Source organism: Mangifera indica, chromosome 2 (genome assembly GCF_011075055.1).
Source record: "Mangifera indica cultivar Alphonso chromosome 2, CATAS_Mindica_2.1, whole genome shotgun sequence".
NCBI lineage: Eukaryota > Viridiplantae > Streptophyta > Magnoliopsida > Sapindales > Anacardiaceae > Mangifera > Mangifera indica.
This window is the reverse complement of record NC_058138.1, coordinates 18,788,779-18,850,282: the sequence shown is the minus strand read 5'-3', so window position 1 is coordinate 18,850,282 and position 61,504 is coordinate 18,788,779. Positions and strand designations below refer to the sequence as shown.

General features: G+C 32.3%; 7 protein-coding genes across 18 annotated transcripts; all 7 read left to right on the top strand.

Annotated features, from left to right (window-relative positions):
- The first annotated feature begins 2,983 nt into the window (after window positions 1-2,983).
- LOC123208020 lies at window positions 2,984-7,232 on the top strand. Of its 2 annotated transcripts, XM_044625495.1 has the most exons (4): window positions 2,984-3,194; window positions 3,719-4,850; window positions 5,239-5,909; window positions 5,996-7,232. In XM_044625495.1, exons 2-4 carry the CDS (start codon window positions 3,745-3,747, stop codon window positions 7,015-7,017), a joined length of 2,799 nt encoding a protein of 932 aa, XP_044481430.1. In that variant the 5' UTR covers window positions 2,984-3,194; window positions 3,719-3,744; the 3' UTR covers window positions 7,018-7,232. The 2 variants fall into 2 exon arrangements, with proteins under 2 accessions (XP_044481430.1, XP_044481433.1); XM_044625498.1 differs by lacking the exon at window positions 2,984-3,194 and having other exon boundaries at window positions 3,680-4,850.
- A 2,438-nt stretch (window positions 7,233-9,670) lies between these two features.
- Window positions 9,671-18,885, top strand: LOC123209765. 5 transcript variants are annotated; one of them, XR_006501126.1, is made up of 16 exons: window positions 9,671-9,822; window positions 10,430-10,671; window positions 10,828-10,939; window positions 11,027-11,140; window positions 11,586-11,690; window positions 12,385-12,468; window positions 12,563-12,678; window positions 12,884-12,985; window positions 13,070-13,183; window positions 13,307-13,363; window positions 14,866-14,932; window positions 15,362-15,415; window positions 17,215-17,289; window positions 18,019-18,054; window positions 18,272-18,477; window positions 18,665-18,885. XR_006501126.1 is itself a non-coding variant. In XM_044627903.1 (15 exons), exons 2-15 carry the CDS (start codon window positions 10,652-10,654, stop codon window positions 18,362-18,364), a joined length of 1,146 nt encoding a protein of 381 aa, XP_044483838.1. In that variant the 5' UTR covers window positions 9,671-9,822; window positions 10,430-10,651; the 3' UTR covers window positions 18,365-18,559. The 5 variants fall into 5 exon arrangements, 4 of the variants coding, with proteins under 4 accessions (XP_044483838.1, XP_044483835.1, XP_044483837.1 ...); XM_044627903.1 differs by lacking the exon at window positions 18,665-18,885 and having other exon boundaries at window positions 10,831-10,939; window positions 18,272-18,559; XM_044627900.1 differs by lacking the exon at window positions 18,665-18,885 and having other exon boundaries at window positions 18,272-18,559.
- Window positions 18,886-21,839: 2,954 nt separating this feature from the next.
- Window positions 21,840-24,198, top strand: LOC123206873 (UDP-xylose transporter 1-like). The gene is made up of 8 exons (XM_044624147.1): window positions 21,840-22,076; window positions 22,518-22,643; window positions 22,747-22,931; window positions 23,047-23,114; window positions 23,193-23,325; window positions 23,404-23,565; window positions 23,648-23,917; window positions 24,009-24,198. The coding sequence occupies exons 2-8, from the start codon at window positions 22,523-22,525 to the stop codon at window positions 24,099-24,101; spliced, it is 1,032 nt and encodes a 343-aa protein (XP_044480082.1). The 5' UTR covers window positions 21,840-22,076; window positions 22,518-22,522; the 3' UTR covers window positions 24,102-24,198.
- A 6,043-nt stretch (window positions 24,199-30,241) lies between these two features.
- On the top strand, window positions 30,242-39,146 carry LOC123208303 (protein ENHANCED DISEASE RESISTANCE 2). 2 transcript variants are annotated; one of them, XM_044625716.1, is made up of 21 exons: window positions 30,242-30,734; window positions 32,840-32,914; window positions 33,029-33,082; window positions 33,160-33,225; window positions 33,304-33,365; window positions 33,567-33,718; window positions 33,797-33,843; window positions 33,915-34,012; window positions 34,766-34,861; window positions 34,963-35,027; window positions 35,121-35,192; window positions 35,622-35,768; window positions 35,893-36,200; window positions 36,557-36,620; window positions 36,757-36,932; window positions 37,289-37,390; window positions 37,478-37,528; window positions 37,644-37,787; window positions 38,254-38,349; window positions 38,680-38,781; window positions 38,931-39,146. In XM_044625716.1, exons 1-21 carry the CDS (start codon window positions 30,576-30,578, stop codon window positions 39,021-39,023), a joined length of 2,229 nt encoding a protein of 742 aa, XP_044481651.1. In that variant the 5' UTR covers window positions 30,242-30,575; the 3' UTR covers window positions 39,024-39,146. The 2 variants fall into 2 exon arrangements, with proteins under 2 accessions (XP_044481651.1, XP_044481652.1); XM_044625717.1 differs by having other exon boundaries at window positions 30,243-30,734; window positions 33,588-33,718.
- Window positions 39,147-39,322: 176 nt separating this feature from the next.
- On the top strand, window positions 39,323-46,134 carry LOC123208305 (protein-tyrosine sulfotransferase-like). Of its 3 annotated transcripts, XM_044625721.1 has the most exons (15): window positions 39,323-39,769; window positions 39,872-39,950; window positions 40,609-40,771; window positions 40,869-40,940; window positions 41,699-41,770; window positions 41,912-41,987; window positions 42,759-42,899; window positions 43,108-43,212; window positions 43,325-43,466; window positions 44,089-44,138; window positions 44,240-44,302; window positions 44,408-44,527; window positions 45,072-45,194; window positions 45,859-45,885; window positions 45,979-46,134. In XM_044625721.1, exons 1-15 carry the CDS (start codon window positions 39,740-39,742, stop codon window positions 46,117-46,119), a joined length of 1,404 nt encoding a protein of 467 aa, XP_044481656.1. In that variant the 5' UTR covers window positions 39,323-39,739; the 3' UTR covers window positions 46,120-46,134. The 3 variants fall into 3 exon arrangements, with proteins under 3 accessions (XP_044481656.1, XP_044481655.1, XP_044481654.1); XM_044625720.1 differs by having other exon boundaries at window positions 39,880-39,950; window positions 41,699-41,987; XM_044625719.1 differs by having other exon boundaries at window positions 41,699-41,987.
- A 1,104-nt stretch (window positions 46,135-47,238) lies between these two features.
- Window positions 47,239-51,419, top strand: LOC123198244 (GATA transcription factor 11-like). 3 transcript variants are annotated; one of them, XM_044612917.1, is made up of 3 exons: window positions 47,239-47,396; window positions 48,230-48,445; window positions 50,286-51,419. In XM_044612917.1, the coding sequence occupies exons 2-3, from the start codon at window positions 48,245-48,247 to the stop codon at window positions 50,946-50,948; spliced, it is 864 nt and encodes a 287-aa protein (XP_044468852.1). In that variant the 5' UTR covers window positions 47,239-47,396; window positions 48,230-48,244; the 3' UTR covers window positions 50,949-51,419. The 3 variants fall into 3 exon arrangements, with proteins under 3 accessions (XP_044468852.1, XP_044468861.1, XP_044468869.1); XM_044612926.1 differs by lacking the exon at window positions 47,239-47,396 and adding an exon at window positions 47,427-47,518; XM_044612934.1 differs by lacking the exon at window positions 47,239-47,396 and adding an exon at window positions 48,038-48,057.
- Window positions 51,420-56,391: 4,972 nt separating this feature from the next.
- Window positions 56,392-61,246, top strand: LOC123209151 (auxin response factor 10-like). 2 transcript variants are annotated; one of them, XM_044626953.1, is made up of 5 exons: window positions 56,392-57,034; window positions 57,174-58,362; window positions 59,520-60,424; window positions 60,603-60,651; window positions 60,966-61,246. In XM_044626953.1, exons 2-4 carry the CDS (start codon window positions 57,253-57,255, stop codon window positions 60,637-60,639), a joined length of 2,052 nt encoding a protein of 683 aa, XP_044482888.1. In that variant the 5' UTR covers window positions 56,392-57,034; window positions 57,174-57,252; the 3' UTR covers window positions 60,640-60,651; window positions 60,966-61,246. The 2 variants fall into 2 exon arrangements, with proteins under 2 accessions (XP_044482888.1, XP_044482886.1); XM_044626951.1 differs by having other exon boundaries at window positions 56,394-57,034; window positions 60,586-60,651.
- The last annotated feature ends 258 nt before the right edge of the window (window positions 61,247-61,504 follow it).

Sequence of the window (61,504 nt, the reverse complement as noted above, 5' to 3'; positions counted from 1 at the left end):
GATTTATAAATAAAAGTGAAAATAAAGAAAAATAAAATAGATTTATTTAAAAAAATAAATAAAATTTAAAAAAATTATGCAGGGGCTGCCCTTCTTCCGCAATGCAGCAAAAGTAAATTTTCTGCTTCTGCTACCTTTTGTTTATGCCGCCCAGAAAAAAAAAAGAAAAAATTTATTTTATAAAAAGTATCGGGCAGGACCAGGTCAGTCCATGGGCCTAATATTAAAGCCCAGCCCGATAGGCCCATGGGCTTGGCCTGATACTCTATAGTGTCGAATCGGGCTTTATCGTGCCAGGACTTTTTTTTGTGAGGCCCGGCCCAATTGACGTGTCTACTTGGAATGAAAGAATATCGTTGTTGCCCATGGGCATGTGGTATCTGAAGGTTTCACTAAATTTATATGTCTTTTTAATTAAAATAATATGTATATCATTAAGATCAATACACAACAAAGAAGGTTGATTGTAACACTATTATTCTTTATTAAATTTGATGCATATTATTTAATTTGTTCAATCACTCTACATTTAACTTATCATCGAAACAATGTTTTTCTTCGGTTTTATCTAGAGAAAACTTTTGTTGTAAACTCATTTTGATTTTGTGAAAAGTTTTTTCTCTATGGTTTTGTTTCATCTCTTCACAAGGAGATTTATTCATATAAATTAGGTATTTGATCGTCATCATTTTATGATTTTATGCATTTGGGTGAATCTCTTAAAATTTTGTTACTTCCTTAGGTTTAGAAATCTTGCCAAAAGATCCGAAAAAGGTGATTTTTTGCAACATCAATTACTTTGGGTGGCGCTAAAAGTTTAGAGTTTGATGTAAGTAACGAATAAAATTTTAAATAAATAAGAAGTTGCTACCAAACCAAACTTCTAAGATTTGCAGGGATTTGAGCTTTACATACAATAAAACTATATGTACCTATTTTAAGTATACAAATATATACATATTTATATGTGTCATCATATGATTGAATGATTTTAAATTAAGAATAAAATAATAACCAATCATATGATGACACATATGAGTGTGTATATATTTATGTATCTAAAGTGGATACACATAATATTATTCATTTATATAATACAATTATAGTCTAAGATGGTCTTCAAATTTTTTTTCAAAAAAAAAAAGCCTTATTATATATAGTTTGTGAGCACGAGATCAGAAATAATCTAACTATCTTATTATATATAATTTCTCTGTAGTTCATAATATGGAATTACCCCACTAATCACAAAAAGCCAAAAACGACACTGGCAATTGGCAATTTCAAATCATATAGAACTCAACAACAGTCTCATATATATTTTATAAATTAAATGAAGTTGGAATTTAATTTCTTTTTCGAAAGCATGTGAGATTTCATGGAGAAAGTATAGCTATTAGGTATCATACCACCACTTGGACATTGAATTTATATTTAACAAGACACTAATTAAGACCAAGAACCTTTCACATTGACTTATTCAATTATATGAACTATATGGTATAATAAATTATATTAATTACATTAAAGTCTCACATGCAGACCCCTTTAGGCAGGAATCTTGATCAATATTTCCAAGGAGATTTTGATTTTTCTTTATTGTTAGGTGTTACAAAATTAAAACTACCCCCTATTTTGCCATCTTGCTTATGTGGCTTCCACTACTGGCTTTGTCAGCGCTTCGTCGCCAGTCAAAATCTGCCATCTGTCTTAAGTCAAAGATCTCTAAGTGGGATGGATTAATGGCCTATCATAACAAGTTTGGGATTTTGACCACGAGTCGGTTTGATAATTTTGGGATTGATTAGAAATCTGTTTTGACCATCAAACGAAATAGCTCTCTTCATTTAATTTTTGCATGTTATGGCACATGCACGTGTGTGATCTCACACGTGTAGTCAACTTAACATGTGTGTGACTTATATTACAAAATGAATAAGATAATACCCTAGTTAAATCTTGTTTCCATAAATTATAAAAAAATATTAGATATATATAAATATCTTAAAATGAAAATAAAAGATGAGCTAATATATAAGTTCATAAATTGTAAAAATGATTTTTAGATTACAAAACTCAAAAATAAAAATTGTGATAAATTATGCATATAAAACATATAAAACAGATAATATCTTAATATTGAATTGAGCTATTAAACTCTAATATTATATATATATATATATATATATATATATATATATATATATATATATATATATATATATATATAAAAACAAAAATATTCTAAAAATTAATTTTCATTATATTATATGCACAGGGAACATTATGCATACAATTTAATAAAAATGTTGATCATTACTTGGTTGAAATAAATAAAAATGGTTTTTGATTATTATACCCAATGATGAGAAGATTGATGAAGTTCCATCAAAAGTCAACCTTAATTAATTATTAACCTTATTCTGATTCAAATTAAGTAAAAGGGTAAGCCGTAATTTATTATGTAAATCACCAACAAATACACTCTTTTCAAAGGGATTACTGACTATAGTCCAAAGCTGAACAAGTCTTTTTGGTAGGTAATTACTCAAAACTCCAAGGAGCCTTTGCTTCCATTATGCGGAGAAGACACGACGATAAATAATCTTAATATTCGAATTAATAAGACTCTGTTTTCCATGTTCTTTGTCGTATAATTATTTTAGTAATTGTTATTCTTTGGTGTTTTCGTTTTGAAATTGTTTCATTAGATGTCGTTTGTTACCTAACAAAGCACAAAATTTCATTCGTTCTCATTTCCTTTCAGCTTCTGCAATGCTAATGGCAACTCGCCTGTAAATTAAAAGACTACGACTTGTGAAGAAGAAAAAGAGAGAGAGAGAGAGAGAGAGACAATAGGTGTTCATATACAATTTTTCTTGAATAAGCAACCAAACCCAATTGAATTATCCCTTCTGCAAGAAATTTTAGTCATAAATTTCTCGAAACAACTTGCCTAAGTTTGGCCCAAAGCCATTAACGAATAAATAAACTTTACTGTAATATTCATTTACGTATCTACATGCACCGTCAACCCTCCCATAATTTCAGCATTTTCTTAGTACTTAAATAACGCGGTCTCTTGTCAGCCATTAACAACCCTACCTTTGTGACTACAATCTGATTCAGCTAGCTTTTGTTGGTTCATTTGTTGAAGAAGAAAAGGCTCCTGGTTCATTTTCTTTGTACGCAAGGTAATGCTTATGTTCAATGTGAATTTTGTCGATTATATAATCTTTTGAGTACTCACTCTTTTTTAGATGAACTTTGAGTTCGTTGATAGCAAAAAATAATATGATTTGATTGATTTGTAATTAATCTATGATTAACAAACAAACCATATGGGCCACAAGTGATAGATATTAATAAAATTGAATCGGGTTGCGCCAAAAACGCAGGGGTAGCCCTTTTATGCGGCAGCAAAGCCGGCTTTTAAGCGGTGTATTGAAGGAGGCTATAACGAATGTGAAGAGTAATCAAGGTTGAGGTAACGCGTAGTTCAACAAATTGAGATATAAAATATTCAACTTTATTAATGTAAACGTTTAGCCCATGTGACCTTTGATGCATTTCCCATGGGGTGCTTCGTCTTCACTTTATATTAGCCTTTTCATTTATATAAATTCAATGGCACAGTATCTGCCGCTTCTCAAACTTCAAAGTCACACCCCATAAAAAACTTCTAAACTCTTCTGTTTTTGGACTTGCTTTCTTGCAGGCGAAACAGCTTATTCATTCTGTGAGATGGGTTTGATTCGGGGGCCGAATACGAGAAGTGGAGATTACCTGGAAGGGATGATAAGTGATTATGTGGGAGGAAAGGCGAAGCTGAAGGTCCACAGGGGTACCTCAGCGAAACTTGTAACTGCTCTCACATGCCTGCAATTTGCATTTGCACTTTATGCAACATTCCTCTTGTATTTCATGAGCCCGGCTGTGGATTTGCGGACCAAACCAGACTTTACATGGGCGACAAGAATAGCGAAAAACTGGAGACAGTTCATCATCACGCCTCGTGTAGTTGGTCACTACCAAGAAGCTGCTAATTCTCTTGTTCAAACTGAGATCAGACCCATTAATCCATCAGAAGTTTGTGAGCACGAGAAGATTGATTTTTCGCAAAAGAAGTCAAACGACGCTCAAATGGTCAAGCTGAAGAGGGAATTATATGAAGGAATACTGGATTTTCAGAGCAAGTCTATCGGAACCGAGACTCTGAAAGAGCTGATGACAATGAAATCCAGGTGGGACTTGCGAGGTCCAAATAGACCGAAAGTGACAGTAATCTTAAACCATTTCAAGAGAAAAACACTCTGCGCACAGCTTGATTCATTGCTTCAACAGACGCTTCCATTTCACCATGTTTGGGTGCTTGCATTTGGGAGCCCAAATGAGCTCTCCTTGAAGAGAATTGTAGATAGCTATAATGACTCAAGAATCAGCTTTGTTAGCTCAAGCTATGATTTTAAGTACTACGGCAGGTTTCAAATGGCCTTACAAACTGAAGCTGATCTTGTATACATAGTCGACGATGACATGATTCCAGGCAAAAAAATGCTACAGATTTTATCACATGTAGCAGGCACAGAGAAGTATCAAAATTCGGTTTTGGGCAGCATCGGAAGGATCTTGCCTTTTCGACAAAAGGACTTCACATTTCCAAGCTACAGAAAGTTCAGATCAAAAGAGGCAGGACTTTATTTGCCTGACCCTGCTTATGATATCACAGTTGATAAAATTGTGCAGGTGGATTTTCTCTCTAGCTCATGGTTTCTATCTGCAGAGCTCGTTAAAACTCTTTTCATCGAGACACCTTTCACCTTCATGACGGGAGAAGATCTTCATCTTAGGTATGTTACATTGTCGTGATCAAAGATTTTCAACATTTAGTTCTTCCTTTTCATGGAGAAAGAGATAGTTTTTACAAGATTAGTTCTAGTATTACATATTGTTTCTCATCTCAATGCATAGTTTGACCAAAACAAAATATATATATATTGAGTTGTTCAACTATACATGTGACCTAACTTTAAAATTTTGAGTTAAGTAATAATCAAACAAGCTAAATTTTATCAGAACCAACTATGTTAACTATATGTTTAACTAATCATTTTGAAAAGCATTTCAAGTACTGAGAATTCCTACCTTATATGTGTTTACTTTGTAGAATAAAATTTTCTGCAAAAAAGAATCTTATGATAATAAGCTATTTCTATATATAACTTGGTCAACTTGCAGCTACCAGCTTCAGAAGTACAGAGATGCTGGCTCTTTTGTTCTTCCAGTTGACCCTAATGACAAAGAAACTTGGGGTGACAGTGAACACAGGCTTGCTTATGTTTCCGAAACCACAGTAATTTTCAAAGACATTGTTCAAGTCCGAGATGACCAATGGTGGAAAGCACTTTCCACTGGTTATATAACTCAATGGGCTGCAATGTACCCTCAAAAAATTGATGCACTCTTCTATGCTCACTCTGTCGATGAGGTTCGTGTGCTTGCGCCTCTTCTTGAAAAATTCAGGTCCACTGTTGGCAAGAAGGCTTACATTGTTGTTACTGGAGGCAAATTTTGCCCTTGTGAAGATGCTGCCTCTGCTCTCAAGTGGCCTAAGTTGGTTTGTAAAGAGCGAAGGTTTAAGATATTCGATTTGGCAGTTGGCGCGCTTTCGGACTTATCAAAATCAGAAGTGCCAGTGGTGCAGGCAGTGTTTTCTAGTATGAGGGGACTGATCAAAATTCATAACCCAAGTGTGGTGATCACAGTTGCTGACGTTGATTCTCATGTAAAGAAAGCTTTGAAGATGGCAACTGAGGCTAATTCAAATGCCACCACGTTGATTCTTTTGCCTAGGCCTTCTGTTCCAAAGGTTCTTTGGATGGCTGATCTAAGATCAACAGCACTACCAAGTAAGAAGCCTTCACATATATAAGCTTTAACCTTTTATTTATTTCAGCTTTAAGGGGCTAAATAGTGAATCAATTTGCATATGCAGATTGGAACCGGATGCGGATTTCTGTCAACATAGTAACACAAAATCGTGTTCAATCCTTGATGAGGCTGCTCAAATCTTTAAGCAATGCATACTATCTTGGGGATGAGATCCCAATCAGCTTCAACATGGATAGTAAAGTGGATGCAGCAACTATAAGAACAGTAACCTCATTTGAGTGGCCTCATGGTACTAAGACACTCAGAAGGAGAATCATTCAAGGAGGCCTAATTCGTGCAGTGAGCGAAAGCTGGTACCCTGCATCTGATGACGATTTCGGTCTCCTTCTTGAAGATGATATTGAAGTTTCTCCTTACTACTACTTGTGGATCAAATATGCTCTCTTGGCCTACCACTATGACCCTCAAGTTTCATTTCCAGAGCTCTCATCCATCTCTCTTTACACGCCTAAATTAGTTGAAGTAGTCAAAGAAAGGCCTAAATGGAACCCAACTGAATTCTTCAAACACATTCACCCAAACACACCATATCTCCACCAGCTACCCTGCAGTTGGGGTGCAGTTTTCTTCCCTAAACAATGGAGAGAATTCTATGTTTATATGAACATGAGGTTCACTGAAAATGCCAAGTCAAACCCAGTTCAAATCCCAAAATCTAGAACAAATGGATGGCAAGCTTCATGGAAAAAATTCCTGATCGACATGATGTACCTTCGAGGCTATGTCAGTCTTTATCCCAACTTTCCGAACCAAGCTAGCTTTTCGACAAACCATATGGAACCAGGGGCGCATATCAGCGCCAAGGACAATGTCGTTCGGCATGATAAATCTGATTTTGAGGTGCCACTATTGAAGGACGACTTCAAAACCTTGTTACCAAACGGGAAGCTACCGCCAGCATCGAAATTGCCATCAGTAAACTTGTTCAATCAGCCTGTTTCTCTGAAGGGTCTCAAGGCTGCTGGTGCAAAGTTGGGGCAAGATATTCTAAGATGTGACAATGCCACGGAGATTGTTGTTGTTGATCATCAAACAGGCCTGCCGGTTCGTTGTGCAAAATTCTGATGACTGCAAAATTGTGATTATTGATTACTCATTCTTTGTTTATTTCAGAAAGATAAGAGTCACGTAATTTTGCCTTTGTTTTTATTCTGTTTTATGATTATTGGAGGGAGGGGAAATTGAAAGAATTGTAGCCAAAAGTGGCTCTCAAACTTGCCATTTGTCCCCTAAGGCAAGGCAAATAAAAAGAAGACGACAAAATATATGCTTCTTTTCATTCATCGTAATCTCTCTATGTTTCTCCCTTCTTTTTCCCACATGAAACGCTAAAAATGGTTTAATTTCCAATATTACAAAAATTACAAATATATGTACTTTCGTAGATTGCGGCATCAATCATCAATCAGATACAGTTGTTTCCAAATTCAGAATGCAATTAAAACAAAGTTGACTAACAATCTAAAGATTTAGGCCACATCATATTTTAAAAAAAAAATCACTAAAATAGGGAAAAGGCTATTTTTTATCAAAATTGTAGTCGTAATCTTACAATTATATACCATAGAAAAAAAATTACTCACTCATCTATGAATTAATTATTATTTAAATTTTTAATTGAAAATAAAAATAAAAATATTATTTTATCTATAACCATAAAACTTTTAAAATTTTATTATTCTTCTGTAGATTTTAAAAATTAATACTTTAACCCATTCTCAAAATTTAAAAATTTAGATTTTACTTCTATGATTTGTTTCCTTCTCTAGCTACTATTATTCTTATCAATAATCAATGTTTTCCATCCATCTTTCAGGTCTAACAACGAATAATAGCCTTCCAATCCAGTCTTTCTTCTTTTCTTATCGATCTAGATGACGTTTCATCATCTAAATTTGGACGATAAAAGGTTATTTTTTATCGAAGAAGACGTTCTCTTCTCCTTGGTCATTGATCGATTCTCTAAATCACCGGAGATGAAACTTGAAAAGAGAAAAAAGTAAATTTTTTAAAGTTTAATTATAGAAAAAAATATAAATTTTTTAAATTAAAAGAGGAATGATATAAATTTTTTAGATTTTAGGATTTATGATAAATAATGATTTTAATTTTTATTTTTAATTAAAAATTTAGGTGATAATTAACTTATAAATAAATATTTGAGTTTTCACCTATAAATATTTGAGTTTTCACCTATAGTAGATTTGGATTGAATTTTGACTAAAACAATGATAGGAAATTGTCCCTTTCCTTTTTATTTATTTATTTATAATTACGGCTAAATATCTAAAATGGTAGGTGGCACAACTAATCCCATCGAGGCAAAGCAGAAATGACATAAGATGATGGGATGGCAACTTGTAGCAATTAATTATATATATATATAATAGATTAGGTGAGGCATCAAGAAACAAGGAATGGGATTTGCTATTGGGTCAAGTTTTAATTAAGTTTCCAAGATAGTCCCGCTCTAAATTGTTATTTCAATAAAGTCTCCATATGACCCCCTTCTACCTCTTCTATAGTTTACATATAGTATCTTATATTCAAAATATAATTCATATTCATTTTCATTAGAAAATAGGATAATTGTATGATTTTGATTTAGTACTAAATAAGTTAGATTAAACGAATTGGATTTAGTATAAAATGCATCCAAAAAAATCTAAATAATAATTAATCAATAATAATTTATATATAAATAATAAATATAAATACGAGTATTTATACATTTTATGTATAAAAGATTACCTGGATGAGACCAGGCCCAGCGGCTAGCCGCCGAGTTGGAGGGCCACCCAACAGACTCCAATTTAGCGTTAGACCAAACACAACAAACCTATTTGAATAGAATTACGATTTGATTAGCTTTGGGCACCCTTCTATATTCTTGCAAGATCTCAGTTTTAAAAAACAAAAATTTACAATTAATTAACATATATCTCACAACAATAAAACTATGTATACCTATTTTTGATACATAATTTATATACATATGTGAGGTATTATCATATGATTAGATGTTTTTTTATTATATGATAACACATGTTTTAAAATCACCTAATTACATAATGATATATCACTGTATACATGAATTATATATCAAAAATAGGTACACATAGTATTGTTTTATCTCACAATAATTTTCATTATAATTTTTGAATAATTGGATATTTATCCATACTATTAGATTAAAACAAATAATTTTGAATTCATATATTTTTTCTCTACTTTGGCTTATCTTCTTGTAAATAAATCTAATTAATTTTTAATAATAAAAATTTATATATATATTTATAATATTATCATATAATTAAATAATTTTTAATTAAAAATAATACTTAATTATATAATAATATATTATTTATATATTTAATTTATATTTAAAATATATATATACACATAATATTACTAAACTTTTAAACATGAATTGAAGTCAATTTTCAAGTTATTTATTAATATTTTCACTTTTTTCTGGATTATTTTGTTGATTTTCTGTGATGCTATTAATAGTAGCATTGTTTTTTATTAAAAAGCTGGCTTTTTATTACCCTCGAAAGCCTAACTAAATTAATTTAAAAACTGATAAAAGCGCGACTTTAATACGTGGCGATCATTCGTCGGTTGTGAATACGGTTAAATCAAACAGCCGTATCAGTATCTCCTTAGCTGCAAATTCAAAAATAAAGGCGGGGCAATATCGTCAGGGTCGGAAAAAAAAAAAAAAACCAGCTTCGAGTTTCAGCTTTTAGCCAACATCAAAAACCAGGCCCAGGTGTCTCTCTTTCTCTAGAGTCTATATAAACCTTAACAAAAAAAAAAAAGCTCTCTTCTTTCTCTCTCTTTGTCCAAGATCGATATACAGAGCGCGTATGAATCAAACCCTAAAATCTCATTTTTCACTTCGATAGTTGGATTTGATTAGTTCTCTCGTTGTCTTGTTTCGAATTCTCTATTGTGATTTCTTCTTGCGGCTTTTGGTTGTTGATGAAGCGTTTTTGTTTGATTTAACAAGATCACATTTGAATGTTTGGAACTGTGGAAGCAGATCAACTGATGAAATGAACTGGTTTAGCTTGGAATTATGTAATTTTGTTCACTGTGTGCGATATTAGTGTGTGTTTGGCTTTAACTTGAAAGTAATTTTAACCGTCCAGTGTAGTAGTGCATTCTGTTCATCATTCATTCGCTCTGAAGTTTGAACACCGTCTTTAATACATTTTTACACTTGAAAATGTCTAAGAACCTAAAATTTTCCTGGATATCTTCAATAGTGGTCATTTTGAGAATTGCATTATTATTTTTATATATTATATGTATATTCTCTTCTTTGAATTTCCTTTTATTTTATTTTTATTCAAGCTATTGATATTAAAGGTTGGTTGAAACCAGTAATTCTTGTTATTTTTAACTCGATTAATCTGCTACTGTTTCTGAAAAATTTTATGAATAATCTGTGTTATGGATCTATTTGCAGGCACGTGGATTATTGGATTCAAATTAGTGGACGAATATATTAAAATTGATTGATTAAAATTATAAACTTACCTGCTACCAGGGTTCATGCTTTGTTGAAGATCCGATGCAAATAGCTTCGAGAAATAGAAGGATGAGATATTGGTTCAAGAGGTGCTTAAGGAAGTGATTTATTATTGTGAACATCTGACCTGTTGAGTTGGAGTGTCAGAGGCTGTATGAAATGGGGACATTACACCGGAGGTTTTAATTATTCCTGTATTTTGTCATTTTACTGTGATCCTTGATTGAGTAAAAGTTGTTGTATAAATTTTATTTTAGAATTTCTGATTCACTACAGTCAGTAATGTGCACAAACTCTGCCAACTTTTCTTAACCCAATTTAGTTTTGCTTTGCAGCAGTCTTTCGAAAAGAACAAATGATAGTGGTAGACTCATTATGACTACTATTCTAGGAATTGTCTTTGGATTTTCCGTTGGTATATCGTTTCAATCACTTTCTCTTAACAAGGTATATTTGCCACCATCCAGATATACCTATGTTGCAGTACACCCTCATCATCAGTATTAATTTTTTTTTTTTTTTCACTCTTTGCAGATTCATTTACCATCAAGTCTTACTTCAACCATAGAATTCTCTGTTACAAATCAAAACCAAAACCAAAATCAACTTCTTAAAAGTGATCCCAGATATAATGGATCAAGCCCCAGGGTACATATAATGTTTTTCTTTCAGATATCTTCTTATTCTTGGTTTGCTTATAAGATTTGTTCCAAAGTGTTTACTTTTTTCATAATTTACAAAAGTTAATTTTATGTTGGTCCTATATTGATACCTGTGCACCAAATTTGGGGAAGAGTTACTATTTCCATGGTTAATTTTCACAATATTGTGTTGTATATTATTATCGAGTGGAACATACATCAAAAGTAATAATCAAATTGTTTGATCCTAAAATCTTTTGCCTAAAAAAGCATATTTTTATTCTATGTCAAATTTACTTTAGTGGATATTATTTATCACTACACTTGTTGGCTTTTGTGTATTTCGTTATGGCTTCTCGTGTTTGCGCTGAAGCTTTATTAATTAGCTTAAAGAATAAACTTGACTTTTTTAGTTGATAATTTGCCTGTGTTGTGTTATCTATTTTAACCAGATATATGTTCCAACAAATCCTCGTGGAGCAGAGTTATTACCTCCAGGAATTGTGGTGGCTCAAACTGATTTGTACTTGCGCAAATTATGGGGTGAACCTACTGAGGTATGATAGACAATCATTTTGACAATATACAAGTGATTGTTATGGGAAAACTAATAAGCATCATTATGATGTACAGCTAGAAAGAGCTGGAAATCTGGATATCTATTTACCCTATTTTCTATTGATAAGCACCGGATACAGCAGTTATAATATTATTAACTTTAAGTTCTGATAGAAGGGTGACAGCTCCTTAAGTGTTGATTATAGAAGCAATTAATTTTCTATCATGATTGCATATATATTGTTCCATTGATACTATTTTATAATATCAATAGCTCCCAAAGGTAGGATCTATTGAATGTGCATTTTGTTGTATTCAATATGGTTACTGCATAGGTCCCATGCACGGACAACCTAGATCTATGAAGTTTTTGTAAAACTATCCAAAACATCTTGTTTCTTGTCCATATTGTCTGGTTCACTTTTATTTCAATGTCTTCAAATAATGAATTCCATCCAACAAAGTCAAATTTGACTGGAATGGAAGCATTTGTGGATGAATAGCTAATAGGAAGCATATGTTATATGGTTCTTTCTTTAGAGGGACATTGTATTTTAGGCAAGTGTGAGAATGTTAACAAATGATGAGAGCAAAGAAGAATCCTCAAGTTTGACCTATTGAGTGATTGTGTCTGATGGATCAACTTTTTTAGTTTATAGAAATTGACTAGAGTAAATGTTCTGAAATATGCAGGATCTGGAGAAAAAGCCCAAGTATTTACTGACAATCACAGTTGGTCTGGATCAGAGGCAGAATGTTGATAGAATGGTTAAAAAGGTGTATATAAATGGACCATTTCATTCCTTTTTTTGTCCTTAACTCATTTTTATTTTGGAGATACTGAGGTTTTGGTTTACATATATTGTGATAGTTTTCTGAGGATTTCCAACTTTTGCTTTTCCACTATGATGGTCGGACAAGTGAATGGGATGAATTTGAGTGGTCAAAGAGTGTAATCCATGTTAGTGCAAGGAGACAAACAAAGTGGTGAGATTTGAGGTTGTCTGTGTAGTACTGATTTCCAATCATTTAGCTCCTTTAATTTGAGAGCTGCTAAAGTATAGAATAAGCAGCTCATTGTTTTATATCTTTTTTTTCATGATCATCCATTCTTAAATTACTTGGATATATAATCAGGTTGTTGATACGATAAATTTTCTATTAAGCTTTCATTTTCCCATATGGTTTGCAGGTGGTATGCAAAAAGGTTTTTGCATCCTGATGTTGTTGCAGCTTATGAGTATATTTTTATTTGGGATGAAGATCTTGATTTGGAACACTTCAACGGGGAGAAGTAAGTTCTACTTTTCCAGTTATGGTTCTGGTCAAGTTTAGCAGTCACAACTTTCTTTCTCAATTGCTCCATATGAATAACCAGGTATATTGGGTTGGTTAAAAAACATGGTCTAGAGATCTCTCAACCAGGTCTTGAGCCCAATAATGGATTGACTTGGCAAATGACAAAGCGGAGGGGTGATCGAGAAGTTCACAAGTAAGCTTTATAGCTCTCTCTCTCTCTCTCCTTTATGTATATATATTTGTTTGATGAGCATTGGTGGACCATTCATCTACTATCACTTATTTAAAACATCATGCATTTTGAATTTATCATCAGGTTTACGGAAGAAAGACCTGGCTGGTGTAGTGATCCACGTTTGCCTCCATGTGCTGCGTATGTTTTTACTCTCTCTCACACACACATTTTGTATTAGTCTGATGTTGGCATAACTCAATTGGCACCGAGTTAACATCATTCATAATTATAGTACTTGCAAGCTATTTGCTGAGATTAAAAATCATGCTCCAATGAAGAGGCATCAATTTACAATTGGAATAACAGATATTTATGGTTCTTTGCATGCAACTTGTTATTTGACACATTTAATTTTTTCTGCACAGTTTCAGTGTATTATATAATCTCAGCATACTTATTTTAATTATTTATATAAAAGAATAGTATAAAAGTTTGATCATGAAAGAGCAATTACTGGTTTTGTTGTCCCTAATTTCCTTTTAAAAATTGAATCTCTCTTATCTCTTAACCATTTTAGGATCCCATGTGCAAGGTATAGGACTTGGATCCTACATTGGAAAGTATGGGGTTTATATGGTTTTGGGCTCCCCAATCTCAATAACTAGCTTTTGAGGTGTGGTTCTCCCAAGGTTCATATCATTATTGGAGAGTTCAAACTCATATAAAGCTCATACTTTCCAATGTGAAATCCAACTCTCATACCTTGCACTTGGAATCCTAACAAACTACATAACTCTCTTGTGTGGACCATGGCTTACACAATTATTCACTAAACTGATGCATTCTCTTTCCTTTGTCCATCTCTTTTATCCACCATTAAACTCAGTAGCAGACATAATATTGTTTCCCTTGTCTCAATTTGAACATCCATAGGATTCTCATAGTTGTCACCAACGAAAATACTACAATTATATACAGTTCTCTTAAAATTGATTGACTATAATTTGAGATGATTAGTTATTATTAATTGTCAGAAAAACAAGTCTATTACACATCCATAAGATACTGAATTGCTTAGTTCTGTGAACACCTTTGAATGATTTGATCCTTAATGCAAGTTCATGATGAATAGAAAATGTTGATACGGCTGTCATGCACTAGAGAGTAGAATTGGTAAGTAGCAGTGGGGTGGTACATTGTCAGTGGTTATGGTAAGCAAATAGTGCTTGTTGTTTTTATGGGATAGACCATCTCAATGGGTCTTTTAAGACAATTTGATTGACTTTTGTTGTTCAATTCATATGGATGTGGATATGTTGTAGGGCAAGAACTTAGTTTTATGGCGAGTTGTGGTGTAGTTGTCTATGTCAAAAACAAATTTTGTATATAAATTATACTTAAAAGTGTTTTCCTATATTATTGAAGAGTTCATTGGAGTAAGGTACAAATAAAAGCAAATAGATGGTAAAAGTTTCCCGAAATAAATTTATATTCTAAATTTTTTTTTCTGCTAGCATTTTAAATTATTGATGCAAAATCTGGTAATAAAATCTAAAATAGAACTTCTTTGTAATTGGGGTTTGTTTTTAGCATTTTAAATAATTGATGCAATATTGGTATATGTCCATATAGTTGTTGCTAATTATAAAGCTATACCTGTTCTCTTCTGTTTGTGTTTAAGATGCCTTGCTTTCTTTCAGCTTTGTGGAAATTATGGCCCCAGTGTTCTCTCGAGAAGCTTGGCGTTGCGTTTGGCATTTGATTCAAGTAAGTTGTATTTTATATGAATGGCTAGAGTGATTATAATTGCATTCATAGTTTTGTATGTCCATCGTATGTATGGATAGGCAATCATTATGTGGGTTAACACATGCAAACAGTTGTCACATCATAATTTGATACATTGTTTCTTCATAAAGGTGGGGAGTTTAGATGTAAATGACTGAGACTAATATGAACAAGTAAAATGCCACCAAGTAAATCAAATATGAGGACTTCCTTTTAAATGAGTTCTATATTACTTGTATATATGGTAACAGTCATTGTCTCAGTTTTTAGCAAATGGTTGTATGCAAAAATTTTATAATATGTGATAAGTAGCATGATTATAGCTCTTGCCTTTCAGAACAGACATCTTTTGAGAAGTTTTTGTTCTTCAATATACAGCTAACAAAATTCTAAATTCTATGCTTGTAGAACGATTTGGTACATGGATGGGGATTGGATTTTGCTCTAAGAAGATGTGTAGAAGTAAGTGGTTGTTTCCTTTTCTTTGTTCTACTTGCAAGTGAGTTATGTTTGGAGTATGCATTTATAAAATGACAAAGTAGCATGCTTGTATAATCTTAATGGTGATTGATGTATATATATTCATGGGTTGGGTCAGTGGGGTCCATTTTCTTTTGAGACACAGTTGATCTAAGACTAGTGCTTAATTTACCCAAAACTGAACCAGTTAAGACTGTAAAAATTTTCAGATTCAGCAAGTGGTGCAGTTGTTTGAAGGATAATATCTTTAATAAAATTATGTGCACTTATAATGAGTATCAATTTGGGTAACAATGATGATGTTTCACCATGTGATTGGGTGATTTTGAATGAAAGATAAAGTAACATTTTATCGCATAATACCTTAATTGGTACTCATTATAGGTACAAATAGCATCACTCTTGATTTAACCCATGTAAAACCTGTATTGCCTGGCAAGTAAAAATGTGAAATCATTTTCTTGTTAACAAAAAATAATGTATTTTGTGACTATATGATATATTTATTGTCATACTTTTAATGTTTTTGTCGCAAGAACTTGGTAGAAAAAATCAAAGCACAAGCAGAATTTTAACAACTCATGTAGTCATTTAGTTTAATAAAAAGTAAAGATTGATGTAATATAGATAGAAAAGCTTCAGAAATGGGAACACTTACTCTAGTGACCTATTAATTTATATAGTGTGCCTCCCATACATAGCATTCACAAGCTTTGCAATTGATGATTGACTGCAAAAGCATAGTGAGAAAACTTGTCAAAATAATGATGCTTCTTAAGTGATTCATATCAAAGACCCTTGTCATAAGCTAGAAAAATTGAGTAGTTGAACCCTTAATCCCAAGATGCTATCGAAAGGAATAATTTAAATGTGTGAGTAAAAACAATTATTTAGGGCATGGGAGAAAAGATAATAACATAAATTATTTGGAGAAGTAAAATGATTATGTTTTCATAGGCACCTAGATGCATGACCTGTCAACTCGAGGTCAAGGTCATGTCTAAGGATGCAAACAAGCTTAGCCAAGTTGAGTATTGATTGGCTAGAGCTTGGCTCGATGGAGTAGACATAGGGCTCAAGCTCGAGAGTAAAAGTGATAAGATATTATTGTTAAACCTTATAACTTATATATTTATTATTTACCTCATATTCAAAGTCAGAGAGTATGATTTTAGGTTTAAATATCTTACTTGAGCCAAGTTGTGAGATCACTAAGCAAAGCAACGATGAGTTTGAGCTCAGCTCGATTATAATACTCGAGCCACTTAAAGTTGACTCAACAATAATCAAGCAGAGCCAAGAGTAACTTGAGAGCGGCTCAACTCGTTTGTAGCTGTAGTCATGTCACATGTTGGCTATCTACATTGAAGACTATTATTGAATTTATGATGGAAATTCTCTGCATTAGTTACATTGTGTACCTAATAAATCTATCTTGTGTATAAGATATGATCTAGGAAATTTAAATAAATCTAGGAGTGATCAATCTTTATGGTAGAAAGATTACTTATCTTAGTTTTAGATTAAAAAGTTTAGGGAGGAGTTCCCATTATTGCTTCCAACACACTTAGGCTTGTGCATGTTTCCATCCAGGTGGTTGGTTTAATAAATATTTTTTGACTTGAACTAGTTGTTGGGCAGTTCTAGTTCACAAAATGATGTTGATTTTGTTTTTAGTGTGCATACTCCTTTCAGGTTCTTGAGCCACATATTTGAATTTCTTACCTCACCTAGGCACTTTCTACTTGAATTGAATCTCAGTATTTGGTTTTTCCCTACAGCCTGCACATGAAAGGATTGGAGTCGTTGATTCACAGTGGATCATTCATCAAGTCATCCCTTCACTTGGGCGTCAGGTGAGTTATCTTCAACAGGCCATATATTTTGACCATGCTGCTGTTTCCATGAAATACCAAGTAGAATTAGATTCTTTCTCTCGTTTTGTGCATGCACATGTAATATTTGTTGTCTTTCTGTGTCTGCTTCTGTGCATGAGAGAGACTGTTTCAAAGGGTATCCATAATTTGGGATGGTTACTTGTAAAGTCTTTTGTATGCCAGATTCTTCCAAACAAGTTTTAAATTGGTGAATTTAAAGAAAGTTTTGTTAAAAGAAGGGAAAGTATATGAACTTTGGTTTTCTCTTTAGGGCAGTGATTGTGGAGTTTCATGTATTTAGCACCCAGGCAACATCTTATTAATAGATTTGGTTAGACCATTCTGTAATTTACTGTCCAAGTTGAGATGAAATAGCTGGAGATGTAAAATCTGATGGCATGGGTGATAAGCACGAATTTGATTTATTAGCATTATGACTTGGTGGACTCAAGTTTTATGTAATAATTACAGCATAAAGTCCTATATAAGAAGTAATTTGGTATTCTAATTGAAAACCTCCCCCACTTCTTAATTTTAGCAGTTACCATTGAAGCTAGCATGACATGGAGCCTTTTTCAGCTGCAATGTTGCTTCTTTATAGAAAGTTGTAGTCATCTTACAGATTATGATGTATGCATTCCTTTGCTTCATTTATATGTGGCATATTCTCTTGTTTGTCTCACAATTAGTTGTGGATTATAATTGCAGGGCAAGGCAGAGAATGGGAAAGCTCCATGGGAGGGGGTATGTATATCTGTGATGTTATGTTTATCTATTTTAATGGTTTTTCACTTGTATTTTAGAGCCTCATAATTTCCTATACTATGCGTCTGGTTTCATTTGGACAAAGGACAATAGAGATGAAAATGTTTACCCATGTCATATTGGGCATTTGAACTGTAAACCTTGAGACAGTTTTTAATCATATTTATAACTCAGTGTTCCTCCTTTCTGCTTGCAGGTGAGAGCACGGTGCAAAAGAGAGTGGTCCTTATTTCAAAACCGACTTGCCACGGCGGAGCAGGCATACTTTGCTCAGATAGGGAAGGGATAATTTCTATGCATTTCCCTTTGGCCTTCTTCTTCTCCCTTGTACATTTATCATTTTTCTGCCGTTGAGGGGTGTTCTAGAGTTTGATCCTTCATGTGATATATTTCTTGAACGAGGTAGTGCGCTCATTGTCTAGACCACATTTTGTGTATCTTACAGATTATCTCAGTTATATAGAGAGAAGAGAAATTGATTTTACTCTATGTTCTTGTTTAATGTTTACACAGCATCTGATCATCCGGGCTTCGGTATAAAATCTTGTTATGATATATTTGTTGCATTTTCCTTGTTTCCCTTTATCAGGTCTCTCCTGCAGAAATATAAATGGAACTGGCAAATCAGTATTTAATTGAAAGTAGAAAGGGCATTCATGTGGATGGAACCACGGTTACGACTAGCTTTCAGTCTCCTCTCTTTATACACCAAAAATCTTTACTCGTTTGAATTGTTACACATTGCTTCCTTTGAACCTTACCAAAAACTTTGTTCATTGCGGTATTTATAATGAATTGCTGTTTCAATCATCTTTTGCATCTAATGCCACCAATTCTGTATTAAGCAGTATCATGCGTGCAAACTTGAATATAATAATGACATGTCAATATGTGATTCGATGATATTTTATATCTATTTTAAATCACCTAATATTATGCGGATATATTATTGTTTGTACGCATAATTTAATTATTTTGTATTTTATTCCGTTTGTTATATTAAATTAATTTTATTACATATTGATCATTTCATAAATATATAATTTTTTAATATAATAAAACTATGTGTATCTATTTTAAATATACAAATAGATATGCGTTTAATGTGTTATCAAATAATTATATAATTTTAAGTTAGAGATAAAATAACACCCAATCATAGAGTTGGACTTGAGCCGAGTCTACTCGAGTTGGCTTGTTAGATTTTTTTTTTTTAATTTTTTACATAAAACAATGTCGTTTTGGTCAAAACGATATTGTTTTGGTAACGAAAACTGAGTCAAATCGAACTCAAACTCGAAACGAGCTGGCCTTAAACGAGCTCGAACTGAACTTGAGTCACCCATATATGAACCGAGTTAAACTTAAGCTGGCTACGAGTCGAGCTCAACTCAGTTCGAATCTAACTTTACCTAATCATATGATGATACATTTTATATATATATATATATATTAAAAAATAAGCGTACGTAACATTGCACTTTTTTAGCAATGTTGAAAGCTTCTTTTGGCCTATCATGTCTCTAGAAATAGTGTCAATAAAGTGGTCATCATTTTGTCAATAATTAAAGATGGGATACTAAAATAGAAAAAGGTTTAAAGTGGTTGAACTTTTCTCAAAATATTTTCTTTTTCGCAAGTTGCATTTCTACACTCTCGTTTACGTAATAGAAGTGTAAATTTCCCAAGTCTTCTTCACCCTAAATCCTGAATTTTTGTAGAGAAATCCCTAGGATCTTGCGTTATTAACTAAGTAGAACAGAGAAAAAATTACTTTCACCCTTCAAAATATGAAAAAGATTGAAAATTTTCCAGCAGAAATAAATCCACCATTAAGGTGATTGGCAATGAAAGAAAGATGTTAAAAATTTCTCCAGCTGGTTGGTGTGCTGACGGCGATAGTTCAATTCAAAATGGAATTTTTTGGAGTAAAATTGAAGCATTCATACCAAACACTGATTGAGGTTGGCTAAGCTTTTTTATTAATTTATTTGCTTGCAATGGCAGATATCTCACATTCATATTCAGATAAGATATCTTTGTTTCACCTTTCTGCCTTGCCGGCGAAGACTTTCCATTCCTATGTAATTATTTTCATTATTTCTAAGATACTCCTGGCCTGGCCAGCTGTCGGTGGAGTGCTACTGTTAAAGCCTTTAATAATTTTAATAAAATATCATAATACGATTAGATAATTTAAAATTAAAAATAAATTAATACTTATTCATATGATAATATGATATTATTTATATAAAAAATTATACACGAAATTTATAACTATAATTTGATTGATAATTTAAAAAAAGAATAGTTAACGATTTAAAGATGATGCTGCATTAAGACACCCTTTCTTGCACATGAAATTTAATTTTTTTTATAAATATTATTTTATTATTAATTTAAAATTATTTAATTATATAATAATATATTATTTATATATTTAAATTATATATATAAAATGGTGACATTCTAACATCAATATAATATGAAGCCGACGTCAACATCACCATTTAAGCAAGGGCAAGGATACTTTGACTTAAATTTTCTATTTTTTCCACGTTACTCGTGCGCTACATCATCAGCCATGACGAACGGCTTACAAGAATTTTAAAATTTTAATTTATAATATTTAAATAGTAATGTTATATGTGAATATTTTTTTTATATATAATTTAAATATATAAATAATATATTATTATATAATTAAATATTATTTTATATTTAATTTATAATAATCTAATTTTATAATAATATATTTTTTATATACCTAAATTATACACATATAATTTTATTATTATTGAAAAGAGCTTGTATATGCAATATAAAAATGAATGGAATAAACAATTGAGTGATTAACATTTTTCACCCAAAGTCTGATTTTAATTTTTTTTTTTTTAACTTATGGATAGTTAATGCCGGTCTAACCGACTATTTAAAAGATTTAATTGGGCCCTAACATTACTGTTGTTGCCATCTATTTACCGTAACTAACCACCCCACACTCTTTTAACATTGCAAGTCACCTTTTTTCCTGTACTCAATGTCTCTCACTTATTTGTCCCATGGAGTTTGTCTAGCCTATCAATAACCCTTTTACAATCTCAACCAATGGCCTCCACTACTAGGTCGACCATTGTTATTGTCTCACTTACTTATGGTTTGAGTCTTTTCATTATCATTTCTATTGAAACTAGTAGTAGTAAGATTTATTATTATGATATGATTTGTTTCGATGGTATAGTTGGATTTTATTTTAGGGTTATGGTTTGTTGAGATGGATGTGGTGATGACACTTGTAAGATTAAGTAAAAAAGTGACAAGTTTCCAAATTTAAATTATAAGAACAAAATTATATATTTTTAAAATTATAAAAAGGCTAAAATCATGTTTAAATGTTAAAATGAGATTTGTAAAAGGTTTTTTTATATAAAATTTTTAGATGATAAAATTATTATTTTACCCCTGCGACATTGTTTTTTTTTAAATGAAATCAGTCTATCCCACGCACCAGGTTTAATTATTAAAATTGACTGCTGATTTTAACTAAGGATAAGGGATGTAAAAATAACTTTTTTAATCTTAAAAGTGAAAATATGTTAGTTCATCATACTTTGACCGGGAAATAATGATCCAGTGTATCGTATTTTAAGGAGGAAGCGTGGGGAAGTATGTTATTCGTCACTCTTAAAACGGTTGTTCCACTAATTTCACAGCGGTCGGTAGGCACCAACCTCTTTTCTTATAAAAATAAAATGAAAGGGTCGTTGCCAAATTCAACATTCTCATACAAGCCACCCCACTGCCCAGCACGATCTCTCTCTCTCTCTCAAACACGCAGGACGCAGCTATCAATTCATCTCCCAGCTGTGGATCGCTGCAACTTGCCGGACTCAGGCGTTTTCATGGAGTTTTAGGAGCCTTATACACATATCTTCTACATTTATAAGTTCTGTTGGCTCGTTCCAGGCTCTTAAAACTCCAACCTTTTGCTTATTTTCAAGGTGCGTAAACTAAGCACCCTCAAATTGTTTTGTTTCTCTGTTGTAAGCTAATTAAAACTCTTTGCACATCCTATATATATATATATGTTTGTACAAAGTTTTGCAGGAGTGTCCTATTAATGCAGGCAATTCTATATCTTCTTCTTCCGTCAGTTTTTAGCTTCTAAATTATAGTAAAGAATGTCTGTCATATATTTGAATCTCCAGTCATCTGTGTATACTCAAACTGATGCCGGAGAATGCAGCAGTAACAAATTGACATAGTCATTGTCAGAAGATTAATTTGTTAATTAATGACATTGCCAAAACTTCTAGGCAACCGGGTTTTTTATGTTTCTTTAATTATTGTTATGATACTGAGAATTTGTTATGATCCATGGCTGGCTCCAGGGTATATTTTATATGTCTGTTGACGTTCTCATATTGTTTTTGTTAATGAAGGTATTATGGGAGAAATGTCAAGGTTTCAGTTAGGTGTTATTGGTGCACTGTTTCTTTCAGTGGCATCATCTGTCTCCATTGTCATTTGTAACAAAGCTTTGATGAGCAATCTCGGCTTCCCTTTTGGTAATCAATCAATCAATCAATTAATTAATTAATTAATTAATTAATTAAATCTTTGAATTCTATTTTGAAGTTTTAATCTTACAAAGCTCTTTGCCTGTGTTAGCAACAACGTTGACCAGTTGGCATCTGATAGTAACATTCTGCACTCTTCATGCTGCACGAAGATTCAACTTGTTTGAAAACAAATCAGTTGACATGAAAACTGTGATGCTCTTTGGCATTCTCAATGGCATTTCTATTGGACTTCTTAATTTGAGCCTTGGATTCAACTCTGTTGGATTCTATCAGGTTATTTTACTTTTTCAATTTTACACCATAACTATATAAGATGATTACATGAAAAAGACGACATAATTCTTCACTGCAATTCCTTCTTTCTTGGGCGGATTTTGTTTTTGGGCAGATGACCAAACTTGCAATTATACCATTCACTGTGTTACTGGAAACAATCTTCCTGAAAAAGCAATTCAGGTTAGAATTTTGAAAGCATAATTCTCAATGTTTGTTTATATTATTATTGAAACCTCTTATTTGTCATATTTGTTGCAGCCAGCAGATAAAATTGTCCCTCTTGGTGTTGCTGCTTGGGGTTGCCATTGCTTCTGTTACTGATCTCCAGCTCAATATTCTGGGCACAATCGTCTCTCTGCTTGCCATTGCAACCACCTGTGTTGGTCAAATTGTATCCTTTTATTTCTTAGTGAAGTTATCGATTGGCTCAACAGAAGTTGTTCAATTCTTAACCAAATTCTGAATTCAGCTCACTAACACAATACAAAAGAGGCTGAATGTCTCATCCACACAGCTGCTCTATCAGTCAGCTCCATTTCAAGCTGCTGTTCTTTTTGTGTCAGGCCCTTTAGTCGATCAGCTCCTCACCAAACAAAATGTCTTTGCTTTCAAATATTCTCCTATAGTTTTGGTAAATATGCAAACATCCCACCCCATACTTTTCTGAAGAATTCCCGGAAAAATTATAAGCTGATTACATTAAAAACTTGCAGGCATTTATCATCCTTTCATGTATTATAGCAGTTTCTGTGAACTTCAGCACATTTTTGGTTATTGGCAAGACCTCCCCAGTTACATATCAAGTACTTGGGCACCTCAAGACCTGCCTTGTTCTTGGCTTTGGCTATACACTTTTACATGATCCTTTCACAGAGAGGAACATTATTGGAATTGCAGTTGCCATTTTTGGTATGGGATTGTATTCATATTTCTGCACTCAAGAGAATAAAAAGAAACAATCTGGCGATTCATTGGCCTCTCAGGTAATGCAATTAAGCAAAAACACTTGATGATTTCTTAGAAATGGAAAAAAGAGAAGTTTTTTGTACTAAAAATTGCTGTTGAATGTTTCAGATGAAAGATCATACAGAGACAACAGCACTTTTGGGTCATCAAGAAAAAGAAGGCCATGAAGTTAAGAAAGCAGTTAAGGATTCTCTTGTTTGAGTGATTAAAGATTTTCATGGCTTCTGGAAATTGCACTTTGGTTGAGTCTAAATGATTTTATTCTTTAAATAATTAATTAAATTCTCTCTTTTTTTAATTTTTTTTGGTCGCTTTCAAATATTTATAGAGAATTGCAAGTGATCATCAACATTAAAAGCAAATCACAATTCAAATTAAGACCATTTGGCCCATTCCAATTGTTAATAACATGTGTATTTTATATATTTAAATAAAAAAACAATATTATAAAAATAAAATAATAATTTTATTATCAAAAATTTTAAAAGTAATAATAATTTACCCTTTTATGATCTCACTCTAATATTTTACATACAATAATTTAACTATTTTATAAATTTAAAAATTTATAATTCAGCTTTTACAAAATAAATTTAAAACCTTAATCACTATAACTACTATCCATCCAAACTCAAATCCACCAAATCTGTTACCCACTCATACCTAATCCCCTAAGATACTATTTGTTAAAAAAAAATGTGAAAATTAAAAAAAGAAAAAAATGGTATTAATGATTGATTTATATGTAAACGGTTGTTATAAAATTTTATTAATATGATAATTTTGAAAAATAAAAAAGTTAATAATGATATGATAATTTAATTTTTTTTAATATTGTGTAATTCGTGTTAGAATTCTTTTTATTAATTATATTTTGGGTGAAAAGACATTTTTATCAAAATCTATCAGTAATCTAAAAAGGTTAATATATTTTTTTGAATTGTAATAAATTTGAATGTTTAACTAATAACATTTTTCAAACCAACATGGATTTACTATAATAAATTTCTAATAAATTCCATGCAAAATTTATTTAAAAGGGGATTTTTTGAGAGTCAATAAAACCATTTAGGGTTGGATTAAATTTTGAGTTATTTGAGCTCAGATACAACTCAAATTAAACGAGTCTAGTTCAAGTTTTTATAGATTGAGTTCAATTTTCAAGCTCAAGCCAAGGATTTAGTTTGTTTTCACAAGTGAATCGCATTTGAGTTAATTCAAACATTCAAGCGTTGTTTAAACTTTAATTCGAATTTAAAGCTAAATTGCTTTTGAATTAAGTTAGAACCTCAATTTATTTAACTCATCGATTTTGAATTAGATCTTTTAGGTTTGAACCGATATCAAATTAACTATTATTGAAATTCAATCTAATCAAATCCCAACCTAGATCCAATCAGTAAAATCTTTATGATTCTCAACCCATTTTGGACCCCTTCAACAGCCCATTATTTTCATAAAACCACTTTGTAATATCCTTTTGGCAGCCCATCCAGTTTCACAAAATAGTTGCCCTGAACAAATAACAAGTGTAAAATTGTCCTAATCTGATATTGAAAATAATAGTATTATATATTTTATTAGATAATTAAAAATAAAATAATATTTAATTATATAATAATATATTATTATTTATATAAAAAATTATACATATAATATTATTATTTTAAAAAATGAAACTTTTTTTCCTTCCTATCCTACTCTGCTGGTTTCTACAATGAACAGCTAGCTAGCCCATTTGTTTAAGAAAATACTCAAAATGCGTCATTGGTGATTGTCTTGACAAATTTGAATCATAGAAGGCTAGCTACGTAAGTACCTCAACACAAGATGAAATTATATAAATATTATTATTTATATTTATAATATAGTTTTGACTGGTGAAATTTCCAAGGTCTTCGGTCAATATTTGGCCTGCGAATCCCCATGGTTGGTTTTGGCAGTAGTCACATTGTGACCCAACTTTAACAGACTCGCTACTACACTTGCCAATTTCCGAAAACGACGTCTTCCTAAACCAACATTTCTTCGAATCCACGAAATAAATAATAATAATTAGGGTTTTTATTTATTTATTTATTCGAAAAGTGGACAAGAAATCTATGCATAATATTTGTTATTATAATATTACTTGTCAGCAGTCAACGATATGCCAACTTCCACCACAAGGTTAACCCAAATAAGCTGGTCCCTCCCTTAATGGTATATTTCAACTTTCAATTATAACAATGGATTCTTATTTCACCGTATATTAAAATAAAATAATTTATATTATATATTGTCTATTATATTATGTTATATAATATTTTTAATAAAATATTAAAAATTTTATTGATTACATAATTACTGTAAAAATTCATAAACAATTTTGTGTCATTAATATATATTATTTTTTTTTAAAAATATATATCAATAAGTTATATCCAATTAATTTAATATATTTTATAGTATATATCATTTTTATTTATATCATATTAATATATATCATGTATGGTGGAATACTGAATTACTAATAACTATGCTTTCAACTCTTTTCTTTTTTAGGTTTTTTTTTTTGATGTATTTTTACCATTAAACCCTAAATAAACAAAACATGTTTAAATTTGTTAGGAGGGAAAGGAATACATAATGGGTCGAGAATATTATATGATATATATATATATATATATATATATATATATATATATATATATATATATATATATATATTAATTAATTGCATGGTATGGGAAATGATAATGTATTACTTTATAAATACAAAACATGCAAACAATTTATATCATGTTGTTTTTTTTTTTTTTTCTCCTCAATTTTACCAATCCCCATGCCCAAATTAATACAAACACTTGTCAAATATTATTAAATTGGCCAAACCACTATATCCCACTCAAATTTTAGTGAACTAACAAATATATAGTTAAAACCGATAAAAAAATATAGATATTTTCTCAAGTTTTAGTTCGTTAAAATATATCTATAAATTTTTTATTAAGATTAAGGGATAAAATCGTTATTTAATTAGTAATATTAAAATAATATTTTATTTTCTTTTATTGATATGAAAAACTAATAATTTTCTTTTAGAATTAAATTTTAAAAAATTCATTTTTCCTCTTGGATACCAAACCTAAAATCCAATGAGAAAAGTTCGGGGTCTCTAGCCATCGACGGTCATCAGTGGCCAGAGAGAGAGGTAAAGAAAAAACATAAGAATTTGAGAGAAAAAAAATCATTTTTTAAAATTGAGGTATACGATGAAATATTAAACTTCAAAACTTGAAAAAAAAAAAAGAGATAAAATTATATCTTTTATACCATTATATTTAATAATAATTTTAATAAAAATTAAAAAATAAATAAATTTTTAAATTTTTTATCCATCATAAATATATTTGCATAATTACTATAAAACTTGGATAAAAAGTAGTCCTTCGGCCAATTAATTTACTCATAACCGGCTGTTGGTGGCGTGATTAATAAAGTGTCTAGCTTTAGTAAATATTCTTATTTTAGATTCGTAGTTTTATGAGTTTGGCTTTAGCTTTTAGCGTAAGCTTCTTCCATCTAAAGTATCTTAATTAATTCAAAAAGGTCCTGTGTTTGTTTTCCACCGAAGCTTTGATGAAACAACTTTGCCGCCTTTTAAGTTCAGCTGATTTTGATAAAATTGATGAAAAGTTTTTTTTTTTTTTATAACTTCACTGAAATTAAATAATGGCTTAACTAAAAAAATATTTAAATTTTTATATATCCTTAATTAATAATTATAAAAAATAAAATTTTAAAAATCATCATTCCTCGTTCGATGGAACCAGCTTTTTGCATTGTCGCCAATTGGTGGTGCCCTTGTCATGCCCACCAACTTTGAAACACTATGATGCTTATACAAACCTAAATACATCCTAATCTATTTGTTCCTTTAGGTATTTTCTGGCAGCAAACGATGATAAGGATAAAAAAAAAGTAGGAAGAAAAAATTTATTAAAATAATTATAATCAAATATAATTTATTTATATTATTAATAGGTTTATTATAAATTATAAATGATAAAAATATTTTTTATTATTAAAATTAATGAAAATTATAATTTTTAAATTTAATAAGTGGGAAATATCATTTCATGATCGCTTGACCTGGAGAAGACCAACTTGAAAACCTATTTGTTGGCTATTAAATTTAAATACATGGTGTTATTTTAAGGCAAGGCAAGCCTACCGTGGAAAAATCACATACGATGCAAAAACAAAATAGAAATAATTGGTCAGAGGCGCCGGCCAGCGGGCTATTTTTTGCATAAAAGGACCACCAACCATGCAAATATACACAGAGAGGCCAATGATTGCAGGACCGTCAGAGGAATCATTCTTTCATGGATGTTGTTGTCGCCATTTCCCCCTTGGCATTGGCAACTCAGGGTATCATTTCTTCTTATAGATTCACTTCTTCTTGCTTCCAAAGATCAATAAGAACTATGACCGTTTCAATGCCAATTTATATATTGGAACATATGTCAATTTAGAGTTCAAATAAAAATTAATGTTTGGTGAGAAATTATGACCAAATGTCCATATGGTACAAGATTAGCTGCCATCAACAATTTAATATTCTTTTACCTGCCTTGACATCTGCACGTTCACGTATTGACAATTCTATATTTTCTACTTAAATTTTAATTTATTTGAAAATTATATTTATAATATTTTAAAAATCTAAATAATTATTTATAAACTAATTTTTATTAAAAATAAAAATAAAATCATTATTTTACTATTAAATCATAAAATCATAAAAATTTATATTATTTTCTCTTATTAATTTAAAAAATTAATAATTTTTTTATGATTATACTTTAAAAAATTATATTTTTCTCCTAAGGTTTTTCTTTCATCTATGGCAACCGGATGTTGTTCCTACCATTTTTTTCTCCCTCCATTGATGTTTTTACCGAACTAATTTTGTTGAACAAAAATGAATTGTTTTTATTTTACAAAAACGATTTATCGTCTTTATCTTTTTGATTGAATAAAAACAATTCGATATCAAACCTATATGACACTGATTTCATCTTTGTTTGTTTGTAACAGAATCATCTAACGAATAGGCATCAAATGAATCGAGTTTGAATTTTTAGAACAATGCACCTGTGTTTTCTAGAATAAATTAAAACTTGGATAAGAAATGGTCCTTTTGGCCAATATGCTGTAATAAAGTATGAAGCAGTGAAAAAAGATTACTCTAATTAAAAAATAATGCGTAAGTCATGCCAACAAAAAGATTCTCCACTGCTCTTTCTTTTATAATAATAACCAATTCCCTGATGGTTGATACAATGATGACGTAACAACATCTACCTTTCCTTTATATTTCTCTCTTTCTATTTTCCTTTACATGTCATTTGGAATACGTTACAAAAAGATGCATGTGTTTTCTTTTCCCCCAAAATTATGCTTTCTCAACTTTCTCCTTACGACCAAATCTAGTATCTTAGAATTCAGGCTAGATTATAAAAACTAAAAATAAATTTATTTATTAATATTACGTGACAATATATAAAATCAAATCAACATAAATTGTTAAATAAGAGAATTTAATCAAATCAACATAGTCTTAAAAAACTGGTTTAGTTTTAATTAAATAGTAATTCATCAAAGATAATGTCAAGGTATTTATTAAAATAATCATTTATTTTATCTTTTATACGTATATAATTATTTTTTTATTATATAAATACAACCACTTTTTAAGTTAATTTTATCTTTGAAATAAAAAAAGATTATGAGATTTGAGGTTAATCGAATAAGTCGACTAGCCGGCCAACAATTGGTTGGTTAACCAATTTTTTAAAAATAAATTGGTTGATTATGTATTCGACAACCGTCTAACCAATTATCTGATCAACCTTTTCACCGTTAAAGTAAACATAAATTTTCATATTTTTATCCTATTTTACCTTATATTTTTATCTTAGTTGAATAAATAAGTGAGTTTTATGTCTTAATTGAGTGACTTTATACTTAATTGAACGAGTCTTACTGGATGAATATAAAACTTATAAATATTTTATGTTTTAGATTATATATATAATAAAAAATTTATTATATATGTATAAAAAAAAAGTTATTTTAATGGATATCCCGAAACTCCTCTGTTTTATAAATTTATGGTGAATTTTTTAAAATATTATTTTTCAATAAACGGGCAAATTGCAGCCCAGTTGTGCCTTGTGGTGGTAGCCAAACCAGAACGAAATTACATAAAATAATAAAAAAAAAATTAAATAATTATTTTGCAAGTAGACTTAAATCTCTGGATAGAAAAAGAATAACATGTATGCCAAAAGTATCATATGAAGATCCAGAAGCTCTCAATCAAAGAAGAAGGGCAACACTGTAAACTTACACGAAATATTCGGCAGTCAATCTTTGTCTCACATACGCACTCCTCCATCCACCCAATTCAACTTCATTGCTTTAATAGAGAGAAAACTCAGACATAATCAAAAACTTAAAAAAAAAATACTGAGTCTAGAGAGAGAATCTCTCTTTCTTATAATTAGTCTCCTTTACAATTCTCTTTCTGTCTTCAGCCGATGATCACTGACAGTTCTTTTTTTTGAATTTTGATTGTTTTGCTTTGTATTCAGTTCAATTCAATTCGTTCGTTCTTGTTGAAAGATGGATTTGTCGCAAATCAAGAACGAAGGCAGAATGGAAGGTTGGTTATTCCTAATTCGTTCGAATCGATTTGGATTACAGTATTCAAGAAAACGATATTTTGTTCTCGAAGATCATCATCTCAAGAGCTTCAAGTCTGTACCTGATTCTAAGAACCAGGTTTTCTTTTCTCTTTCTTTCTCACTGTAAATTTATGAATTTAGATTCTGGTAGGGTCAATGCTGTAGTCAAACTTCGGAAAATGTTTCGTTGCCGGGACGGTAGTTTTACCGGAGTCACGAGTTCTAGTAACTCGCTATCATCGTCGTTTTCTGTCAGCTCAAGGCAAACACTTGATATATGAATTCTAGACAACATGTTTTTAGTGATTGCAAAAAATTGGATCACGTGTTTTAGCAACTTATTAAGCAATATATGTATCGTTTATAACGTGTGATTGATATTTTTGTGTTAACTTTTGGAGGTTTTTTTAATTAATTATTTAGTTTTGAATATGTGATATTAGATTTGCATTTATGTGTGTGGGTGGAACAACTTTTGGTTACCATTTGTGTTGTCCACTGTATTGTGATAGTGTTAGGTCCTAAAACGTGGGCCACTTGAATTTCGAGTTTTTATTACTTTCCCAACTTAGTTATGGCTTCTCTTTCTTTTGGTTTTGGCATACAACTGGTTAGCCTTTTGGATTTTATTATATGTCATACTAAAATTACTTCATCTTAAGTGGTTGGTTTTTATTTTTGATCTTGGCCAAAGTACTGGGAAATGAAATAACTTGTTGTTTTTCACTCAATGCAAACCTGTTTTGATGTGAATTAAATTGCACAAGTGCAAGTTTTCACTCTTGAATGCTTTTGGTGAAGGTGACTGGGCTCTGGGAAAGCAAATGTTTTTCTTTGTGTTGCTGAATTTGGGGTTTTTGGCCATTCTTTTTCACTGGGGCAATTTTTTCATTTGAATTAACTCACTTGCATGTTTAAACGTTCTTTTCTCTGAATATGGTCGTTTGAAATTTTCCATTCATTCAAAGAATGATGCGTTTTGGGTGTTTATCAACTTTTTGTGTACGGGAGTGTTTCTGCTTTAGCGTTTAGTTGTTTCAGTACTCTTTGTTTAAAATTCTACTACTAGGTAACATTTCAATTCTGAGGTTGAATAAAGGATGTGTTAGTACTTATGGAGAACAAATAGGTGTATCATTTAATTTGTTGGTATTCTTTCTTTGGAAGCAACTTAACTTCCTGAGTTTTATCCACTACCTTACCCACCTGGTGCCTCTTATGTATTGCAGTTGATTTATGCTCATAGTAGGAGAAAGATTGTAGATGGTAAATGGGAAATAAACCGAGGTTTCATAAATCTAAAGATATTTAAGATTATTTTATCAAACATGAAAGAGTTTGCAATTAAATTGGACCAAAGCAGTGAAGTGTTTGAACATCTAATTTAAATAAACTGTGTCCAAACCTAGAAGGTTTACCTGGAATTAAGTAGAATTATCTTAATCATCATATGTGAACACCAGAAATGACTTTATTAAATTGGTAATAAGTTTCATTTCTTTTATTCAGAAATGACTTCTACTAAGGCCTTGATCACAGAATGAATCTGAATGTTTTCTTCATTTTTATTCTGTTGTGAAGTCAGTTTTTGCACATATTCTCTAATTTGTTTCCCATGGGAATGTTCTTCTATTGAAATTTTTGTGGTCTAGTCCTTTTTAGGGGGCGTTTGGTTCAAAATTTAAAGATTACTTTGATAATCTATCTTTTATTACTTTGTTTGGTTTTTCAGTAATAAAAGATTACAGTAATTTTCTATTATCAATGCTAACGTGACAGGTAATATAGATGTTAATCTGATTACCATCTTCATCTTAGGTATTAAAAGATTATCAAAGTAATCTTGATTTTATTATACTTATATTATTATTTATTAATTTTTTGAGACAAAAATAAATTTATTTTTAATTAATGTAACAAATAATATAAAAAATATTTAAAAACAATTATATTCAAAGGTATTTAAGTAAAATAATTTATTAGTATTCTTTTATTACCTTTAACCAAACACAATAATTATTTATACTTACCAAATTTTATCAAACATAGTAATCGTTTATATCCAATGATCTTCTAAGTAATTTATCTTCAAGGTAATTTCCTTATTTTAGTAATAAAACATTACTTAAATCAAACGCCCCCTATAGATTTAAGATAGTTGTTGGGTACCAAACTAAGAAAAAACCTTGATTTGTGTGTCAGGAACCTGTTAAAAGTGCAATTATAGATTCCTGCATTCGAGTTACAGACAATGGGAGAGAAAGCATCCACAGAAAAGTATGTTAAAGTGCCGTTATTGTTTAGCCGTTCCCTATTTTGCAGTTTGTATTTTCTGATAAAGTATTTGGTATTGATATTTTTGTAAAGTAAACTCTTTCTGGCAATGTGCAGGTATTCTTCATATTTACACTTTATAATACTTCTAATCATAATGATCAACTTAAGGTAAGGTAATCGTCTTTTTAGTTATCGCAAACTTTATATAACATTTTCATGTATAAGCTATGGTTTTAATGTCATAGCTAGGAGCGAGCCGTCCTGAAGAAGCAGCTAAATGGATTCATTCGTTTCAGGAAGCAGCTTTAAAGGTTTCAAATGTCTATATTGTTGAGGTGCAGCAGAAGTGTGTCTGTCATGCAGAAGATTAATACTTATGTGTTTTTCAGGTTGCTCCATATCAAGGAGATAATCTTGTTGGATACTCAAATAGCCCTTGGGAGTCCTTCAGGTACTGAATCTGAATATATTTCAAGCAAGCAGTGTAATTTTTCAATAAATATTATCTATTGCCTTTTTTGTTAGTAGCCTTTTCAACAGAAATAGTTCTACTGGAATTTTCAGAAAAGAAGCTATTTTTTTAAAGCTGTGGCTGATGTTTGTGGATTCAGAACATTGTCCCATTAATGATGGTTAAATTTTGGTTTTTCAGAGATTTTATTAATGCATGCAGATTGAGCGGTGCCAGGAGGGCAAATCGTATTAAATCTGTAGACTGGACTCTGTGTTCAACAGCACAATTGGATCAAGTGACATCTGACGTTATTGCACCATCACCTTGGACAATCTTTGGTTGTCAGAATGGTGTGTACTAAATTTAAAAATGTACTGTTCATTTTAGCTCACACAAGTTGCATGCCTGTAATCATCAGTGTAATGCAGGTTTGCGGCTATTTAAAGAAGCAAAAGATAGGAATTCTCATGGAAAGGTTTGTAGCTTTTCTTTCTCACTGTTTTCTTTTTTAGATGCCACACTGAGTTATATACTCTCTCTTTGCAGTGGGATGACCATCCTGCAATAATGGCTGTTGGAGTGGTGGATGGGACTTCAGAAGCTATTTTCCAAACACTTTTGTCTCTTGGTCCCTCAAGATCGGAGTAAGTTTTCTTGATTAATTTAATTTTTGTATTTTACATGGTTGAGGTGATGAGTCATAACTTTTACAGGTAGAATTTTGAAGTTTGATTCATAACACCTATAAACTTAAATAGGTGTTTTCTTGTGAATTATCCTTTTCCATTGAACAAAGCTATATGTCATAAGTTTATATGTTACTGATTACATATTTTAAGAACCTAAGTAATATGGCACCCTAGGAGGACAACAAACACAAAATTTTTATGTTTAGTGATTGTATCCATTTGCAAAGACATCCGGGGCATAACCTGGAATGAAAGGTGTTATTTTTGGAACTATCTAGTCTGTAGGGACTTTTCCAATTAACCATGATTGTATATTCATTCATATAAGAAAAACCAAAAAAACCTAACTCAAAACAGGTCAACTTAAACAGCTAATATCTGAGCATTCATATATATAAACATGTTTCCTTAATTAAAGTAAGCTTTTAGTTCCTGGTGCTTTACAGTCTAGAGTGTGTCCTTTGTGCAGATTGTGTAGACTACTGAGATTCAAAACCTTAAAGTATCCTGCAACATTAGTGAACTCTAATGCACTTCCAATTAAAATTGATTTTTCCTGTGACGTCTTATTAAATTGCTCCCACTTTTCAGTGATGATTATTATCGTGGAGCTATGAAGAATTGTAGTATTATTATGGAGTAATTCATCTTTGTTCTTCTAGAATCTTGCATTTGTTACTAGAAGTAACTTGGAAAGTTGGCTCGCAGATGGGACTTCTGTTTCTACAAGGGTAGTGTGGTTGAACACCTAGATGGTCATACTGATATTATCCACAAGCAGTTATATGGTGATTGGTTACCATGGTCAGATTCTAGCCTATAAGATATGTAATCAGTGCTCTTTTAACATAGATGCCCAGTAGTTCATATTCATTTGTAAGTTGTCATTTACATGTAATTTGCAGGGGAATGAAAAGAAGAGATCTCTTGTTGCGGCGTTATTGGAGAAGGGAAGATGATGGGACATATGGTTGTAAAGTTGTTGAGAATTTTGTCAAGTAATTTTATGCCCTTAACTATTTTGGATCAGAACTAACTTTCTCTTTGTTTTGTTTTGTTGCAGTTATACTATACCATTCTGTGTTTCATAAGAAGTGTCCGCCCCAGAAAGGCTATATTCGTGCCTGCCTTAAAAGTAACGTATGCTTAGAATTTGGAAGGAAAAGATCATTTTCTTTAATTTTCAGAGTTTCTTTCATGCATGCTATGTAAAAATAAATGTATAATGTGTGATTGCCACTGAAATCTTTAACTGGTGATATGTTGGAGTTCTGTGGTGTCTTTTCTGGCTCTAAAGTGTACTTGTGTGTATCTTTGAAAGATGATTTGACATATAATATCATCAGTTGTGAAGCCAGTAGCTCACTGATTATCTGTTGCTTGATAATTAATTTGATACTGATAGTAATGTTAGCTTTTTTTGTGTCATTTTTATCATCACCCAAATTATTGTTATTTTGGTTCAGTATGTTTCAGGTATTGTGTCTTTTGATCCTTTGGTGATGAGAGCTCACTGTATGTATCAAGGGAAAAACAGGAGATAATATTTTACACTCCCTTGCAGGTGGAGGTTATGTTGTATCTCCTGTGGAACAAGGGAAAAAATCAGTTGTAAAGCACATGCTTGCTATTGATTGGAAATTCTGGAGATCTTATCTGCAGCCATCTTCAGCACGAACTATTACCATCCGCATGCTTGGAAGACTTGCTGGTAACCTTTAACTGCTCGTATAGACATGCATTATTTGGTTTCACTTTAAAAAAACCTTTGAGGAGAAAAATTACAATTTTACTATTATTGGTGTTGTTAATTGTTATTCTATTGGTATATGCAGCACTAAGAGAGCTTTTTAGAGCAAAGCAAGGAAATTATGTTTCTGATTATTCATCTGGAGAGTTAGCAAGAAATGTTCGGTTGCTTCATAAGGAAGAGGGTACCACAGTTGGTGTACAAACTCTGACAGAAGATGGGCAACCCAAGGAAAACATAAGTGAAGAGATGGATAAAAGCCCTTCAGAACATGCAAGCCTAGTTGGCCTAAATGATGCTGCAGATGAGTTTTTTGATGTTCCGGAACCATCAGACTGTGATGATTTAGAAAACGGCTGGACTTCTGATTTTGGTCTACAAGTTTACTCTCAGGTACTAGCTCTGTCAAACAATTTACTATGCTGTCTCCCTATCAAAGGGAATTTGGAGTTGTTGGAAGTACATCATACATCAGTCACATTGAGGAATGAATGCATACTTGCATTAGTTTTATTCATTTTGTCACCACATAAGGTACAAACTTTTTTCTAGAATCTTATGGGTTGAAAGTTGAAACTAGTTATATGATGATGATGATGATTCTGAATACTCTACCCATATATTTTCTTCCCTTCTCTCTCAAGCCTGTGGGCATAAAAATATTACTAGAATTAGCTACATATACCATAAGCTCCAGATATTGCTTATTTTGATTTTTTCACTGGAGTATATGACAATGAGAATTGCAGGATGCACGTCAACCAAAATTATCAACAGCTGCAGTTTTTGTGAAAAAATTGCATGATCTTGCAGGTGATTTTGACTTGAGTTACAGATATTCAGCTTATAATTTTGGTTCACAGAAAAAGAAATTTGCTTCTGCCTTGTAGTTGCATATCGTTTTCTGCTTTTGCAACTGTTGATGGCAAGCTACTTCTTTGTGTCACAGTTCAGAAGAGGGGTTATATGGACTTACAAGGGACGTCAAGGGAAGACATTATGTCATGCTGTTATGGAACTACTCTTCAAAAGGATCCAACTTGTACTATGGCTTGCAGTTGGACATCAACAGATCCTTCTACATTTTTAATTCGTGGAAAGAATTACCTGCAAGACCGTCAAAAGGTATGAATTGTAAATAAAAAAGATGCCACTGTCTAAGAAAAGTTTTGCTTTGTATCTTCAATATTATGTTTATCATTCCCCCTATTGGAGAGGTGACATGTGTCTGGGTGTTTGTGTGAAGTGTGATCTTGCATCATTTTAATTTTATTGGTAACTGATCTCTGTTAGCTTGCATTTTGCCTCTCCTACACTCTGTTTTCTTTGTTTATCAAGTTTATATGACAGATTAATTTTTGGGTTTACTCTGTTGAATTTGTTCTGGTATTGTTCCTTGTCATCATCCTGAATTCTTCAATTGGAAATGTTTTGAGTCTCAATCTGCAGTTCTTATTTTATCTATTATTATCTTCTCTCAGGTGAAGGCAAAGGGCACCTTAATGCAAATGGTTGCTGCTGATTGGCTGAAATCAGACAAACGTGAAGATGATCTCGGAGGCCGTCCAGGGGGAATTGTTCAGGTAGATGTTTCATCGCTGTAAACTGCTCATATTTTTCAAGATTTCCTATCCACTCATTCCAGACATTTTACAAGCTCTTTTCTACAGAAATATGCAGAGCAGGGTGGTCCTGAGTTCTTTTTTATTATTAACATACAGGTAGCTTCAGTTGTTGGTTTATGCCCAACTCAAGTCAAAGAAATTCTTAAGCTATATTATGCAATTGATTATTCTGTTTAGATTTTAAATGACAAAATGTTTGTATCTGAAATAGGTTCCTGGCTCAACTACATATAGCCTGGCACTTTATTATATGATGACTACTCCTGTCAAGGATTCGCCTTTGCTAGAAAGCTTTATCAAGGGGGATGATGCATATAGAAATTCGAGGTTTAAGCTCATACCATACATATCTAAGGTTTGTAAATACATTTGATGTTGCAAATTATCTGTTTTAGAACCTGGTAGAATAGTTGTGTAAAATTCCACTGCTTGCTTACTTGATTTATAATTAGAAACTATGGCAAAATAGAGAAAGAAGCAATAGGCTTCCCGTTTAGCCAGTTAAGGATTGTATTTTTTTTTTTTAATTTATTTCTAAACTAGTGTTTTATTAGTATTTATATTATGCTGAGAACTTTCTTGATCTCTCTCGCTTACAAAGCCGTTCAATTGCTTGATTATTAGAAGGACTTGGAACTGATGGTTGCAATGGTCCTAATGTCTATGTATATTTCCTGTGACCTGTGGAGGAACAAGAAATTATAACATTGAGCCATTAATCTTCCCTTTCGTTTTCTCCAGAGGCATTGATTGTATGCTACATTAATTAATTTATCATGATCTTTAATTCCTGGCACATACTGATTTAACTTGATTCTCAGGGTTCATGGATAGTTAAGCAGAGTGTGGGAAAGAAAGCTTGCCTCATTGGTCAAGCACTGGAAATTAACTATTTCCATGGGAGGAACTACTTGGAGGTATGTTTGCAAAAAATATAGTATTATAATTTTGGAGAGGGATAGCTGAGAGTAATTGGTTGAATTATTTGTTTATATAAATTGGTGCTGTTCAAATGTTGTTTCTCGACATTAGATACTTCCCTATTTCATGTTTAATTTGATCAAATTAATAATATATGAGCTTACTGCACTTGTTGAGTACTGCTATATTTCAACAGCACGAGAAGCTTTTACTAGATAAACTTTTGAGCTAAGAAAAGAGGTCTATTCAATGTCTAAATATTATATAGCATCGGAAATATCACATTAGCAGCATGTAATTTTTTGATATTGGTTAATTCATTTCAGCTTGGGATTGATATTGGATCTTCCACAGTTGCAAGGGGTGTGGTTAGTCTTGTTCTCGGTTACCTCAACAATCTTGTTATTGAAATGGCATTTTTGATACAGGTAAAGCCACTCTGTATTCTGATTAACATTGGCAGAAGGTTATACCCAATTCGTGTTTGCTTGCATACATATTGGAACAGCTAAAGCTTTTTATATTTTAATTATGAATCATGAATTAATTCAAGTAGTAACCACCTATGTTGTCACAGGCAAATACAGAAGAGGAGCTGCCAGAATTTCTTCTGGGGACATGCCGCCTGAACCATTTGGATGCCACAAAAGCAGTTTTTGTAAAACCATGATTATCTCTCTTATGTCTTTCTCCCTTTGGAATGGAGAAGTTTGTATTGTTTCTTGTCTGCGTCAAAGTTAACAGAAATTATTCTTTGATTCAATGAAGATTGAACCGTCAGCATCTTCTGATACCAACTTTGTACAGATAATTTGATAAATATTGTTGAAATTAGACAAGAATTTATTTATGCAATGAAAATACTCAGAACTTTGTGAAGCTATGAGCTGAAGAGAACCGTGATGTCGATGTTAGCAGCAAAATGGCAATTGGCAAAAGACAGACGTAGTGGCCTAAAACAAATAAAAGTGACCCACTTATGTGCATTTCCTTGTGTCAGCTCCCATATCAATGCCGTTTGGTTTCTCCATTACTAACAAATTAACTCCCCCTATCCCATGATGTGACATTTTTATTGATCATTTTGAACTCTGTATGCACCCAAAAAAAAGGCAGAGTTGACTTATTTTTCACAAGACAGTCATGATAATTAATTTGAAAGTCCAGAACCAGAAGATAAAAATCTCTTGAAAGTATAGTATCTTTTTTTTTTTTTTTTTTACTACCCAAAACCTCCCCAAGTTTATCTTTACATTTCCTCTCTTCAACTCTGCCCGCCTTCACAACCCACAACCCAAAATCGTTTCTACACAATTCGAGGGTTTCCATTTTCATGCACTTTTTATTAAAAAAATATATCATTGTAGGTTAGAGTGGGCAACGTTTATGAGCACGAGATCACGTTACTCTATACAGGTTCCACCACATGTTTAATGTTTCATTTTTTTTTCCCTCTTTCTCTTTTACTAGTTTATCTTACAATTTCAAATTACGTTTATCTACTTGCCTCTTTTTTAGTTTTGCAGTGATTCGAGTAGGATTCAACCCATGGATACTGCTCTCAAATTTGGTCTTCTGTTGCTGCTTCTCGGATTTGGTATGTTTTCTTGTTTAGAATTAGATAAGGATTCCTTTTTTTTTTTAAATTATTATTATTGTGATAGTTGGGCTCACGAGTATTAAATTAAATTTTTGGTTTTGTTGTAAATGCTGTATTCTGAATTTTGGAAATATAAAGCTTAAAGTTGGTTTAGTTTATTTGATTGACTATTGAATATTATTATTTATGTTTTGTATTTTTGGAAATGAAGCAAAACGTTGATTGCATTTCGTCCATCAGTCATGTTGTACCTTACCTCTAGTGTTGATAGAATATTCAGTGCCATTACCGATCATTGTTGCTCTTACTTGGTAGCTTCCACCTAGAAAATGTAGATGCCACCGTCCCAGTACCTTCTTAGCCACATTTATTTTATTATTCTTGTTTTTTACCTGAAGGAATGACCTTGATTTGTCTTTACTGAATATGCTCACCCAGATGTTGAGAGTAAACTAGTTTTTAGTTTTGTAATTTGGATGGAAGAAACATATTAGAATGCTGACTATGAGGCTTTTGTATATAGATTTGCTTTTACTAATTGTGGATATGAAGTTGGACCCTTTTGAATTCCTTTTTTTCAAATTTTGACCTCAACATGTTTATTTCTGATGTTAATGGTAGTGCGGTATCTGACTGTTTTGAGTTTCTTTCACAGTGAATGCTTCTACTAAAAATGATTTTAGGCAGTGTGAAAGAACTGTCAAAAACTGGGCACTTTCTTCCCTTGATCAAGAAGTAAAAGAAGACAAACATACACTGCAAGATTTGTTGTTTTTTCTACACGTTCCCAGGACAGGAGGCCGTACTTACTTCCATTGGTAATTCCCTTAGGATGCAATGATAGTTACTGAAATTACGGTCCAGCATTTTAAAAACCTATTAATTTCTGCTTTGGGTAATTTGTTCTTGTTGCAGTCTTCTGAAAAAGTTGTACTATAACTCTCTGGAATGCCCCCGTTCTTATGACAAGTTGCGTTTTGATCCAAGGTATTATCTTGTTTTCCTGTGTTCTGATACATATGCCAGAGTTTATATGGTATTTTTACTTTTTATCAAATCATTGAACCTTCTATGGCAAATAATCCTGCTGTTACTTTATTGAACTTTACAAGGAATTTAGATTTGCCTGGAGTTTGTTGGATGAAACTGATTCAGTTTAGAGATTTAGAGGTTATGAGTCATCATAAATAAAATGGAGAAAACTCTGAAGAAAGGAGAGACCTTTCAATTTATAGACATTTTATATTTGTGGGGAAGGAAATTGGTAGTTTGATTGTTTCTAGAGAAGAGAAAATTATTGATACAACCATCGAGTATGACGCTAAAGTATGACATTTTTATTAGAATAAGTGGTAGACTAAAACAGTTGTAGAAAAAAAAGGGTCTATTAGAGGTATTTCATATTCTTTAGGAATTATTTTAATAGGCATTTCTTCTATTCTTTTGAGTGGAAGAGTTTTCTATAAATTAATTTGAATGGTGTTTGTGTTTGTTTATGTTACCATACAGTAGAGATGACAAGTGTAACTCTTGCTTAAATGTTTCCTCTAGGTTAACTTGTAATTAACTAGTTTTCTTCAAAATGTTCAAGGGAAGAGACAGTGTTTTGGCATATGTAATTCACATCTTTTACAAAAGAGATATATATATATATATATATATTGTTATAAATGAAATTATCATAAGTTTTAATTAGTTTGTACATATATGGCCCATTAATTTCTGTATATTTGTTACTTGTGCAGTAAAACAAAGTGTAGATTGTTGGCCACTCATGATGACTATAGCATGATCTCTAAACTTCCAAAAGTGAAAACGTCAGTGGTTACAGTACTTAGAAATCCAATTGATCGTGTATTTAGTACTTATGAATTTTCAGTAGAAGTTGCTGCCAGATTTTTGGTGCATCCTAACTTAACTTCTGCCACACAAATGGCTGCACGCTTGCGCTCTAATAGTTCTGGAGTTAGCACTCTTGATATATGGCCGTGGAAGTATTTGGTTCCATGGATGAGAGAAGACCTATTTACTCGGGTATGTTTGTCTTGCATTTTTCTCTTAGATGTCTCTATTGAACTCTTATTTCTTTTTACAAGCTATTTAATTTTCTTTTACTTAATGCAATGATCCATGAGAAACCCTTGTCATCCACATGATGAGATACTTTTGTATTTTAAATTCCTTTTTAATTACTTGACTATAAATTTTGGGGAAGGGCTGACTCTATATGGTGGGTTTGACGCACATTATTTGGCTGGACTAATTCCATAAGATTAGATTGGAGTGAACAGAAATGGAACAGATTAGATTGGATGGGACTTTTTAAAACATCATATTATGTTGAGTTTGCTAATATATTGGACTGGTCAAGATTATTTATATGATTAACATTCAAGTTATTTGAATAAAAATTAATGAAATACTTAAAAATTTGTAATTTTAATTCAAATTTTACTTTTATTAGTGTATTTTTAAATGAAATTTTAATGAACATTCATTTCATCAAGTTATTGTTAGACATTTTTACAATTTTTAATAATATTAAGTACATTAAATTATTAGATTACATCTCCACCTGCTCATTTTTGTGCAAAACCAGCTCTGGGAAGTGCACACAGAATTGTGTGATTACCTGCAAAAAACTAGGTTAGGACTTCAAAAACTAGTATTAGATTACATCTCCATCTTCAAACACTGGTTAAAAAGAATTAATGCTGTGCAGTGGTTTTGTGTTGTCCAATATAGTGCAATAAACGCCCACAAGTAGTTATAATGAAGTTTTACATATTCTTTTTTGATGAACAGAGAGATGTCCGAAAACAGAAGGCCACAGTGGAGGTTAACGGCAATGATTCATACAACATGGAGGATTTTGTAATGCCATTACAAGATTTCATCAATAATCCAACTTCTCAGGATATTGTTCACAATGGAGCAACATTTCAGGTATTTTTACAGTGTCATTGTTGTCATATTATGTTCTCATGAATTTTTTTTCCATTGATTTAATTTAGGTTGTGCTAGCTTTTATGTGTTGGAAGTATTACCAAAAATAGACTATGAATGTAGATGCTTTTCACTGATTTTTCTGATGGGATTTTTTAAAGCCATGAGGTTTATTTGTCAAATTTGTCATTGACTGCCTCAATCACAGGTTGTAGGATTGACCAACAACTCATATTTAGCAGAAGCACATGAAGTTCGCCACTGTGTGCTGAAGTTTAAGACTCTTGGTGATTTTGTGCTTCAAGTTGCAAAGGTAATTCCAAAGGGTATTTGGAGTTGTGGATTATTTTTTGTCATAACATTGTTTTTCTGATAATTTTTCTCCTTATGGTTGCAATCATGGTAGATGCTTGTAAATCTTGCAGAAGAGGTTAGATGAAATGCTATATGTTGGTCTCACAGAGAACCATAGAGAATCGGCAAACATTTTTGGAAACGTGGTTGGTGCACAGGTGATTTCCCAGATGGTAGCATCAAAATCTAGTATAAAGGGTAACAACAAATCAGGTTAGTTTGACAAAACATTTTTATTTTGAACTTTGTGAAAAAAACCTCTAAAGGGCTGGCATATGCTCCATATATCAAAATTATTGGGACTTATAAATCAGATGCTATTTGACACTTGGATATAATGATATAGTAAAAAATTTGTGACTTAACAGATAGCAGTTTAACAGTTTAACTATTTGGAAGAAACCAAGTCCATTAACCATTAATAACACAGCTTAAGCAGAGGCAAACTTGTTCTACTGATAGATCCATATACAGCTGCACTTCACAATGTCTGGGGGACAATGAGTAAAGCCTGGTCAAGAAACCTCTAATATTGAAAGGGTAGAAGTCACCATTGGGATTCTTAATTTTGGAATGGTGCTCACGCATTTTAGCTTTTGTTCAGAACTTCCTTATTGGAATTTTTCTCTGAAGTTCCATCCCTGATTGGTATGCCAATATGGGTCAAAAATATGGTTTATTTTTAAGCATAGGCTAAATTGTGGAATCTGGACATTTTGGCATTTCACTGTTACATAAGTTGCATTGATCATAAATATTTCTACATCTTTGTTTCTAGTTGGATTCAATTGGGGGTGGTCAGGTCTTTATTTAATCCACTTTTCTTGTGGTACAGAACATAGCTCTTCAATTTCAGATCCTGAGCCTGATAATAATTATCATCAGGTAGTTTTGCTTTTTTGCTATAAAACTCTTGGTAATTGGACATCAACCAAATAGAGTGGTGTTCTTACTGTTGCATTTTCCTTTTCCTTCCCTTGTTGCAGAATAGCACTTCTGACCAAAGGTCTGTTGAGATCACTGAAAAAGTCAAAACAATAAAAGATAATGTAAGCCCTATTATTGAATCTGATGCCTGGCCGTTTCAAGATGACAGGAGTTTCCTACAAGAAAATTAAAATGAAAATAATATTTGCACTCTTTCATTCTACTAGATGACAGTTGGAAAGCTAATGCAAGATTATGAAGCGTGCATTTCTTCCTTACGAAGTTCCCAAGCAACTAGACGCATTAATTCTTTGAAGAGAATCTCACCTGTAAACTTTTCAAAGGAGGTATGTAAATTCTTTGAATTGGCTGGCAACAGATAGGATTATAGTTGAAGATCATTTATTTAAACTGTTTCTTTCTCAAAATGATTGAGGATTTGAACTGGGGTTTAATACTATCAAGGTTCCCCTCGTTAAACCAGTCAGGCTGCGATGGTTTTGAAAGAGTAATATACATTTTTCATTTATATTTTATAACAATCAAGAAATATAAAGTTTATTCTTCCCTCACAACTGATAAATCTCCTTACAATACACGACGAGTGGTGGGCTCAATGGTATGACCTTGCTATTTTTATTATATATCTCTGGTTTCTTAACTTCTAAAGGTTGTGAGGTGCAACATTCCTGAGTTTTGGACCTGGTGCTTTTGTCATGGAATTTCTAGGTTATTAAAATAAACTCCTTGTCATGCACATTTTCCTTCTAAAGCACTTGTTCAGTTGTTTCATCTGTGTTGGTAGTTGCTTTTTGTCATGTGTGTTGGCTTTGTCTAAACTGTGGTATCTTTTTTCCTATTACTATTTCTTTGATCCATGGAATTTTGCAGGCACGTCTCCAAGTCCCAGAAGAGGTTCTGCAGCAGATAAGATCCCTTAACAGCCTTGATTTAGAGCTTTATAAGTATGCTCTGGATATCTTTGAGAAACAAAAGCAGAAATTACCTTCAACTGTAAGTCTGTGTGAGAAATTATCCAAGATGTTTTTTTCTACATTCTTTTTTGGCTTTTCAGTTCTTTCGTTATACACTTTTTAAAATGTCCTGGCCAATTCTGAGCGGTGAGTTTCACTACCTGATAAAATATATATTGTTAATTTTGTTGAAACTGAAAATGGAAGAACCTGCCTGAGTAAACAAAGTAAAAGATCTTGATCTGCATAAGGACTTTATACTTGAACTTGTGCCAGGATGTGGGTAACTATTATGTGTTGAGGTGAACATATAAGTAGCAAATAGCAAAAATTGTCACCCTTCTTACATTTCTGGGTTTGTCCCCAGGTGAGCAAAAATAATTTTTCATTTCAAATATTATGCGTCGATTGATGTACCTCAACTGTTTTGTCAATAGAAATTTACTAGCAAATCGTGACTCTTAACATCTGTTTTCAATTCTTGTTTATGTTCTAATCTCTCACTGTTGCAAAACAATCAATAATTGACATCTTTATTTATCCTTGTTTAGATTTGCTGTTGGTGTGAATGAGTTATTTTGGTTGAATCATAGCTGTTGACTTTTCGTTTATGGCAACTTTATATGCATCTTGTGCATTTTTACTTGTTTAGAGTTGCTCACACTTGATATATTTAATCATTTTAATATTTGTACATGGTGCAGGATAAAGTGGGAAGCTATGGATTGGACGTACTTTCTTTGGCCCATCTCCATTTTCGTGTTTAAAGAAGTTTTGACACTCTTGCTTAGTGGCCTAATTTGATTAATAATTTTCAACTGCAGGGGAAGCTGGAGAGCATGTTCAACCATTCTCATGGAATCACGTTTTGGCTAGGCCTTTTATTGTGCACTTCCATTTTCTTACTAATCTTCTTCTTTCTATTTGTAAATGCTAGAAGAACAACATCCAAAGTTAAAATATAAAATTTTGTTTTTCTATTGACCTGTTGCAGAAAAGCACATGCTGAAAAATCATTTTAAAAGAGTGAATTGTAGAAATCAATCATCAAAATGCAGTGCCATCCTTGCATCAAACTTGGTGTCAACAAAAATCCCATATATATTTTCATGAGATTGAATTTTTTTTTTCAATCAAATCAAACTATATGTATTAATTTTAAATATATAAATATATATATATATGTTATTATATAATTAGATTAAAAATTTTAAAATAAAAATAAAATAATATTTGATTGTATGATATTCAAAATGGATAGTAAACAAAGTTTTGAGTAACCAAGAGCCTTGCATTCCTTGAGGCTTATCCGGTTGTTGGCCATGATAAAAATCTGAAGCCGAAAACCCCACCAGCGATGATGAAATTGAACCGACGCACTTTTGTAATTATTTTAGCCTCAAAGACGAAGCGACTCTCTAACTGCTTTGCTTGCAGCCTACATTTCTTCAACTACAATGCAATACCGCAAAATCATACACCGACGGGTAATTTTGTAATTTCCAGAATCATTAATTGGTTAATTTTATCTTTGATAAGTTATTAATAAGTTCATAATCTTTACAATTATCTCTTATCAAATAATATTCTTATTATATAATGAGGAGACAGATTCTGACGACCACAGCATGTGCCACATGGAAAGTCCAACTAAATGGTTGATTAATCGTCGTCGGTGATCTCTCCTCTCCTTCATTTCTTTCCATACGTTTACTCCTAAGTTTATTGTGGACCCCACTTTGTATTCTCCTCCATCTGATTCCACATGTTAGCAAATCATACACCCTCCATTCGCTCTTTGTTTTGTTTAACTCATTTATCAAAATCAAATCTAGGAAGATTTTTATTTCCGAAAAAATCCATCGACAAATCAAATATTACGTAAATATATGATATGATTTTAGCTTTATCCGTTTCAACATTACCTCCAAATTATTTTACTTAACCTAATTAACCAACCCCACCACTTAATTATGTCTTTCCCCAATCAAATATCTGTGACAGATGTACGCTGATGAAGCAAGGGCCCCACGTAAACCCCATGTGGTTACTCGCATTATAATTCCCACACACACACTCTCTCTCTCTCTCTCTCTCTCTCTCTCTCTTTCAAAAGCAAAATCCCTAAATACCCAAAACAAGACACGGAGATTCAGAGGAATCTTACCCACAGCTTCTCAGCACAAAGTACAGAGTCTTTCTTCTCTAATATCCCATGCATTGCTCAATTTCTTTATGATAGGTTTGTTTCCTTCTTGCTGTTATTTTAACGTTACGTTTCTTTCTTCTGGTTTTTTTTTTTGACAAATGAAAGGAAGATAATGAAATGTGAGCCTGAGAATATTTTTCATTGTTAATAATGAGGTACAATGTGGTTCTCGCTTTTTTTCGCCTGGCTTTTACTCAGCTTCGGCTGACAGTGCATTCATTTTGGTGTTTTGGTTTGTGATGTTTGTTTGGTCGCTGAGAAAAACGAGAAGAAATGGAAGGAGATGGGAAAATCTTTGTATAAATGTTAATGCCGTGTATGTAGTTATTTTCTATGTATTTTCTCAGTAGGCAAACAGACGGTAGTTATTTATTTACGGTGGGTTTAGTTTGTAATTTATATTGGTAAAAAAATGAAAATGGGGATAATTAGCTGAAAAAGACGTGGCAACGTAGCTGTTTTTTTAAGTATCTTAGAAAACAAAAGGATGAAGTTGCTTTTCCTTTTAATAATACGAAAATTCCTCTTTTAAAAATGTCAAATTAGGGAAAATTAATTACAAAACACCCCTAGATTTTGAGAATTTGTGCTATGTTGGGACTTTTAGAGTTTTAGTTGAAACTATTTTGTCATTATAAAGGAATTTTGTTTATGATAAAAGTGTGTTATATTACTGTATTTTTAGTTGGATAAGGTAAAATGCATAGTAATCCTATCCTTCGATATTATTTCATGTTTACTTTTTGCTGTTACTGCTAGTAAATTCATGTTATGAGTGTTTGTTTTTACTTTAATATGCTATATGTTTTTTTAACCCAGAACTAACTTGTCCTTTTTGCTTTTTACTCAAATTACAATGTGATCAGAGAGTGAAGAATAACATGAGTGATCCTTGGTTTCTGGATGAAAATTTTGATGGCGTCCCAGATGAGTTCTTTGATGATTTTATGGCACATTTTGATTTCCCACTGGAAGATGTCGATCCCGGGGTAGATTGGAATGCAAACTTTCAGAGCCTTGAGCCACCACCCTTGAGTGTTTTGTCTGATTTATCAGCGGTGACAAAAAATAATTCTATCTGGGTGAGTTGTCGTAATCAAAGTATCTTGTATGCATACATAATGCATGTTATTCCTTAACAAAACTTTGCTCCTGTAGAATTCTGTTTGGGAGTGAAATTCTGCTTTTGTGATGAGTGGTAATGGCATTGAATTGAATGAACTTAAACTTTGTCATGATTTGGACAGTAATATAGAAACTTAGAAATGTTATTAAAGTTTGATGACTGATTGTTTAGAATTGCATACTATAGGAAACACAAGAAATTGAAGAAAACTTGTTTGGTTGGAATGCTTTGAACTAGTTTCAGAAGACTGAAAAAAAAAAAAAAAAGTGATTTTCCCTTGTTTTCTGTAATTTTCTACATATAAAATAGTTCTTTGATTTCATATAAAATGAATTTTCGGATATCAAAATCATTAAGCTTACAACCTTGAGGGTTATTTGAATGATAGGCTTGTCACAGGTCCGCCATTAATCGGGCCCTTCAAATTTGAATTTGCTCAAGTAATGTCTAAATTTTAAAAAAAAAAAAAAAAAGAGAGATTAGAACTTACATCTTTTTTATTGTAGAAAGTGGGGGAAAGTAAAATGAGATGTGATTTAATTCTAAGTTTGAGGCATATTTTTGCTAAGCAATCTTTTTTTTTTTTCGCAAAAAAAATAGAATAACATGCTTGGCTGAAAAATTGGTAATGGCTGGGGTTTATGAGTTTCACTGAGGTTGTAACTTCAATTGTAATAATAACTATAGTGGTTTTAAGTTCTTCAAAGCATTTCCACACAGAAGTGACCAGATAATTGCATTAATTCTTCTTAATCATTTCTTTCTTGAGAGGAAAAATACTTTGAGAGGAAGAGTACTTTGGAGAGAACACTAATGTACATTGACTACTTTAGTCTCGCAGAGAAGTTTGTTATTGGCGTGGATCTTAATTGGAGTTACTGGAGATCAGTATAAGGGGTTTAGATGGTGTAAAGCATGTATGATTTACCAACAGCTTGAGTAATTCCTATAAATTACTTTAGTTTATCATAGAGTTTGTTATGGCAGAAATGATATGGTAATAAAAGATTTCACAACAGCAGATGATTATCACACAAGTGTCTGATAGGAGTGTGAAGCTATGAGAAGAAAGATTAATTGTGGTGTACAACTCTTCAGAGACTGTTTGTGTGTGAGATAATGAATTAATAATTGCTCAACATTCTAACCTATTGATTAATCTGTAGGTAGTAGTGGAGGCTGTGGAATCTTATCAGTGCTTGCTTGCATGAATTCCACCTTAATCTTATCCTCAACCTCAGCATTTGTAGGTTGTATTGATATAAGGTGTAACCTTAAGCATAAAATCCAACTTTGATCAATTTATAGTGGCTGTTTGTTACCTTATAACTTATTATAAGCCCATATGGTCTTTTGTCTTTTCTTAGGCATCAAATGAATTTGGGAAACATGTGGGAAGATTATTAGCATAAATAGCTTACCTAAACCTAAACATACTCCCAAATAAACCCGTCTGGTCTAATAGAGTTTGGCTTAGGTTTGCTCACTTGAAAGCAGTTTCTAGTTTGAATTATCTTGGTAAATAGGTGTTCAGAGTCTGTTATTATTAATATCTAATGAGATTATTGCAATTAAATGGTATTAGTTGACTTTTATCCCACAACAATAGGAAATGTTAACAGTGCAACTTTTGCTTCTATCACAGAGGGAAAACCATATAATAATCATGTTTTATTTTCTGTTTTCTTGTTGACCAGTATAAACTTTTCTTAAGTTATAAGTTCCATGCAAATGCTATAATATTTGTTACTGTCTCGTCTAACATTATGTGTGATTGTATTTTATTCTTTTATCAGTATAGCAGATCTCCTCAACCAAAACAGCTGCCAAGCTCTGGTGATTCATCCTCTTGTGGAAGTATTATCCTCTGCAGCAATTCTAACGATGTCAAAGAATCAAAACTTTTCCAAACCTCCAGCCCAGTTTCTGTCCTTGAAAGTAGCAGTTCTTGCTTGACTGAAATTCGAGCATCCATTAACCCTAAACTTGCCTTCCCAATGACAGTGAAGCGCACTCGAAGCAAGCGTCGGCCCATCTCAACTGTCAGGCCTCAGTTTGTGTTCCCTTTCATCTCTCCTGCTTCCTCTGCTTCCGAGGAATACAATCCTGCAACTGCTTCTGACTCAGGGTCAGAATCCAACTCTGAGAAGCCTTCCAGGAAAAAACAGAAAAGGAAAAAGAACCTTACAATGCTCTCATGTTCCAGGGAGAATAAGAAACCTAATTCTCAGCGATCAGTTGCAATTAGAAAATGCACACATTGTGAGGTAACAGAGACTCCACAATGGAGGGAAGGTCCTTTGGGACCGAAGACCCTATGTAATGCATGTGGGGTTCGTTACCGATCTGGCCGCCTACTTCCTGAGTATCGACCTGCTGCAAGTCCAACATTTGTTCCATCATTGCACTCCAACTCTCACAAAAGGGTTCTGGAGATGAGAAACAGGCATTGGCAGTAGACCACTATGTGTGACCAGCAAATCAGGCTAGTAGAGGCAGTAGACCACTGGTTGTGAGGAACTGTGTATGAGCAGATACATTAGAAAATTCATTTGGATAGTTTCTTGTTTAATTATTTCTAGGACAGCAAGCTCATGTTTCTGTTCTACTGTTTCTTATGTTATCCTAGTTGATTTGTTTTGTATATTGATTGGAATAAGAGGTAGGAAGTAGTAGGGACTAGGAGTCTTTGGTGGTGAGCACATGTTTGACATTAGGTAAAAAATGGCAATAGAATGTTTGAATGAGGCAGAGATTGAAAGTTAATATTAGTAGTGACTTCTTAAGCTTAAGCTCTCTAGTGGTGTCTGATGTGCTTGTCCAATTAGTTAACAGTGGACTGCATTCTGAACAAACAAGATGATCATTAGGTCCCTTAAAAGTGTACTCTTTTTTTTTTTATTGTTTATTCAATTATTCTTGCATGCAAACACTTTTCCTGGCATTTTCATATGAAACTCACTATATAGTTTAGCTTGTAATTTTTGGTGGGATCCACAAAAGCTATTTAAAACCACTTATGGGCCGGGCTTAATTCAGCTCAAGCCCAACCTAAATTGAAGATTGAACCCTCTGGGGTTAGTCCAATAGCTTATAGACCCATATGTTCAACGGTGTGTGTATGTGTTTTGTATTATATAACTTGAATATAAACAAATACATCTTATTATGTGATTGAATATTATTTTATCTTTAATTTAAAATTATATAATCATATTGTGATATGTTATTGTTTATACTAAAGTTTGTGTTTATTATTTATGTACATAAAATTAAATTACCGAATGGTCAAGTCAATTGACTATGTTCACAAATCACTTTCCGCTGGTGTAACAAGGTTTAGAGTTACCAGTCTTCGCTGGCCAATTGATTGCAAGACTTTTAACTGGTTTTCCCACAGATATTAGAGTGGCTTTGACACTTAACTCCATTTTTTCGCAGACTTTAACAAACTGGTATTGAAAAACTTACTTTTATCAATATCTTGCAAATTTATTTTTTTTTCTCTTGGCACATGATTATGTATTTGTATGATACCAAACCCATGTGCTACACATCTCATGCAATGAGTCCATATACCAACCTTCTTGCCCTCAAATCATTTCATTACTATAATTTAAAATTCATTTATCAACAGTTTCAAATTAAAGTTACGCGGTGTAGATTTTAGGAGTTATGATCCGACACTTGACATGACACAGTAAACAGTCTTTCTAATCCAACATTCGGAAAGTTGAGTGTAATTTTTTATGAACTTTTTATTCAAGTGTCAAAGAGTTCAGACCTTTTAAAGCAAAGCGGCAGATGCTTCCATCTCATCCATACACGTGGCCTTCATAATTCTTTCGAAACAGAAAGTGGCCTAGCTATGTTAATTTTAGTTTTAAACAGTGTACCTGGGGACATCACGACAGAGATTCCTGGTCTGCTCAGTTTTAAGGGTCCCACTCTTTCCTTGTAACGTCCCATCACATCATCAAGGGTCCACGTCTTAAATCATCAACCCTTTTAAACAATAACAATATTCCATTGGGATCCTGCCACCTGGACTTTGATGAGATGCCAGGCCACCCAGTAGTCAACTTCTACCTCCACATGCAATTCTGTGGGTTGTTTTATAGCTGTCATTATGATTTTTGTAGGGAGAACCATTATTTTCCACCTTAACTAGTAATCGCACACATTATGATTAAAATTAGGGTTGTAATGACACTAAAATGAGCAGATTTAATTAAAATTGTATTTAAAGGAAACGATTTAATTGAAATTACTATTATTTAAGTGTGATTTTGATGATAATCACATTATTTTATTATAGTTTTTATTAAATTATATTATTTTAATATAATTTCTTTTATGTAGTTTTAATCATAATTATGTTATTTTAATATAATTTTAACTAAAATCATATTAATTTGATATGATCAAATAGTCGACAATAGCAAAGAATATTTGTGATGACAACTTTAAATTAAAAAATATATAAATTAAGGATGAAATGTGTAGCATCATATAATTTTAATAAATATTGAAAGTAATTATTTTTGTTATATTCTGAAAAAAAATAATGAATTTTATTAATTGTATTAGATAGAAAATGAGAAAATATCATTATTCAATTTTAAGGGTAACAATAATTTGTAGTTTTTTATTTTTTATTTTAACAATTTGTAGTAATTATTTGTGTTCTTTAATAAATAAATTATAATTTTATTATTTAAATTTTTTAGTTAAAAAGGTAAAACTATTTTGGAAATATGAAATTAGTTGGGCGCATAGAGCGCATGATAGAAGAAAGAGACGGGCACGGGAGGGAACTGTTTTGTCGTAGGCATTGTCAGGTGGGTTGTCGTTTATTTATTATCAATTTGTAAGGAGGAATGGTTGGGTTGGGGACCTACTATTAATCGGCGATGATGTTCTAACAGCTTTATAAATTCATATTAATTAATTCCCCGCCTTAATAATAAAATAATAATAAACCAGATAAATAAATAAATAAATTGTTAAATTTTTTTTTTAGAATCTCCTGCACAACTAAACTAAAATAATATTTTATTATGTGGGTATGAAATTAATTTATCATAATATTCAAATAAATTAACCACCCATTTGATTTAAAAGTATTTATTAATTAGCAATAATTATTTCAATTTTAATTTGGTAAAATAATAGGCTTAACTTAAGGACCATATAATAAAAAAGATTAAAAGCATTCCAAAATTATATATACATCAGATACCCACTACTACTACGAGAGTAGTGTAGCTACTTGGTTAAACTACAAAATTTTTAATTTGAAATTAGATAACCTACCAATTATCTTACAAATGGGTTTGAGGAAACATATTATTATCCTCTCAAGTGGTGGACGAGGGAGGCTTGTTTCAAAGGAGCTATTAGACACCACCAAGGTTTCTTATTTTAAAAAAAAATAATTTATATATTTAAGACATTGAAAAAATCAAAATGAAATTTCAACATCTTCATTAAAATTGGAAAACCATTGTCCAGAGGCAAGTTAAGAGTCAAATTCAAAGGACCACTTAATGGTAAACACATTGAAACAATATCATTTACTTTGGGAAATTAAACCCATAAGATTATAATGATATAGAATAGTTAAGGCACAAGATAAAGACTATATACTATACATGGGTTATGGGTAGGCTTTAAAGGGTAGAAAAATGGTCACACAAATTAAAGCAAAGCATTAATTGGGTTGATGTAGTTTGTCCATTTCAATGTTGATTTTTCACCAATTTTCTTCTTGATTTCGTTTTTATTTAATGTGTCTAAATCACTTTATTATTGAATGTCCATATTGATGTTGTTTCTTTACCAAATTTTTGTTTCTCCCATGCTACTTTTAACTTAACTCATTGTTAATATGGAATTTACCCTAATTCATCCCAAGGTTAAGCCTATTATTGCTACAAATGTTGATGAACTCCATGAAACAATATCACCATAAGAGATATACCTTTTTCCAAAAACCAAATATCTACATTTCAATAAACATTTAATTTAATATTAAGATCAATGGTTAGTCTTTTCTAACCTAAACTATAGTTTTTTTTTTTCTCTTTGTAGTCAGAACCCTCCCTAGTTTGGTCTAATCTTTGAGGTCTAACCTACATTATAGATAGATTAAACTATAAGTTATTCATTATTAGTTATTTATATTAAATAAATAATATTATGTGTATCTAAAACCACTGTATTAGATAACTCGGAGTTTTATAAACGTAAAAATTCTGATATTTCATCAATTTTACTAATCTTTGAGGTTTGACCTAAACTATAGTTGGATTAAACTATAAGTTATTTATATTAAATAAGTAATGTTATAAGGATCTAATTTAAGTATTTAATTAGATATCTATATGATATTTTGTATGATTATAAGTTATTTTTTCTTAATTTAAAATCATTTAATTACATAATGACATATATATTATTTGAATATCTCATTATGAGTTATTTGTGGACAACTGCTAAATAAAATGATATAATAAAAATGATATTAATGTCTTTTGAAATCTTAAAATTTATTACAAGTTTGGTGATAATTTTAATATAAGAAGGGTTTTTTTTTTTTTGTATGGTTAAGTAAATTTTGCGTTAATAGAAGACAATGAACCAATAGAAAGACTCATTAACAATTAAACTTCACCTTGTCTAAAAGGATAGGATAACAAAAACACAACTAAAAGACCTAATTGCATTATTACAAACTAAAAAAAAATCTAAAATCAACTTCTTTATGAAGATTTATCAAGGTTTTTATAAAAATAATGTTTAAAAAGAGAATAAAACAGTCGCTAAATATATCTAACTTTACAAAAAAATACGCCGACTTGTTAGCAATGGACACATAAAACACAAAATTATCTAGATCAAGCATAAGAAGTTTTAGATTTTTCATTTTGCATGGATAGATTATAAAGCAAAGCAAACAACCATAATAGTGTCTTGAATAACTTAAGAATAGCTTACATTTAAAGCATTTCCAAATCAGGGATGAAGTATGAATTTGATGCCAAAATGAAATATATAATGTTTCAGATGATACCAGGCTATGAATCTAGACTGATACCAGTTAAAATGCATTATTCAAAGTTTTTATTATTTTCAAAAAAAAAATTTAAATAAGAAATTCATCTAAAATTAGCTCACCCGCAAATCTTCATGATAAAGAAGCATCGTTATATTTAAATTTAATTAATTATATATATTATAAAGTCTTCAATAATTAGAAAAAAAATAAAAGAAAAATGTTTGCGGGCTGTCTTTGTCTCACCCGAAACTCTTTCTTACTTCATGAACAATGCAAGATACCCCCCTGCCCTTGCCTTTTGGCACTACCCTAATTCCAGTTCATGTGTTTTTGAATATTTTTATTTCAAGAAATAAATATGCAAGAGAGGATGTCGTTTTTGGTTAAAATTGAATGAGTCCATTAACAAAACGACTGGTGAAATAAAAGGCGAGTACTTTCTGTCATCGCTAAGTATAATCAATCAATTCCTCGCCGACTGCACACTAATCGAAAATCGCCCCCACTTTCTTCACGCGCCTCCGTTTATGAAAAGAAAGAACAGAGTGAGTGCATAAAAAGATGAAAGTAAATGTAATGGAAAAAACAGAATAAGTGTCATGTTAATTCATGAAATTACAAAATATTACAAGTCAAAGATATTAATATTTTGAAGATAATTATTTAACACGCTTTCTTCAAAAGACCGTAATAAAATAGTAACAGTTTCTCAGTTCCAGTGCAATGGGCTACAGTCTAACCCTGATTAGTCTAAATAAATTTGGATTTGTTAACCATGGTTACTTTGTCTGGTAAGTGTAACTTTTTCGATTTCAGAGTTATACAAACACAAAATCAGCAGACACAGACTGTGAGATGTTAATAGCCCAACCCCAGCTTAGTTTTCTTATTTACTGTGGCATTTTATCGAGTGGGTTGTGTGTCTGAAACTCGCGAGATTTAACTTTGTTTCTACTTCAAAATCTCGACATGACATGGACATATTTATTTGTCTGGTTTAAGATTTCTCTGTGTGTTTTGTTTGGGCTTGGAGAGAGAAAGTTCACAGTAGATCTGAAGAAAGGGAAAAGATGAAAACAAAAACAAAAGGGTAACGGACAGAGCGAGATTTTTGTTTTTTAGTTTTCGTATTTAGTATACGGGAAAGTAATGGTAAGAGAATCAAAGGGGTTTAAAAGTGTATGAAAGCAGCTGATTCAGTGGTACTGCTGTACCAAATAAGCTGCTACCGTCTGATTCTGATCGCCGATTAATTTAAGTCTTTTGTCCGTGCATGAGAAAGTTAAAGCAGAGCAACTCTGGTTCAAAGACTGCAAATTTGGAAGAATAAAAGGATATTTTTTTTCTCATATGAGTTGTTATGTGTTTAGAGTAAATGTGAAAAAAGGGTTCTCTTTTAAGTGATAAAGTTGCTAACTTGAAAGAGAGAGGGAGAGTAAAGTGTTGAATTTGAAGGGTTTTGTTTTCTGGTGATTTCTGACAGAGGTAAGAAATTAGAGATTGATTTTGAGTTTCATGTATAATTTAACAAGTTTGTTTATTTAACGTTCTCATCTCTTTCTTTTAGCTTTCTTTGCTTTGTTAAATTTGATTCTAATTTTTTTGTTTTCTAAATAACTCACAGGATTGTAGAAACAAAATAAAATCTTCAAGCTTTAAGAGCTTTTGTTTCGGAACTCAAGATACCAGAGAGGCCCCCCCAAATGAAGGAGGTTGAGAAGAGCATTGATCCACAACTATGGCACGCGTGTGCAGGATCCATGGTTCAAATCCCTCCGTTGAACAGTACAGTGTTTTACTTTCCTCAAGGCCACGCTGAGCACTCCTTTGGGCCTGTGAATTTCCCTTCCTCAATTACACCAATCCTACCTCTTATTCTTTGCCGTGTTACTTCACTCAAGTTTCTTGCTGATTCTGAAACTGATGAAGTGTATGCTAAGATAAGACTGGTACCATTACCAGGTAATGAGCTTGATTTTGAAGACAATAGTTTAAGTCTGAATTCTGTTGGGTCTGATTCTGAGTCAGAAAAGCCAGCATCATTTGCTAAAACCTTGACACAATCTGATGCCAATAATGGGGGTGGATTTTCTGTGCCAAGATATTGTGCTGAGACCATATTTCCAAGGTTGGATTACAGTGCAGATCCTCCAGTCCAGACTGTAGTAGCTAAAGATGTCCATGGAGAGACTTGGAAGTTTAGGCATATCTATAGAGGGACGCCAAGAAGGCATTTGTTGACTACTGGGTGGAGCACGTTTGTTAACCAGAAAAAACTTGTTGCTGGGGATTCGATTGTATTCTTGAGAGCTCAAAATGGTGATCTCTGTGTAGGGATAAGGAGAGCAAAGAAAGGGATTGGGAGTGGAAATGACTCTCCTTCCGTGTGGAATTCAAATCATGGAAGTTGTGTCAGCGTTAATCCTTATGGAGGATTTTCAAGCTTCTTGAGAGAGGAAGAAAACAAGATGTTGAGAAACGGAAACATGAGTTTGAATTCTTCTGGGAGTGGAAATCTGTGTGGCCATGGTGGAAGAGTGAAACCTGAGACTGTTTCAGAGGCAGTGGCACTTGCTATGAGTGGGAAGCCATTTGAAGTTGTTTATTACCCCCGTGGAAGCACGCCAGAGTTTTGTGTTAAGGCCTCTTCAGTAAGGGCAGCAATGAGGGTTCATTGGCACTGTGGAATGAGGTTCAAGATGGCTTTTGAAACAGAGGATTCTTCTAGGATAAGTTGGTTTATGGGAACTATATCCTGTGTTCAGGTCTCCGATCCCATCCGTTGGCCTAACTCACCATGGCGGCTCCTCCAGGTACAGGTTTTATGATTTGATGATTGTTTCTTGGTAAAGGTGTTTGGTAGTTAATATTTTTAAGTTGGCTTCTCATTTTTGTTGATTATCAATTTTGAGATATTGCTTGCTTCACATTAAGCTTGTAAAGTGTTTAAATGTCCTTGTAGCCTGAAGTGCATTTCAGCTTTTCAGCCTGATTTGCAAAACTAATGTCCTTAAAATATCAGTTTATGGATATTGTCTTAGGTCTATATATATACACATTAGTAAATTGGTTACCTTAATTGAATTTTTTATTTTCTGGCTGTAATATTTACTGGAAGACTAGTTGTGGATCAGTTTTCTGGAATGACTTCTATGGATTCTGTAGTTATTACTTTTCTTGTCATGACCTTATATTATTTCAAGGTTAGAATATATTTTAATTTGATAGAAGTTGCTTAATATTCCAAATTGTTAGATCTGTCTGGTGTACCTGCTCATTTTTGTTGAGGGAAGTTCATCCTCACCTTGACTGACAAGAACCACATGCATGGCAGTTTACCTTGAGTTTTGTTGGGATATCTTCGTTCTCAATAAATGGCTTTTTCTGGGGACTGAATGGACATTTAATAGACTTAACTACACCTTACAGAAACTGTCAATAACTCTGGTGACAATAAATAAATTCCACATATAATTAGACTTTTTTTGGCGCATTTAATACATATACAAATTACCTTGTCCAGTGTATACTTATTAAAGTTATTTTGGCTATTTATTAAGCATCGTGAAATAAATTCATTTTATAACTACGTATATCCACAAATTAAGATGTCTGGGCAAATTAGAAATGTATGTGCTTCTATCATGATGCTTGTCTGAGTTAAATTGTTGTTTGGAGTTTTCAGTATCTAGATACCATTTTTCTTTGTAATTGGTTTCTGTTTTGGTCCAGTTCATTTTCAAATTATCTGTCTTATATGGTGAATAACTACTTAACCTAATGGCTTATAAAGAAGGCTATTTATTTGCACTTGTTGAATGAAATTTCATTCAATTATGCAATTTCATAAATTCTACCCTGTACTTGTTGAATGAAAAGTCACTTATTTTTTTTAACATTAAATAATGTAATTTTGCCCAATCTCTACTTTTACCGCCCCTGCTTATATCTTATTAATACCTCTTTCCAGGTGACATGGGATGAGCCAGATTTACTACAAAATGTGAAACGCATTAGCCCATGGTTGGTTGAACTGGTTTCAAACATGCCAGTCATCCATCTGTCACCCTTTTCACCTCCCAAAAAGAAGTTGCGGTTCCTGCAACACTTTGACTTTCCCCTGGATGGCCAATTTTCTGTGCCATCATTTACAGGCAACCCCCTTGGGCCCAGCAGCCCCTTGTGTTGTCTACCTGACAACACTCCTGCAGGCATACAGGGAGCCAGGCATGCTCAATTTGGAATATCTTTATCGGATTTCCATCTTAACAACAAACTGCAGTCAGGGCTGTTTTCATCCAGCTTCCAGCGGTTTAATCCACATTCCAGAAGTTCTGATGGCATAGTGACAAACCACACGCACAATAATGAGAATTTGTCTCGTTTGCTAACAATGGGAATTTCCAGTCAGAATTTGGAGAAATCTGATAACACGAAGAAGCACCAGTTTTTACTCTTTGGTCAACCAATACTCACAGAGCAGCAGATCTCTCATAGCTGTTCCACTGGTGTAGTTTCACAAGTTCTTGGCAAAAGTTCATCAGATGGCAGTTCAGACAAAGTGAAAACATCATCTGATGTTTCAGGATCCACACGTGAGCTGCAAATTTCGCCAGAGAAGTCATCAAGTTCTGAAATATTTTGGAGCCGGGGTTTTCGAGTGACTGAACCTGACCTTGATACTGGTCACTGCAAGGTATTCATGGAGTCAGAGGATGTGGGACGAACTCTTGATCTCTCAGTTGTTGGATCTTATGAAGAGCTATACAAGAGGCTAGCCAACATGTTTGGGATAGAAAGATCAGAAATTTTGGGCCATGTTCTCTATCAAGATGCAACCGGAGCTGTTAAACAAACTGGAGATGAACCATTCAGGTATTGTTTGTGGAAATCTGAGTCACAGTATTTTTAACTTTTGCATATTTTTCATTTCGGCTCTGTGAAAACTTCATGAATATTTACATTTGCAATCATAGATGTTGTTAATGACCTTGGTTGTTTGGTTTATTTGATCTTCCACCGTGATGACATTGCAGTGATTTTATGAAAACAGCCAAAAGATTAACAATTCTGATGGGGTCAGGCAGTGACAATGTTGGAAGGTAAACATAATCTTGATTCTTCTTTTACCTCTTTATGCTATCAGCTTAGTTATTGTCAAAGCTAAGACTACATGCCTCATTCTGCGCACTCCTTTACAATATACCTCATTCTGCTCACTCCTTTTCACAAACTAAGGCATGGACTGAACATTATTTTGGACATTATGGGCAAATCATTCACAATGCATGTGAAAGTATTCAAATCTTGTCAACTTACCATTAAACAATCAGAATCGACTGTTCTATTAAGAAGCTTGTTCTTGTCATTAGATAGGTTTAGTGTACTGCTTTAACTAATACAAGTTGTTTTGCAGGACATGGATTAGTGGGATGCGGAATGCTGAGAATGGGCTCAGCACTCCCAACAAGACAGGTCCCCTGAGCATATTCGCATAGTTCCTGCAGAATCTATGCTACATATTTAAGAACATAATGAATGTTCAGAATTATTACTAGTTTTTTAGCTTAATTTGTTTAGGTGAGACAGGATTTTAATCTGCAACTGTTATGATGCCCACTGAATACTTTTCATTTCTTGCTGAATGTGTTTAAATGTTTGACTGGATATTGGTGAATAATGTTATGCCATTGTGTACGTTTTGTGTTTTAGCAACCACATACACACCTTTTATGACTCTGCTTCTGCTTGTCAACCATTTTTTGTTTAAACAAATGCATGCTGTCAAGGTTGACAAAGATTCCAACATGAAAACTTTATTCAATAGATTAGGCATAAATGATATTTTGATTTCCCTCAATTCATAATGAGGTTGAATTTTTGAAACTGTTTGGTGGGTTTATTCGCTCATTAATGGAATATAGATTTTTGCTTTTCCTTGTTGACCCTAGCATA

Coding starts and splice junctions, on each gene's coding strand:
- LOC123209765 (XM_044627900.1), top strand. CDS start 10,652: ATGGGGACATTACACCGGAG. Junction 12,469..12,562: donor TTGATAGAATGGTTAAAAAG/GTGTATATAAAT, acceptor ATATTGTGATAG/TTTTCTGAGGATTTCCAACT. Junction 17,290..18,018: donor TCCCTTCACTTGGGCGTCAG/GTGAGTTATCTT, acceptor TTATAATTGCAG/GGCAAGGCAGAGAATGGGAA.
- LOC123208305 (XM_044625719.1), top strand. CDS start 39,740: ATGAGCACGAGATCACGTTACTCTATACAG. Junction 43,213..43,324: donor TTGTGCTTCAAGTTGCAAAG/GTAATTCCAAAG, acceptor TAAATCTTGCAG/AAGAGGTTAGATGAAATGCT. Junction 44,139..44,239: donor CTGATAATAATTATCATCAG/GTAGTTTTGCTT, acceptor CCCTTGTTGCAG/AATAGCACTTCTGACCAAAG.
- LOC123206873 (XM_044624147.1), top strand. CDS start 22,523: ATGGGAGAAATGTCAAGGTTTCAGTTAGGTGTTATTGGTGCACTGTTT. Junction 22,932..23,046: donor ACTCTGTTGGATTCTATCAG/GTTATTTTACTT, acceptor GTTTTTGGGCAG/ATGACCAAACTTGCAATTAT. Junction 23,115..23,192: donor TTCCTGAAAAAGCAATTCAG/GTTAGAATTTTG, acceptor TATTTGTTGCAG/CCAGCAGATAAAATTGTCCC.
- LOC123208303 (XM_044625716.1), top strand. CDS start 30,576: ATGGATTTGTCGCAAATCAAGAACGAAGGCAGAATGGAAGGTTGGTTA. Junction 35,769..35,892: donor CATGCTTGGAAGACTTGCTG/GTAACCTTTAAC, acceptor TGGTATATGCAG/CACTAAGAGAGCTTTTTAGA. Junction 37,391..37,477: donor GTCCAGGGGGAATTGTTCAG/GTAGATGTTTCA, acceptor TCTTTTCTACAG/AAATATGCAGAGCAGGGTGG.
- LOC123209151 (XM_044626951.1), top strand. CDS start 57,253: ATGAAGGAGGTTGAGAAGAGCATTGATCCACAACTATGGCACGCGTGT. Junction 58,363..59,519: donor CACCATGGCGGCTCCTCCAG/GTACAGGTTTTA, acceptor ACCTCTTTCCAG/GTGACATGGGATGAGCCAGA. Junction 60,652..60,965: donor GGCAGTGACAATGTTGGAAG/GTAAACATAATC, acceptor GTTGTTTTGCAG/GACATGGATTAGTGGGATGC.
- LOC123208020 (XM_044625495.1), top strand. CDS start 3,745: ATGGGTTTGATTCGGGGGCCGAATACGAGAAGTGGAGATTACCTGGAA. Junction 4,851..5,238: donor GGAGAAGATCTTCATCTTAG/GTATGTTACATT, acceptor GTCAACTTGCAG/CTACCAGCTTCAGAAGTACA. Junction 5,910..5,995: donor AAGATCAACAGCACTACCAA/GTAAGAAGCCTT, acceptor TTGCATATGCAG/ATTGGAACCGGATGCGGATT.
- LOC123198244 (XM_044612917.1), top strand. CDS start 48,245: ATGAGTGATCCTTGGTTTCTGGATGAAAATTTTGATGGCGTCCCAGAT. Junction 48,446..50,285: donor CAAAAAATAATTCTATCTGG/GTGAGTTGTCGT, acceptor TTCTTTTATCAG/TATAGCAGATCTCCTCAACC.